General features: G+C 39.5%; 1 protein-coding gene across 1 annotated transcript; it reads left to right on the forward strand.

Annotated features, from left to right (window-relative positions):
- The first annotated feature begins 19,062 nt into the window (after window positions 1-19,062).
- LOC138902368 (uncharacterized) lies at window positions 19,063-33,094 on the forward strand. The gene is made up of 5 exons (XM_070190226.1): window positions 19,063-19,534; window positions 21,368-21,519; window positions 28,773-28,890; window positions 29,009-29,170; window positions 32,481-33,094. The coding sequence occupies exons 1-5, from the start codon at window positions 19,063-19,065 to the stop codon at window positions 33,092-33,094; spliced, it is 1,518 nt and encodes a 505-aa protein (XP_070046327.1).
- The last annotated feature ends 38,995 nt before the right edge of the window (window positions 33,095-72,089 follow it).

Below are 72,089 nucleotides of genomic sequence, written 5' to 3' on the forward strand. Positions count from 1 at the left end.
CCGGGAAACTTCCCTCAGATCCAAAAGAAATGAGGGCCCTGCGCACAAAGGCAGCATGATTCACCTTATCCGAAGACAGAACCTTGTTCAGAAGAACGTTCGATGGTCTACTAGCGATATGTATGGGGCCGGGAGATACCGAGTATGTTTTGAGGGAAGTTCACGAGGGCACTTGCAGAAATCATTCCAATGCGGAACCATTGGTTCAAAAGGTAATCAGAGCCAGATATTACTGGATAGACATGGAAAAAGATGCGAAAGAGTTTGTTCGAAAATGCGACAAATTCCAAAGACATGCACCGATGATTCACCAACCCGGGGAACTACTACATTCTGTCTTGTCACCATGGACATTCATGAAATGGGTAATTGATATCGTTGGCCCTCTTCCATAGGCACCAGGTAAAGCTTAATGTATTCTATTTATGACTGACTATTTTTTTAAGTGGGTTGAAGCACAGGCCTTCGAGAAGGTTAGGGTAAAGGAAGTCATCGACTTCATTTGGGACCACATCATATGTCGGTTCGGGATGTTATCTAAAATTGTGTGTGACAATGGGAAACAGTTCATCGGTAGCAAAGTAACCAAATTTCTCGAAGATCATAAGATCAAAAGAATCCTATCAGCACCTTATCATCCTAGTGGGAACGGGCAAGCCGAATCGACCAATAAAACCATCATCCAAAATATTAAGAAGAGGCTAACCAACGCCAAAGGAAAGTGGAAGGAAATTCTGCCTGAAGTTCTTTGGGCATACCGCACAACCTCAAAATCCAGTACCGGGGGTACCCCATTCTCATTGGTTTATGGCACCGAAGCTCTGATACCGGTCGAAGTAGGAGAGCCTAGTATTAGGTTCCGATATGCAACAACGGAATCAAATGACAAGGCCATGAATACGAGCCTGGAACTATTGGATGAAAGGCGTGAAACCGCCCTCGTCAGATTGGCCGCCCAAAAACAACGGATCGAGAGATGCTACAATCGAAGAGCCAATCTTTGATATTTTAATGTCGGAGACTTAATGCTAAGGAAAGTCACCCTCAACACCCTAAATCCGAACGAAGGGATATTTGGTCCGAATTGGGAAGGGTCGTACCAGATTTTCGAAGTCACCGAAAAAGGGTCCTACAAGCTCGGAATGATGAATGGAGAACAACTACCGAGAAATTGGAACATATCTTACCTAAAACGGTATTAATGCTAAGGTATGACCCCATTTCATTTCCTTTTTTCAGACTAACACTTGCAGGTGGTCAACGAGAAACGACAATGGATTGTTCGGCGAACGACACTAAGTCTTTAGGTCTGAAAGCACGTGTTGCACTCCTTTTTTCTTAGACCAGTTTTGTACCAAATGAGTTTTTTGGCGAGGTTTTTAACGAGGCAACAATGAATCATGCTAACTTAGAATCAAGCCCGATTACGAATCGGCACCGAAGATCAATTCAACAATATCCGAGGTTCCTTTGCAATCAACCTCAAATACTAGGGGGCTACCCTCGGATATGCATTATCTCCAAATATCAACTCTAGTGAGGAAACTACTTCATAAAGGAAGAGTCTCGATATATAGGATTTATTGTAAGGGCCAAACAGTTAAAAATACCGTGCCCACATAGATTGCTCGAGCCCAAGCATAAAATATGTACGCATGAATGGCTGATTTGATGGATAATAAATAGAAGTACTTTCCTTGCAATCATCTTATGTTTTAAAATTTTTCCTCTTTACATCCCATAAAGAGCTTCGTACTTCCGAAAATAACGAGCCCAAGGGAAATACATAACCGGAATGCGAACGACCACTCCCTCACTCGAGGACTACCGTCCAACTCAAACAGCACAAGTCACTGGGCCTCGGGGAAAAAATACCTATTAGGCAACTCCCCTATTTCTAAAGGCCACGGCCACCCCACTCGGGGACTGTTATCTCAGGCTAGCCTGAATAACTTGGTAAATAGAAACCCAATGGTAAGCTCCCGAACTAAAAGGCTACGACCAAATTAACACGGCTCGGAGACGTCCAAAATCCGTAACAAAAACTAGGCCTTCGAAAAAGAAATATTTTCACAACCAGTTCTAAAGACTACCCTCGGCAAACAAGTAATGAACCCCTGAGATGCCTCAAAACAAAATAATATAAATGCATGGTTTGTCCGAACTTACACAACCTAAGTTATTTTATGCTAAGGCATTCTGACCTTTGCGAATACAAGTAATAAAGCAAAGAAAAAATTTGAGAACCGAAAGGGGAATAGAGCCTTATATATATATGATAATTCTTTTTTACAAAGGCCAGAATGGTCTAAATTTACAATGGCCAATACGGCCTAAAAAGATGCAAAAGAAAGAAAAAATATAAATGCCTAAGTGGCCTGGTCTTCATCGGAGGCAGCATCTCCGTCTTTAGACTCGCTTAAGCTCTCGGAATCCTCCTCGGGAAAGGCCACTTTTCGGGCCCTGGCTTTCTCCGCTTTGGAATTCTCGATCTCGGACAGAATATCGAAGCACTGAACATGAAATCTCTCGAGGGCTTCCCTTCGAGCTTGCCATTTTGCATGATCCACCATGCTCTTGGCCTTCGCATGTATGGCCTCGGCATCGACTTTGAATTGGGCCACTTTAGCATCAACTTTGGTGTTGACCACGACCATCTCAGATTTGACCACTTCGAGTTCATTGGCTAAATTTGCCTTATCAGAAATAGCCAAGTCCAGTTGAGATTGAAGCTCCTCAATTTTCTTGACCTGCACCGAGGCCTTCTCTTTTGCAGCTTAGAGCTGGGTCTCGGTCGACTCCAGTTGTGCTTGGACGGTTTCCTTTTTCGAGGCTAAGATGTCCATATTCTTCTTGAATTCTTCAGTCTCAGCTTGTATTGCATCTATCTGTGTCTTGAGATGCCGGATCTGTTTGAGCCTCTTCTGGATCTGCAGGATCGGATCGTTAGTTACTATCTCTAATTCGTCTTTACTATCGTGAAGCACTCGAAATACCTATTCGGCCATCTCGATATGCTCACTCTGAGCCGCTTTCAAATCGGCCTGGAGCTTCTCACTCAGAAGCCTGTAAGTATCCCCCTTATCGGTGAGTTCTCGGACCTCAGCCTCGTGCTCCTCTCGGATTCTGAAGAAAGCCTCATGATGCAACACCAAAGCCTGCAATCATGAAGAAAGATGTGGAATTATTTATAACTTCAAGTTTAAAATGAATAATAAAGTGACCTTCGAACTTACTCTATTCAATACATGTTGGGCCTCGTTAAACAGGCAAGGCGCCTCCACCGTATTCATCACGACCTGGTCTTCCTCGGTCACCAAGCATCTAAGGTAGCTAGGAACCCCCACGGGGGGAGAGAAGACTCGAGCATCCTTCGGGATAGAAAAAGTTATCAACCTCTTACGGTTGGGGTTAACACTTGGAGCAAGTCACATCATACTTTTTGCAAAAGGCAATGATGTTAGGGTCTAAGGGACCCAACATGAAGGGATAAGTATAAATACTTAGAAAACCCTCCACGTGGGTAGTGAACGATTCTTCAGGCGAAGGAACCACCACATGCTTATTGACCCAATTGCAGTCCTCTTTAACCTTGGTGATGAGATCCTCGGTGATTGTGCATATGTATCTCGAGAGAGGCTCACATTGACCCGGTACCAAGGAGGTGTTTTCCACCTTAAAATCGGCAATAGTAGGGCACCCTGCTAGAACGAATTCCTCAGGGTGAGGTTCCGCTACAGCCCAGCCGCCGGCGGGTCATGATACAGAAGCGACCTCCTTTTGCGGTACAATCTTAGAAGTTTTTGCCATTGAAGAATAGAAGGAAAGAGAATTAAGATGGTATGCATTTTGATGAAAGTTCAAAACATTTTGGGTACAATAGTGCAAAACAAAGGGATTTTTGAAGAAAAACACAAGAATAGAAAGAGCTTTGAGCGTAAAGTCTGAATGAAGAAAAATTGGGATACTTATAGCTTGATGCTGACGGTCCAGAACCGGTAGTGTCCAACCAGCGCCTGACAGGCATTTAATGCCTTGATAACTGGACCGACAAGACGTTTAGATATCCATTTGCCGTTTACTTCATAGTCAGGTTCATCGCTTACATCATAGCCCATCGAGATGGGATTCAGAAATTCATATCATTTCTCGTCGTCTTCTCTCCGAGAAACAAGGGGACTATCTGTATACGGCCAAAACCGGGCTCGCCCCTTGCTTGACCAATCGAAACTAGAATATGATAAGGACCAACCTAGAGTCGTATCGAAGCGAGGTGTGAAGTTATATTGCCAAGCTCGAGACCCTGGGACCGAACAAAATCTAGATCGATGGAAGTTTGCTGAGCAGGATAACAGAAAAACGAAATATCGGCAATCGAGAGTGGATCACGGCAGAGATCTCGGCATATATCAAGGATAAGATGATTAATTAGCCAATCATGAGATTTCTTCATTTAGAAATATACCAAGAGTATGATTCCCCTACTATATAAAGAGGGTCTGAGCATTTGTAAAACCCATGACATTTATGCAACATAAAGCCATACATTGTCTTTCATTATCTTGTTATTTTGTTCGTATATCATTTGAAACTTCTCTTAGTTCAAGAAGTGATCGAACTCGAGGGCCAATGCTATTCAATTAATTTGGTTTGCATTTATTTCTTTTATTATTAAATTCAATATTAATATATTCTCTTAATTTGTGCCAGGTTATATTATCTATCCTTTAAACCGCGTATAAATTCAATTGTTATCCATTTTTAGGGTAAACAAACTTAAATACGAAAGAAAAGCTAAGTGTGATAGACCGATGTTGATGCACTTGGACAAATTTCAAGTAGAAAATTGCACATAATGACATTGAAAATATGTTCTTGAACTTTTGGCCCCTGCTTATTCTATGGATATGGATAAACCTTCAAGGTTAAAAGTCAAAAGTTTTGTCCACGAGGCAAAACGAGTTAGGGGCAAGTTGAGAATAGTGGATTGCTCAGATGGTCAATATCCACTTCCTACAATTCCAGGGTCATGGGTTCGAGTCGCCATAAGAGCGATAACTCTAACAAAAGGGAGGAAAATCTACAAAAACCAAAAAAATAAGGGGCAAGTTGGGTAAAAGTTCTAGATCAGCCACTACAAAGGCCATTATGTAAATCACTGAAAATAATTGCAGTGATATGACACCATAAAAGGTGGTCTTAAATTTGTTTCAGTGACATAAGCAAACCTCCTTTGTCAAAAATCTAAAATTTTACCGATGAAACAAAACTTTTTAAAACTTGAAGGTTTACTCATTGGGCAAGTAAGATTAAAGGTTCAAGGCCACCCATTCCGATCCAAAGACATTATTATAAAACAACCCTAAGACTATATGCAAGGCCCAACATAATATTTGAACAGATCAGTATGCAAAGAAGGATCCAAAGTATACTCAATGGATAAGACATTGAAGGAAAAAATCACTATAAGTCAAAGATTTAAAGAAGAATAATCAAGCATGAAGCTATACAGAGACTGGAATAAGCAGGGGCGGAGTTAGAGTATCAGGAACGGGTTCGGCCGAACCCAATAGTTTTCGTTCGAACCTTGTATTTATTTTATAAAATTCATTGAATATGTGTAAATTATTAATTTTGAACCCAGTAATTTAAAACGATTAGAATTCCGAACTAATAAACCTAAAAGTCTAGCTCCGCCTTTGGGAATAAGCTGTCAATATTCAAGCTAAAAGGAAAGATTGACTACCACTAAGAGGATGTATATTCGAATACCATTCAAGGATTAGAGCATTACAATGAAAGTTAGTACCAAAAGTATTTATGGTATCAACTTTCAAAGGAAGGATTGAGATGCAGCCATCCTTATCATTGTTTACCCTCAAAACCAGATAACAATTGAATTTATAGGTGGTTCTTAGGATACATGATTTAGTTTGATACAAAATAACATATCAGATTGCAATTAAAATAAGTAATGAAGAAGTAAATACTAACCACACGAGTTGAACAGTCTTAGCCTAGGAAGGTTTGCCACCTTCGAGCCGAAAATCCTTTTATTGATCTCAGAACAGAAACAACCAGAGAGTAATAAGAACTTGACGAGAATAATAATATATTGCTTTGGGATGGATGTTACAATATGTTTTACAAGTAATCAGACCCCCTTTATATAGTAGGGGAGTCCTACTTTAGGTACAATTCTATAAAAGGTAAAAATCTCCTGGTTTGCTAATTTGTCGGTTCTTTATTGATACGTGCCGAGATTCCCGCAGAAATATCCGATCGGTTACGGATATTTTGGCCTTCCGTTATTTCGATCTTCTGTTGGTTATTCCGGCAATGTTTCCTTGAGCTTATTCGGGGTCCGGGTTGATTCCAGGATCATGGGCTCAATGTTTTTTAGGATGGACATTCTGACCTCGTGTTCTGGTTCGATGAGACTCGGGGTCGATATTCAACCCTTCGCATTCCGAGACCGATCTGTCATGCAATAGTCGAGCCCGATTTCAACCGTATACAGATAGTACCCTCATTTTTTGGAGAGTAAACGACGAGAAAAGATATGAGCTTCTGATTCTCTCCTCGGTAGTCCGCGTCAAAAATGACAAAATGAACGAAACGTCTCGTCAGTCACGTCTTAATGGCATTAAATGCTTATCAGTTGCTGGTCGACCATCCTGGTTTTGAACCATCGTTTGGAAATTATAAATATCCCCCTCTTCATTCATTCAAACTTTACATCCAAATCATCTCTACTCTTGTTTTTCAGAAATTTCAACACTTCCCAGTATTAAATTTCTGGCTATTCTGTAATCCTTTTACAAGAACTTCAGCTCTATTTTTATCCCCAACCATCAAGCTTAATTTTTAAACTTCCTCTCTTTTATTCATTTATCAAAGAAATAGCGAATACTTTAAAATCCGTTCCCCAAAAAGAAACTCCCTCTGCCTCGCGACCGGCTGTAGAGGAAAATGTTTTGTCTACTGCTACCGAGGAACCGATACCAAACCTCCTCTAAAAATGTTCATCCCCAGGGCGTGCTCGACCAGTGCTGATTTCAAGACCGAGAAGCCCTCCTCGGTACCAGGTCGGTGTGAGCCGGTCTCGAGATATATTTGCTCGATCACCGAGGACGTCCTTTTCGAGGTCAAGAAAGATTACAACTGGGCTAATAAGTACGTAGTGGTCCCCAAGCCCGAGGAAGCCATTACTACCAACGTGGAGGGATATTTAATTGTTTACACTTATCCCTTCACACTGGGCCATTTGGACCCGGTCATTATTGCCTTCTGTAAAAGGTACGAGGTGACCCTTGGTCAAATTCATCCTTCTTTTTGGAGGATAGTAATTCTCCTCCATTTTTTCGTAAGTAAGATCGAGGGGTATCCCTTCACCCTCGACCATCTCATGCGCTTATATAGTCCCCAAATTTATCGAGGGGGACTAATCAAGCTTGCTCATCGATCCAGTAAGGTCCCGTTCTTGAGCATCAACGAAGATCGGGATCGAGGCTCGTTAGGCCGCTTTGTCAGAGTGAAGACCTCAGATTTGATCCCAGTTGAGCATATACCATTTCTTGAGAAGTGGAACATGGCATGTAAGTATAATCTTGCTTTCAAGATTTTATTTATCGCTTTTCCTTTTCCTCCCTTCTCATCGATGTTTTATGGTGGTGCAGCTATTGCCCGGAAGTCAGATGCAGTTCTTCGACTCAAGGAGTGGGTCAATGGCATTGTCTCGCAGAAACCGTATTCCAAACACGCATTGCGCGATCTTTCAAAGGGCCATTGGGAGGCCCGTTCTCATGGTGAGATTCTTTTCTTGAGTGGACAACACTTAGGTTTCCTCCGTGCTACTGAGCTCTTACTCATTTCTTTTTTCTTTGCAGGTCTTCCCAAGGATGTCGCAGTGAGGCCCCCATCCGGTGACGAGGATTTCCTCGCCGAGTCCCCTATTCCGAGACAAGGTGGGGAGAAGAAGAGAAAAAGGGCTTCGAGTTCTCTGAACTCGGAGAAGAAAAAATCGAGGAGGAGGCTGGTGCGCAAATTTAAAGAAAGCACTAGTGCCTGAGAGCTCCCACCAGGCTCACTCCACCGGTAGAGGGCTGAATCCAAAGAAGAAGAAGCCTCAGAATAGGTGGCTCGCGTGTGGTAGCAGTTCGATGGAGGAGGGGCCCCTAAACCAGAAGGAGGCTACACCGAATCGTCTCGAATGTGGGGGGCCGATGAAGAGGTAGTGGCCGAGGCCTCCGAACCAAAGAGTGGCGAGGCCGTTTTGCCTCAAGTTAGGGAGGCCAACAAGGAGATCGTGGTTGGTGCTTCTCGAGTAGATGACAATTCCCCGAAGGACGTACTTGGAGTGATGGATATCTCCGAGCCACCTTCATTTACTGACTCTATGATCAACGAGGCTCAGATGCTGATAAGTCACCTCAACGAAGGGCCCCAAGGGGTGACAGACCCCTTTCACAACTTTTTTGACAACATAGACTCTACCTTTACGGAAGACGTCATCGGGTTGGGTGGCTTACCGATGCCAAGGAAGAGTCTATCTTCTGGGGACCAGCAGGCCTTCTTCAAGTCTGACATAGTCAACCGGTTCCCAGCTCTAAGCGCGAATCTTGACCGGAAGTGGTCGGTTATCATGTCTATTTTGGAGGATGCCCGAGTCCTTTCTGCCCCCGTAGGGATCGCCAGTTATCTTCAGTGCATGGTGACCGAAGAGGATCAAGCAAAGATGAACGAGGTGGAAGCTCCCTTCCTGTTTAACGAAGCACAAGATGCGTTAAATCGGGTAACTTCAGATGCCTTTTGATGACCTCTATTATGCATTTAGATTAAGTCATAAATAATCGTAACTTTTTCTTTGTGCTTATAGGACTCCGTGCTTCATTACGAGAGTTTTCTCCGATATCGGGAAGAGTTAAACCAACAAGAGGACAAGACTCGAGGGCTTACTGAGGAGAGGGATGCTTACAAACTTCTTAGTAGGAAACTCCAGGCTGAACTAGAGGTGGCTCGAAAGGAGCATGCCAACCTGGTCGAGTAGGTACGAAGAGTATTTGAGATTAGTGACGATGAGTCAGATAAGATGGCTAATGGTCCGAACCCGCAGGTCCCAAAGAAACTCGATCAAAACAAGCAGCTCCAGGCGGAGGTGGATGCGGTAAAGGCCGAGGCCAAAGAATGGAAAAGAAACATGGACCGCTTGGCCTCAGAAGATGAGACTGCCTGAGCATAGTTGGCTTCGGCTGAGATCCAGCTCGAGCTATGAAGGAAAAAGGGCTTGGTGCAGGCCAAAAGGATCGAGGAGCTTCAGTCTCAGCTAAATTCGGTTGTTTCCAATCGAGAAAACCTAGCCAAGGAGCTCGAGATGGCCAAGTCGGAGGCCAAGGTAGTTAAGGTCGACACCGACGAGATTGTGGCCGTTTATAAGGCTGATGCTGAGGCGGCTCAGGTTCGAGCAAGGGATATCATCGAGCACGTGAAATGGAAATCTCGACGGGAGGCCTTCAAGGAAATTCATGCTCGGGGTTTCGACTTATCGGCTGAGATTGAGAGTGCCAAGGAGCTCGAAGCCGAGGCCAAATAACTGGCCTTTCCCAAAGACGATGAAGGTTCTGAAGATTTGAGTGAGTACGATGGTGGCGAAGACCCCGAAGGTGATAATGCAGCTCCCGGTGATGACTAGGCCACTTAGGCTCTTTTAGATGTTTTTGTTTCTTGCTTTTCGTATTACCCTTTTGTTGAGGCTGTTTGGCCTTTGTAAAAATTTGTATCAGGGCTGTTCGACCCTTGTAAAAAGAATTTTTGATATGTATATAAGTCTTTTTCCCTTTAACAACTTTTGAATTTTCCCTCTGCTTTATTACTTATATTTGCAAAGATCTAAATGTCTTAGCATAAAGTAGTTAGGTTACGTTCGGAGGTTCGAATAAACCTTGCCTTTAACATTATTTTGTTTTAAGGCATTGTGGGAATTCGGTATTACCAAAAACTTTTTCCCAAAGTAGTTTAGATTTTAGTTTGCCGAAGGTAGCCTTTGGAACCAGTTATGAAATTTTTTGAAGGCCTTGTTTTTGTTACGGGTCTCGGATGTCTCAGAGCCGTTTTAGTATGGCCATAGACTTTTTAGTTCCGGTGTTGCCCAGTGGGCTTTATTCGAGTTATTCAGGCTTTGCCTAAGATAATAGTCCCCGAATGGGGGTGGCCATGGCCTTTAAGGTTTGGGCGTTGCCTCATAGGTCTTATGCCCCTGGGCTCCGATTGCCCGAGTTGTTCGAGTTTGATTTTGGACGGCAATCCATGATTGGGGTGTTCATTTGAACCTTGGTAAAGGCGACCCTTGAGCTCGGTACCTTTAGGTGATTGAATGTACGAAAATCCTTAAAAGAAAAAAAAGAAGAGAAATTCTTAAAGGAACAAGATATTTATCCGCAAGGCAGAAACTTCTTTTATTATTGGGCGTGATAGTTACACATGTGTACAGGTGTCATACCAGGGCTCGAGTAGTCTTTGTGAGCATAAATCATGTGGCCGTTTGTCCCTTACAGTAAATCTTACTGATCGAGCCGAGATCATTGAATCGTAAAATTTCCTTCCTTGCTAAAGTTGTTATCCGAGGGTGATGACCCCCAGTGTTCGGGACTAAGCATAAAGAGGCCTCAAATACTGCTGTCGTGACCTTCGATATCGGTTCATAACCGGCCTTCAATTCTAAGTTAGCACGATTACCATTGCCTCGTTAAAAACCTTGCTGAAAAACCCATTTGGGACAAAATCAATTCAAGGGAAAAAGCATGCAACACGAGCTTTCAGACCTAAATATTGTATCGTTTCTCGATGATTCCCTAAAAATGTTAGTTCGGAATGTAAATAAATAAAAGGAAATGAATGGGATCGTACCTTAGCAATAGTATCGCTTCAAGTGAGCTATGTTCCAGTTGTTCGGTAGTTTCTCATCGTTCATCGTTCCAAGTTTGTACGATCCTTTACCGGTAATCTCGATAATTTAGTAAGGTCCTTCCCAGTTCGACCCCAATTTTCCTTCGTTCGGGTTTTGGGTGTTCAGTGTGACCTTCATTAGTACTAAGTCCCGGTATTGAAGTTTCGAAGGTTGGCCCTTCGATTGTAATACCTTTTGATCCGCTATTTTTGGGCGGCCAACCGGACAAGGGTGGCTTAGCGCCTTTCATCTAATAGCTCCAGGATCGTACTCATGGCCTCGCCATTTGATTTCCTTGTTGCATATCGGAATCTAATACTTGGTTCTCTCACTTTGACCGGTATTAGAGCTTCGGCGCCGTAAACCAATGAAAATGGGGTGGCCCCGGTACTGGACTTCGAGGTCGTTCGGTATGCCCATAGTACTTCGAGTAGGATTTCCTTCCATTTTCCTTTGGCATGGGTTAACCTCTTTTTAAGGATTTGGATTATGGTTTTGTTTGTATATTCAACTTGTCCATTCCTACAAGGGTGATAGAGTGTTGATAGGATCCTTTTGATCTTGTGGTTTTCAAGAAATTTGGTTACTTTGCTGCCGATGAATTATTAAACATTGTCACATACGATCTCGGCCGGCATTCCAAACCGACATATGATGTGGTCCCAAATGAAATCGATGACTTCCTTCTCCCTGACCTTCTCGTATGTCTGGGCTTCAACCCATTTAGTAAAATAGTCAGTCATAAACAATATGAATTAAGCCTTACCGGGTGCCCATGGAAGGGGGCCGACAATGTCCATTCCCCATTTCATGAACGGCCATGGTAAGAAAACCGAATGCAGTAGCTCCCCGGGTTGATGAATCATCGGAGCGTGCCTTTGACACCCATCACATTTTCGAACGAACTCCTTTGCATCCTTTTCCATGTTAATCCAGTAGTAACCAACTCTGAATATTTTTTTGAACCATCGATTTGACGCCCAAATGATTTCCACAGGTACCTTCATGGATTTCCCTCAAAACATACTCAGTATCCCCTGGCCTTAGACCTATTGCAAGTGGGCTATTGAATTTTCTTCTGAACAGGGTTCCGTCTTCGGACAGGCTAAACTGGGCTGACTTTGTTCGTAGGGCCCTCGATTCTTTTGGATCCGAGGGTACTTTCTCGATCCTGAGATATTCCACATATTTATTCCTCCAGTCCCAAGTTAGGATAGTTGAGTTGATCTTGGCATGGTCTTCTTGCACCACCGATCTCATAAGTTGTATGACTGCCCCCAAATTGAACTCGTCGTCTTTGACCAATGACCCTAAGTTAGCGAGGGCATCGGCCTCACTGTTTTGATCTCGAGGAACATGTTACAAAGTCCATTTTTTGAACCGATGTAATGTTACCTGCAACTTGTCTAAGTATATTTGCATTCGTTCTTCTCTGTCCTCGAATGCTCCATTAAATTGGTTTACCACAAGAAGGAGTCGCACTTGGCTTCGATCACCTCCGCCCCCAAGCTTTTGGCTAGTTCAAGGCCTGTAATCATAGCCTCATATTCGGCCTCATTGTTAGTCAATTTTACAGTTTAATAGATTGTCTAACTACATTGCCTGTCGGTGGCTTCAATACGATGCCAAGTCCGGACCCTTTTGCGTTTGAGGCGCCATCCGTAAAGAGGGTCCAGATTCACGAGGAAGTCCCTGAGTTAATTAATAACTCTCTTTCGAACTCGGGTATTAGGGCCGGCATAAAGTAGGCCACAAAGTCTGCCAAGATTTGAGATTAATGGCGGTATGGGGTCGGTATTCAATATCGTACCCACTTATTTCCACGACCCATTTGGCCAACCGGCCCAAGAGCTTGGGCTTATGCATAACGTTTTTCAATGAGTAAGTAGTTACGACACCTATGGGGTGACACTAGAAGTATGGTTTTATCTTCCTAGAGGCGCTTAGCAAAGCGAGCGCCAGTTTTTCTAGGTGAGGGTACCTAGTTTCGGCCTCACCTAGGGTCCTGATAACATAGTAAATTGGAAATTGCGTACCTTGCTCTTCCCGGACTAGGACTCCACTTACCGCTATCTCCGAAATCGCCAAGTACAAGTACAGTTGTTCGTCTGCCTTCGGTGTGTGAAGCAGCGACGGGCTTGATAGGTATCGTTTGAGTTCCTCCAAAGCTCGTTGACATTACGGGGTCCATGAGAAGTTATTCTTCTTCTTCTTCTTCTTCTTCTTCTTTAATAGTGAGAAGAATCGGTGGCTCTTATCGGACGACCTCAAAATGAATCATCCCAGGTCGGCTATGCATCAGGTCGGTCTTTGCACGGCCTTCACGTTGTCCACGACCGTGATATCTTCGATGGCTTTGATTTTGTCGGGATTGATATCGATTCCCCAGTTGGATACCATAAATCCGAGGAATTTACCCGACCCAACTCCAAACGCACATTTTTCTGGGTTCAGCTTCATATTGTATTGCTTAAATATGCTGAAGGTTTCCTTCCTGCAAATGTTTTAAATGGTCATCTGCTCGGGACTTAACCAACATGTCGTCAATGTAAACTTCCATTGATTTTCCTATTTGTTCCTCGAACATCTGGTTTACTAGGCATTGGTAAGTGGCACCTGCATTTTTTAATCCGAACAACATCATGTTATAACAGTATGTGCCGTATTTAGTAATTAAGGAAGTGTTTTCCTGATCACCCGGGTCCATCCGTATTTGGTTGTACCGGAATAGGCATCGAGAAAACTGAGGATCTCATAGCCGACCGTGGCATAGATCAACCGATCGATGTTGGGAAAAGGAAAAGAGTCTTTGGGACATGCCTTATTCAAATATTTATAGTCTACACACATTCTTAGTTTATTCCCCTTTTTAGGGACTACCACTATGTTTGCTAACCAATTCGGGTATTTAACCTTCCGATTAGACCCTATTTTAAGGAGTTTAGATACCTCGTCCTTGATGAAAGCATGCTTGATCTCGGACTGAGGTCTCCTCTTCTATTTGACCAGATGAAACTTTGGGTCCAGGCTTAGCTTGTAAGTGGTTATCTCCGGCGGGATCCCTGTCATGTCAAGGTGGGACCAAGCGAAACGGTCTTCATTAATTATAAGAAATTGAATGAGTTTTTTCTTGAGCTCGGGGCTTAACCCCGTGCCCAAGTATACCTTTCAATCGGACAAGTGTTCTCTCAATATGACTTGTTCCAACTCCTCGGCCGTCAATTTTGTGGCGTTGGAATTATCAGGGGCTATAAAAAATCTAGGAACCTCGTAATCATCATCCTCGCCTTCCCCTTGTTTGTCCGAATTTGCCAAGGCCGGTACCAGTGATTGCTATTTGGCCCCATATTTAATCATCTGATTCGGATCCTTCAATGTTGAGATTGTAGATGCCAATATCATCTCCTCGACCGTGAACATTTCCTTCGCAGCTTGTTGTTCACAGTAGACTGTTTTGACTCCGCTTGGTGTTGGGAATTTCAGTGCCTGGTGCACTGTCGACAGCACCACCCTCATGTTGTGGATCCATGTCCTTCAGAATAAAGCATTGTACCTCATGTCTCTTTCTATCACACAAATTTTAGTTTCATGGATGGTCCCAGTGGTGTTTACTGGTAGTGTTATCTCGCCCTTAGTAGTTTCACTCACCATGTTGAACCCGTTTAGAACTCGGACTACAGGCACGATTTGGTTTTGTAGGCCGAGTTGCTCCACGACCCTCGATCGGATGATATTGGCGGACCTACCTATGTCAATTAACACACGTTTAACTCGGGATTTATTTATGAGTACAGATATTACCAGTGCATCATTGTGGGGCTGAACGATTCCTTTCGCGTCCTCATAATTGAAAGTCAAGGTTCCTTCCGGTATGTAATCTCCAGCCCGTTTCTCCCCTGTGACTGATATTTTGGTGCATTTCAATATAGGCCCCGGAGGAACATCGACCCACCTATAATCATGTTAATGACGTGTTGAGGTTCTTCTTGCTCATCCTGCTTGTTAGAATCCTTATTCGCGAAATGAGTTTTTGCTCGGTTGCTCAGTAATTCTCGAAGATGCCCATTGTTGAATAATCGGGCTACTTCCTCTCTCAATTGTCGGCAATCCTCCGTTCTGTGGCCGTGCCTTGATATTTACACATCTGGTTAGGATCCCTCTGGGATGGATCAGATTGTAATGATCGAGGCCAATTGGTGTCCTTGATACATCTGATAGCTGATACGATGGCAGCATCGTCAATGTTAAAGTTGTATTCTGATAACCGCGGTGCTTCCTTTTTGCCCGACGGGCCTATCAAATCCGTTTTTACTCATGAGTCCCCGATTATGTTGACCTTGATCGTTTCTATTTTCGTTTTTTATGAGATTTCTCCCAAATCTGTTACCTATTCGATCCCCATTGTATGGTTGAAAGTGATTCCTGCTTGATCTTGGTTCACGATCAATATCTCTCTTGGCTTTGTCAACGGTTCTGACAGGATAAACAGACCCCAAAGGGGACCCGAGTTGCTCATCTTCGACTCTGATTTTCGATTGATACCGGTTATGCACATCGGCCCAAGTAGTGACCGGATACTCTATCAGGTTCTGCTTCAGCTACTGTGAAACCACTCAGCTTCGAATATTGAGTCATTGAGTGAAAGCTTGAACAACCCAGTCATCAGAAACTGGCGGTAGGTCCATCCGTTCCATCTGAAACCAGGACATAAACTCTCTGAGCATCTCGTTATCTTTCTGTTTTACTTTGAAAGGGTCCGACTTTCTGGTCTTGACCTTGATGGCACCAACGTGTGCTTTCACGAAAGAATTTGCAAACATAGCAAATGAGTCAATAGAATTAGAGGGTAAGTTGTGATACAATATCATAGCTCCTTTTGACAGGGAATCTCCAAATGTTTTCAGCAGAACAGACTCAATATCATCGTCCTCTAAGTCATTCCCTTTGATGGCACATGTGTAAGAGGTTACATGCTCATTTGGGTCGGTCGTTCCGTTATACTTAGCAGTCTCGGGAATGCGGCATTTCTTAGGGATCGACTTTGGAGCTGTGCTTGGAGAAAAGGTTTTTTGTACGAAATTCTATTTTCTTCTCCCCTTATTCTATCCATTTTGTCAGCTCCTCGAGCATCTTTAGGAACTCAGGGTTAGCCTCTGATTCATGTTTATTTGACCTTTCTATGACTGGTTCATCCCTACGGGTGACTTCCCGGGGTGGATTGGGATCAACCTTGCTCGGTGCACGACTTTGGTTCTGTAACTGAGCTATCACCGCCTGTTGAGCCTGCAATATTTTGAAGATCACCCGTAGAATGATCCCGTCTCCTTCAATATTTTGTATGTTTCGAGTTGCCGATCGGGCTCCACCACGGACGCTATTTGCAGGGTTGGTATGCAAGTTTGCGTCGATAGCTACATGTGAATTAGCGTCAATCGGATCTGTGATCGGGATTTCGATGGGATCAACATGCGGTACTCCTTCATCGGGCGCTATGTTGTTAGTTTCGCCGTGGTGACCAAACTCGTTGTCAACATGTAGGGGTGCTGATTGAGAGTTTGATATTTTGATTTTTATCCTAAAATCAAAGAGCAAGTATAAAGTAGTATGTATTATGGAGATTTGTATCAAATAACCACTATTATCCTTAGCCCCACAGTGGGCGCCAAACTATTTACCCTCAAAACCGGATAACAAATGAATTTATAGGTGGTTTTAAGGATACATGATTTAATTTGATACAAAATAATAAATTAGATTGCAATTGAAATAAGTAATGGAGATGTAAATGCTAACCACACGAGCAGAACAGTCTTAGCCTAGGAAGGTTTGCCACCTTCGAGCCAAAAATCCATTTATTGATATCGGAACAGAAACAACTAGAGAATAACAAGAACTTGGCGAGAATAATAATATATTTCTTTGGGATACGTGTTACAATCTGTTTTACAAGTAATCAGACTCCCTTTATATAGTAGGGGAGTCCTACTTTAGGTACAATTCTATAAAAGGTAAAAAATCTCCTAGTTTGCCGATTTGCCGGTTCTTTATTGATACGTGCCGAGTTTTCCGCCGAAATATCCGACCGTTACGTATATTTCTGCCTTCCGTTATTTCGGTCTTCTGTTGGTTATTCCGACAATGTTTCCTCGAGCTTATTCGGGGTCAGGGTCGATTCCGGGATCATGGGCTCAATGTTCTTGAGGACGGACATTTTGACCTCGTGTTCTAGTTCGATGAGACTCGGGATCGATCTTCAACCCTTCGCGTTCCGAGCTCGATCCGTCGTGCAATAGCCGAGCCCAATTTCGACCGTATACAATCATTATAGTTAACATTACTCGTGTAATTAAGCATGTAATCATCTGCAAATTAATTTTGAGCAACTTAGTATATACTCCTATATGAAAAGAAGCAATTCAAGATTCAAAGGCAAGATTAATCAAGCACGGCAAAAGAAACTGAAGATTACACAAATAGGCCCAAGTCAAAAATTTAAATTACTAACATACCCTCTTATTACGCGATTTTAGTAAAAGTAAAAAAGGAAAAATCGAACGCCTACAAACATTCTGAACCAACCTTGTACCTTTCTTAAAAGTCACGACCATTCAAATACTATCTAATGCTCTTCATTCATATTTCAGAGGAGTTCTATTCGCTTTCTCAAGATTTTACCGAACCAACTTGACATTTTCTATTTTGACTATGTTGAACCTTGAATATTTTCGTAATTTGCATGAATAGGATCAGATTTGAGAAAAGACGGGAGAAAGCTAAGGTGTAAAATTGCACGAGAATTGTTGAGAGTTGAGACTTGGAGTTCCGGGTTTCCACCTGTAAAGAATAATTCTAGACCAACTAGAATCTTGGTTAAAGTTATCTATTTGTTGTGAGTTTAGGTTTTCTGTAGTATACAGACTTGTATTATATTGCTCTCTGTATGTCTATAGACTTAGGAGTCTTATACATCATGGAACTTCTTATATATATTCTTGTTGTAATCACACATGATGAGGAGTGAATGAAAGAACTATTTATGGTATCGGAGTCTTAAGTGGTTTAATCAACCCAAGGTAATTTTTTTTCAAGTAACAGAGAACAAAGACATTATTGATATGGGGATGATATCAACTCCTCGTCGACCTCTACTACACCAACCACACACGCTCAATTTCCCACACCTTCTTTTATGCCCTCACCAAACCTTGCGCATCAACTACCGGTAAAACTCACATCATCAAACTTCCTGTTGTGGAAGACACATTTTATGCCAATGGTGTGCGGTTGTGGTCTCAACCATCATATTGATGGTAGCGAGCCAATTCCGATATAGATTCTTGATCAGAATACGCTAAATCCGGCTTACAAAGTATGGGTACTAACTTGTGCTAAGTTGGATTGTTGCATCAGTTTCTGAAAATATTCTGCCTCAATTAGTTGGAGCAGAGGCTGCTTGTGCAGCTTGAGATAAACTTGTTGCTGCATATGCTTCAGGATCGAAGCCACTAATTCGTGAACTCAAGTTGTAGTTGCATACCTTGCATCGTGACAACGCAAGTATTGAGGCCTATGTACAAAAGGCCAAAGGAATCACGGATAGATTAGCTGCATTACAACATCCGATTCCCAATGATGATTTAGTTGAATTTGTTCTTGCTGGACTAGGCCCTACCTATCGACCCTTCACCAGGTCACTAGAATCACGTCAAGAAGTTATTATGTTTGATGCATTATATGACCTTCTGCTTAATGAAGAAAGATAATTAAAAAGAGATGAGACCATTAATATTATTACACCCACCACTCAGTTCACTCAGAGTTCTATTTCTACCACTCGAGGGAGTGGTAGAGGACGAGGAGGGCGTGGTCGCGGATGCTCCTCCATCCAAGGGTTCACACAGAATAACCAAAATTGCAACTTTCAGACATCTAACCAATCGACTAAAGCAAATCAACAATCTTCTGACTACTCCGGACTTATCTGCCATAATTGTGAAGGAAAAGGTCATATTGCACATGTATGTCCTTCACCACGAGCTAACAGAATCAGCATGGTGTCTGGCCGACCCACTTCTAATCTTTCCAATTCTCCCAATCCACCTACACAAACCTGGTTAATGGATAGTGGCATCACACACCATCTTACAACAGACCTTGATAATCCAGGCATTCACTCTGAGTATCAAGGCCCCGAAGAAGTGACATTAAGTAATGGTTCCAAATTGCCTATATCTCATATTGGCAAAAGTTCTATTCTTGTTTCCAATCAAAAGTTCAATCTTGATAATATTTTACATATTCCTTCTGCTACTCACAATTCATTATCAATCAGCTCATTTGCTAAATCTAATCAAGTGTCTGTTGAATTGTTTCCTAACTATTTTTTGATTAAGGATTTGGCAACGAGAAAAATCCGACACAAGGGGTCGAGTAGTGGCAACTTATATTATCTTCCAGTGCTGCACTCTTCATCACCTGCTTACTATGCATCTTGCCCTATAGTTTGTCATGCTCATCTAGCTCATGCATCTTGCCCTATAGTTTGTCATGCTTTACCATCCAATGTGTTTGCATTATCATCAAATGAATGTCCTAGTTTATGTTCTACATAAGCTGTTAGTAAGAGTCATAAACTTCCTTTTAAAGAGTCTAGCTTCAAGGTCATAGGGCCTTTAGATTTAGTTTGTTCAGATATTTGGGGCCCAACTCCAGTAGCTTCGAAGGATGATTATCGCTATTATGTCATCATTTTTGATCATTTCAGAAAATATACATAAATTTATTTTCTTCGATTTAAATCTGAATTACTTTTAATTTTTATTCAATTTCGTACTATTGTTGAAAAATATTTTTGTCACCCTATTAAATGCTTTCAAGCAGACCGGGGAGGAGAGTTTCGAGCCTTAATAAATTATTTGAGAGATAATGGAATTGTGCAACGTTCTTCGTGCCCCTATACCCTTGAACAAAATGGTTGTGCCGAGAGAAAATACAGACACATTGTTGAAACTGGGCGTGCCCTTCTACATCATGCCAATGTTTCCTCATCAGTTTTGGATAAATGCATTTGAGACGGCAGTCTACACTATTAATAAATTACCCACTCCCCGGTTGAACAATAAATCCCCATTTGTGTATTGTTTAATATGAATCCTAATTATTCTTTGTTGCGCATCTTTGGTTGCTTATGCTTTCATTGGCTTCGTCCTTACACAAAGGACAAACTTTCACCTAGTTCTCGTCTGTGTATATTTTTGGGATACAGTAAATTACATAAAGGATATAAATACTTTGACATGGATTCTTCCAAATTCTATGTTTCCCGTCACGTCATTTTTTATGAGTCTATTTTTCCTTTTCCTTCACTGGATGTTGTGGTGCCCAACTCCTCTACTAAAACTACTATTGATCCATTGATTATTAATCTACCTTACCAACAGACCACATCAAGCACTACCTCACCACCAGAGAACTAGAGTTATCCCAACTCCTCACCTTCAACTTCTTCCACAAGGCCAACATCACTGCCATCTACAAGTGTGGCTCATGGACATACCGGTAATGATATTTCCTCTTCTCCATCGAGCATACCAATTTGTGATGACTTATGGTCTCGTCCAATTTCACTCCTCTATTTGAGGATATGAAAACGGTCGATGCAATAGTAATACCCAACAAGGAGTCGTGGTTGATTTTCTACAGGGAGTTTTGAATGAGTCTTAGGGATATACATTATAGTGTATGAGCTTGAATTATCTTAAATTGCACTTCCATAAACTTGGGTTATTTCTAGGTCTAATATAAACTAAGATTACAAACCAAGAATTTAAACTAGAAAAGTATCTTTGGTTGTTTTTCAAATGATATAAAAGGCATGGGGCTATGACCTTCACCTAGGTGTTCGCCTAATGAGTTATAAACTTTAAAACTTGTTTTATTGGTCGGGGTGTATTATAGCTATCAACACCCAAGTACCCACTCAATACTTCTCGGCCAAAGAGTGATTTTGCTCAATTTGGCTTTGTCAAGTCCAAATGGGTATTGAACAAAACAGTTGATGATAAGCTCAAGTCGGGTTTTACTATCTCTAGGTTCAACTCTTTAATTGGGCTTATCAATCTTTCGATTGACCCAATTTCTTGCTAGCCAAGTTTTCTTAGACTAAATCTCTCTTTTTCAAGTAGAGACCAAGTCAAATAGGCATGAAATAATGTTTGCAACCATTAATTCTTCACATAAAAGCAAGAACTAGGCTAGATAATCAATACCTAATCATAAACAAGCAATAAATCAAACACCCATTAAGTGTACTGATGTGTGGCTATAATTTCATATTTTAGTACATTATTTTCCTTGCATTTTATATGTGTTAATGATAAACTATACTTTTATTGTGCGTAATGGAGTTTATTTTATGTGTAGGTCAATTGGAGATGAAAGTAGAGCAAAAGGAATACTTAAAGTCTAAAGTGTGCTCGAAAACAGTTGAAAAGAAGAAAGAAAGAAGTGAGCAGCCTACAAATGAGAAAGCTGGCGAAGTCAGGCCTAAAATGGGCGTTAGAGCAGCTGGACGAGTTTTTTAGCTTGCGTGGGAGCAGGCTAGGTTAGGGGCAACACGAGATCCACCAAGCGTTGAAGCTGGCGACGCCAGGTCTGAGGCGAGCTTCAGATCGCGTGAAGCCTCGCGAGACCAAGTCTGAGGCGCGCACATTCCGAGCTTTGAAGACTTATTTCGTCTCCTGGTTTGACTTGGACTTGGCCTACGCGTTTAGGTCTTTCATACACATATAAATAGACCTAAAAATGCCACTTTTGAGGACTTTTGGCAACCGGAGGCAAGGATAGCTCGTGGAACAATAGTTGGGAGCTAAACTCATTGATTTCTACATCCCTTTATCCTTACTTTATAATTTAATTATGCAAAATATTTTGGATATTGTTACTATGAGTATGAGTAGCTAAACAACTAATCTAAGGTTTTGATGGAACCTATAGAAGGATAATTTTCTTGTTACGTAAATATAGATTTGCCGTAGTATTTTTTCTATTTGTTCAACTATAATATTATTGTGGTAGATTGAAGGGCCCTCAATTGGCTGTGCCTATTTAGTATGTATTACTCGTGAGAGAGTGCATATTTAGGTAGTTGTTTAACAATATCACTCCTAACGTATATGAGGGATCAATACGAAGGGTTTAAATGTGGGATTAGGGATAACGGAACCTTGGTGCGATCCGAGTGAGTCGTACTTAATGCCAGCTAGCGTAATTCGGGAGAATATATCTAGTAAATTATGGTAATTAATCGGGAGAGAGTTACGACAGTCAGAGTGCTCATGATCGATAGACAAAACTTAGGCAAATTTATAGAAAATATAGCGAAAAAGATTCCGACAATAGGGGAAATCATAACCTTAGATCATTCCAATTCTTGTCTATAACCCATTAGTAGTTAGTTATTAATTGTTGCATTTTCATTACGTAATATTTAGTTAGTAAACATTCAAATTGTTACTTAAATATTTCTGAAGATTGATTGCGTGAGTTCATGCGAGTCAAGTAGCTGTGTTTGATAGGTTAATTCCATGTGGGATTCGACTTCGGACTTATTAACCGGAATATATTTGTAACGACCGCTTAGTCCTTTTTATAAGGCATAGTTGGGCGTGATCATTTACATACTAGGGTTGGTCACAACCCTAATGCAAATCTAGCTACTCATGCTTAAAATGGAAGAAAAAGAAGAAGAAGAAGAGGTGATAATTAAACCCATATTGATAATTAAAATGACGAAATCAATATTCAAAAAACTCAAAATGGCAAAAACTACTAAAAAGAGTAAATGAAAACGTCGACTATAGCTGCTGGTGTCAAAACTTGAATTAAAAAGTGAAACTCTTCTATTTATACAGTGCTGGAATTTTCGGACAAAAATGCCCTTTCGGAGGTTCTGCGGCCACACAATTCCATGTGCGGTTCGCACTTTGCTTCAGCCTGATAAGAGATGAAAACCTGTGGCCGCATAATTCTGAACTATGGCCACACTTCTCTCTTTCTGCGGTCCGCACATTTCTGAGTGTGGCCGCACATTGCTCTTCTGTGGACCGCACAAATGTGATTGCGGCCGCGTAGCTGTTCTTCTGCGGCCGCACAATAATTGTGCGGTCCGTACTTCTGTTGAACTTGAGATGTAAGTTCTCTGAACTTTTTCTCTTGCCCAGGTTTTGCGGCCGCACATGTCATATGTGGACTGCACTTTGCACTTATCTCTGATAGGAGTTTCTCCCCAATCTGTGGCCGCAGATGAAAATCTGCGCTCCGCACTTCTGAGCTTCTGTGCATGTTTGTGACCTTGAGTTTAGATCTGTGGTCCTCCTCTTTGATGCGGTCATATATGGAAGACCGAGAAACCACACAAGCTAGAACCCGACTGGGTTCCGAAATATCTAACCTCACGAACTGATTAGCCAAGGTCTAAACGTCAACTGCAAAAAGGCCTTTCACCAACAGGAATGAATGCAAGGCTACCCATACTCACTGCCTTTCTACTCAAGGCATCGACACCACATTGGCCTTCCTGGGATGATACATAATAGTGATATCATTGTCCTTTAGCAGCTCCAACCATCTCCGCTACCTCAAATTTAGATCCTTCTATTTGAATAAGTGTGGAAGACTCTGATGATCTTGTAAATACCTCACAAGACCTCCAAATTTTCAATGCATGAACAATGGCTGCCAATTCTAAATCATTGACAGGGTAGTTCTTTTCATGTGGCTGCAACTGGCGCGAAACATAAGCAATCACTCTACCCTCCTACATTAAGTCACACCCAATACCAATCCAAGAAGCATCATAATACACTATATAAGTGCCTAAAGCTGAAGGCAAAACTAGAACTGGAGTTGTGGTCAAGGCAGTCTTAAGCTTCTGAAAGCTCTCTTCATACTCATCCGACCACCAGAATGGAGCTCCCTTCTAGGTCAATTTAGTCAAGGGTAATGCAATAGACGAGAAGCCCTCCACAAAGTGACGATAATAACCAGCCAAGCCAAGAAAACTCTGAATCTCAGTAGCTGAAGATGGCCTGTGCCAACTCTGAACTACCTCTATTTTCTTTGGATCCACCTTAATTCCTTCACTGGACACTATGTGTCCCGAGAATGCCACCGAGCTAAGCCAGAATTCACACTTAGAGAATTTGGTATAAAATTTCCCCTCTCTCAGACTCTGTAGTACAATACTCTTGTGTCGTGCATGCTCCTCTTGGCTACGTGAGTACACTAGGATATCATCAATAAATACTATGACAAATGAGTCAAGATATGGCTGGAATACACTATTTATCAAGTGCATAAATGTTGGTGGGGCGTTGTTAGCCCAAACGACATCACGAGTAATTCATAGTGACCATAACAAGTCCTGGATACCGTTTTTAGAATATCCGAATCCCGAATTTTTAACTGGTGAGACCCAGACCTCAAATCAATTTTAGAGAATACCCTCGCTCCCTGAAGCTGATCAAATAAATCATCAATACGCCGCAACGGATATTTATTCTTGATTGTAACTTTGTTGTACTTCCTGTAGTCGATGTACATCCATATAGTACCATCTTTCCTTTTTACAAACAGAACCGGTACACCCCAAGGTGACACACTAGGCCTAATAAACCCCTTATCAAAAAGTTCCTGAAGTTGCTCTTTTAATTCTTTCAATTAAGCTGGTGCCATACGATACAGAGAGGAATAGAAATGGGCTGAGTGCCCGACACCAAGTCAATACCAAAATCAATATCCCTATCGGGTGGCATACCCGACAAGTCTGTAGGAAATACTTCCGGAAAATCCCGCACTACCGGTACTGAATCAATAGTAGGTGTATCTGCCTCAACATCTCTCACAAAGGCCAAATATGACAAACACCCCTTCCCAACCATACGCTGAGCCTTCAAGTAATAAATTACCCTGCTGGGAACATAATCTGGAGAACCCATCCACTCGACCTTCGGCAATCCTAGTATCGCCAACGTCACAGTTTTTACGTGACAGTTCAGAAGCATGACATGGAGACAACCAATCCATACCCAAGATGATATTGAAATCGACCATACTAAACATTAAAAGATCAACTCTAGTCTACAGTCCCCCAATAGTTACCACACACGACCGATACATACGGTCCACAATAATAGTATCGCCCACCGGTGTAGATACATGAATAGGTAAAACTAAGGACTCACGGGGCATATCCAGATAATATATAAAATATGATGAAACATACGAATATGTGAAGCCAAGGTCAAATAATATAGAAGCTTCCCTATGGTACACTGAGACAATACATGTGATCACTGTATCGGAAGCAACGACATCTTGCATGGAAGGAAAAGCATACAATCGGGCCTGACAGCCACCTGATCGGCTTCCCCTTCTTGGGCGACCTTTAGATGACTGAGCCCCACCCCGAGCTGGCTGGGCGGGTGGTGGAGCAACTGGTGCAGGATTCATAACCTGACTCCTCTGCTGAACTAGACCTCGCATAAGGCGGGGACAATATTTCCTCACATGAACCAGCTCTCCACACTCATAGCAATACCTCTCGAAAAATGGTAGCGAGATATGAGGCGGACCTCGAGAACCATAATAACTACCAGAAGAACCTGGTACATATGAACCCTGAATTGATGGTGCACGAGATGAACTCTAAGATGGAAGTGCACCAAGAGAAGACTGACTCTATCGAGCACTGTATGACCATGGCTAGCTGATGCACCACGATGAGTTGAACGAGCCATCTGAGTGGGCCTATAAAGATAACCCTTATTGTGATAGGGCTGTCCCTCAGAAGGAACACCGCTGGAATTACCCAGACCATGAAACCTCTTGGCCTCCCTCTCCTCACGCTCCTGAGTACGGACCATCTCTAGCCGTCAAGCACTATCAACCACCTCGTCAAATCTAGCACCTGCTACAATCTCCAGAGTCATAATAAAACGGAACTGCTGTTTGAGTCCATTAATTAACCTCTATAACTCTCAGTTGGAACCAACCAAACTGCATGACGAGGCAATTCCAAAAACTACATCTCATACTGAGTCACAGACAAGTCCTCCCGACGTAAGTACTTGAACTACCTGCGCAGTTCCTCTCTCCGGGTCTGTGGCACAAACTTCTCTAGAAATAATAAGGAGAACTCATGCCATAAAAGTGGTGCTGCACCAACTGGTCTGCTCTCTCATAAGTCTCCCACCATCTGAAGGCAGCCCCAAAAAACTGAAAAGTATTGAACGAGACCCCACTGGTCTCCAGAATACCCGCTGTCTGAAGCATCTGCTAGCATTTATCTAGGAAACCCTGAGCATCCTCTGACTCAGCACCGCTAAATGATGGAGGTCGAAGCCTTCCAAATCTCTCAAGTCTCCTCTGCTCATCATCAGCCATAACGGGGACTAACGAGGCATGAGCAGCTGTAACCGGCTGGACTGGTGGTGCCCTCGGTATCTGAAGTCCCTGCACTACCTGCTCTGGAGTACAAGCAATAGGGGTATGAGTTCCTCCCCCGGCCTAAGAAGTGGTTGGTGCAGCCTGAGTCAAAACCACCTGAGCAAGGCCAGTGCAAACTGTCAAAGCCTCCTGAAGGCCTGGAATTACAATAGGCATAGCTGGTGCTTGAGCTGGTCCCGCCGGCTCAACTATATCTGGAATCTGTTTCTGAGTTGGAGCAACTGGTGGTGCTACAGGTGCTGCACCAACTGCTGTACGAGCTACACCTCGACCTCTACCTCGGCCCCGGCCTCTCGCGGTCCTAACTAGTGTCACTGGTGGTTGACTATACGATCCGGTAGTACGTGTCCTCACCATCTGTGAGAGAATACAATAACAAAAATTTAGTTTCCGGAATCAACAAATTCACACGACAGAATACAAGAAAGTGAAATTTTTCCAAAGGGTTCGGCAGCCTCTCGAAGATAAGTACAGACGTCTCCGTACCGATCCGCAAGACTCTACTAAACCTGCTCATGACTCATGAGACTTATGTAACCTAGGCTCTGATACCAACTTGTCATGACCCAAAATCCTAACACGTCGTGATGGCGCCTATCTCATTACTAGGCAAGCCGACAACCTCAACAAACTACAATTTCTTTCAAGTTTGAAAACATTATATTTAAATCCATTGGAAAAATCTCACAAATACATATATAAATACACTTCCAAAATTCGGTGTCACTAAGTACATGAGTATCTAAATGATAACAAAGTGTGACAAATAAAAATGCTGTCTGAAAATATAGAACAGTACAATAACTGAAAGGAAGAGAGTCAAGGTCAGCGGATACCAGGCAGTTACCTTGATAGTCTCCAACCGAAAACACTCTGATATCTAAACAGTCATCGTGTCTGGAAGCAACTGGATCTGCACACGAGGTGTAGAGTGTAGTATGGGCACAACCAACTCAATAAGTAACAAGACTAACCTCTGGGCTGAAAGTAGTAATACCCAACAAGGAGTCGGGGTCGATTTTCCACAGGAAGCTATGAATGGGTCTTATAGATATACATTATAGTGTATGATCTTGAATTATCTCAAATTGCACTTCCACAAACTTGGGTTATTTCTAGGTCTAATTTCAACTAAGATTACAAACTAATAATTTAAACTAGGAAAGTGTTTTTTGGTTGTTTTTCAAATGTTATAAAAGGCCTAGGGCTATGACCTTCACATAGGTGTTCGCCTAATGGGTTGTAGATTTTAAATCTTATTTTATTGGTCGGGGTGTATTATTGCTATCAACACCCAAGTAACCATTTAATACCTCTCGGTCAGAGAGTGATTTTGCCCAATTTAGCTTTCTCAAGTCCAATGGGTATTGAACAAAATAGTTGATGATAAGCTCAAGTCGGGTTTTACTATCTCTAGGTTCAACTCTTTAATTGGGTTTATCAATCTCTCGATTGACCCAATTTCTTGCTAGACAAGTTTTTCTAGACTAAATCTCTCTTTCTCAAGTAGAGACCAAGTCAAATAGGTATGAAATAATACTTGTAACCATTAATTCTTCCCATAAAAGCAAGAACTAGGCTAGATAATCAATACTCAACCATAAACAAGCAATAAATCAAACACCCATTAAGTTTACACACTGGGGTTGGGTCACAACCCTAATGAAAATCTAGCTACTCATGCTTAAAATGGAAGAAAAAGAAGAAAAAGAGGTGATAATTAAACCCATATTGATAATTAAAATGATGAAATAAATATTCAAAAAGCTCAAAATGGCAAAAACTACTAAAAAGAGTAAAAGAAAATGTCTATTGTAGCTGCTGATGTTAAAACTTGACCTAAAAAAGTGAAACTACGCAATTTATACAGTGCTGGAATTTTCGGACAACAATGCTCTTTCGGAGGTTCTGCGGCCACACAATTCCATGTGCGGTCCGCACATTGCTTCAGTCTGACAAGAGATGGAAACCTGCGGCTGCATAATTCTGAATTGCGGCCGCACTTCTCTCTTTTTGCGTTCCGCATATTTCTGAGTACGGCTACACAGTGCTCTTCTGCGGACCGTACAAATATGACTGCACCTGCGTAGCTGTTCTTCTACGGCCGCACAATAATTGTGCGGTCCGCTCTTCTGGTGAACTTGAGATTCAAGTTCTCTGAACTTTTGCTCTTGCCCAGGTTCTGCGGCCGCACATGTCATGTGCGGACCGCACTTTGCACTTGCCTTTGATAGTAGTTTCTTCTTAATCTGCGGCCGCAGATTCAAATCTGCGGTCCGTACTTCTGAGTTTCTATGCCTGTTTGTGTCCTTGAATTCAGATCACTACTTCTGGAGTTAGATTTCATCTTGGGGGCTCATTTTCTACTATTCCTGCAATTAAGCATATTTCATCAGTTTTCGGGAACACAATTAAATGCTTCTGGACTAAAACAAAAGGTAAAATGTGCTAATAAGTAGTCAAAATCCCCACTTATCATTTATTTATAAACAATATGGTTGAAACATCATCTTTACCATCTAGACCTGGGAACTCCACTAATCAATCTACTCACAGAACTCCAATATGCTTATTGGCATCGAGCTATGACTAAAGAATATAATGCTCTTATTCAAAATGACACTTGGCAACTAGTACCTCCTTCACCATCCCAAAATGTGATTGGTTACAAGTGGGTTTACAAAACAAAATTAAAAGCAGATGGATCATTGGATCGCTGTAAAGCAAGGCTTGTGGCTAAGTGTCACGACCCAAAATCCTAACCTATCGTGATGGCGCCTATCTCATTACTAGGCAAGCCGACAACCTCAATAAACCACAATTTCTTTCAAGTTTGAAAATATAATATTTAAATCCAGTGGAAAAATCTCAAAAATACATATATAAATACACTCCCAAAACCCGATGTCACTGAGTAGATAAGAATCTAAATGATAACAAAATATTGTATGAAAATATAGAACAGTACAATAACTGAAAGGAGGAGAGTCAATGTCAGCGGACGCCAGGCAGCTACCTTGATAGTCTCCAACCGATAACACTCTGAGATCTAACAGTCGCTGTGTTCGGAAGCACCTGGATCTGCACACAAGGTGCAGAGCGTAGTATGAGTAAAACCAACTCAATAAGTAATAAGACTAACCTCTGGGCTGAACGTAGTGACGAGCTCCGTAGGTATAGTCTAGTATAGAAATAACAGTACAGAAATATAGGCATGCTTTCAAGTTCAACAGTTAAACTCAGTACAAGTAAGATAGATCAATACTGCATGATATGGGGAATATAACATCTCAGTGGAAAACCTTGTGTACTCACGATTACAATCATTTTGTCAATCAATACTGTTTGAGGCCAATCCAGCCCAGGGATATTCCATCCCGTATATATATATATATATACACACACACATTGAATGACAGTCAGTCACTCAGTACTGTATAAGGCCAATCCTGCCCTGGGGTAATTTATCCCAAAATATAAATGGTTCAGACAAGATCCATGTCCAGGGAAATTCATCACAAATATAAATAAGCAAGGCAAGTCCATGCCCTGGGAAGTCCATTCCGTATATAAATCATCTACGCTCACTGTGCGGGGTGCAGACTCCGGAGAGGATCCTTCAGCCCAAGCGTGATATAAAGCCGATATGGCCTACTACAGGCAGGAAGCCCCGATCCATATAATGATAAAGCGTATAAGGCATGCTTCAGGCGGTCAGTCCCGTTCCATATAATAGTAATATATATAAAGCCGATATGGCCTGCTGCAGGCGGGCAGCCCTGATCCCATAAATATCCTCATATATATGAACATGACTGATTGTGAAATATACATTTTTAAAGCAATTAAATTCAACAACAACACGACCCTGTGGGTCCCAAAATATCAGCACGTAGCCAAATCATGATCTTTAATACGAGTCTCAGTTGAATTTCCAAACACGTGAAGGATATGCGAATAATAAAAAAATTCTTTAATTTTACAAATTCACAGGATTTATTCAAGTCACAATTTTTATGGTGCACATCCACACGCTTGTCACCTATCGTGTGCGTCGCCTCCAAATAATTTATATAACACCAAATTCGGGGCTTCATACTCTCAAAACCAAGGTTAGAAGTGTTACTTACCTCAAATCGTGTAATTCTTTATTTCACTATACCCTTGCCTCACTAATCAGCCTCTGAACGCCTCGAATCTAGTCACAATTAATTCGATTCAGCCAATGCAAATTATTGGAATTAATTCCATGTGAAAAATAATAATTTTCCAACAAATATCCAAATTTTAACTCAAAAATTGCACGTGGAGCCCACACCTCAAAACCTAACAAAAGTTACAAAATATGAATGCCCATTCAACCTCGAGTCCAACCACGCAAACTTTACCAAATTCAGACCTTAACTCGACCCTCAAATCTTCAAATTAAACCAAGAGAGTTTTCTAAATTTTCCAACTCAATTCACCAATTAAATGTTGAAAACAACCATGGATTCGAATAATTTAACCAATATTGAGTTAAGAACACTTACCCCATTGTTTTCCTTGAAAATCTCCCGAAAATCGCCTTTTCCCGAGCTCCAATTTGTCAAAAATAAAAAATAGGACAAAGTCCCATTTTCAGAACTTAACGTTTCTGTCCAGGCGTTTCTTCTTCGCGAACACGGAAGCTTCCTCGCATTCGCGAAGCACAAAATTGTGCTGACCGAATTTCCTCCTTCGCAAACGCGAGCTTGGTCTCGCGAATGCGAAGACCAATTTCCCCCAGACCGGCTTTCCCTTTAGCGAACGCGAGACCTCGATCGCGAACGCGTGCCCTTAGTAGCGAAAGCGAAGCACAAAATGGGCCAGTCCAAATTTCTTCTTCGCAAACGCGAGACTCCCCTCGTGAACGCGATGGAGGAAACCAGATACAGGCCTCAGAAAATTCCAGCAGTTATTTAAGTCCAAATTTCGATTTGTTAACCATCTGAAACTCACCCGAGACCTCCGGGACCTCAATCAAATACACAAACAATTCCTAAAATATCATACGAACTTAATCAAAACATCAAATCATGTCAAGCAAACGCTAAAATTACAAATCACCAACCAATTCAAGCTAAACGAAACTAACGAATTCCAACTTCTATATTCGATGCCAAAACCTATTAATTTAATTTCGATTGACCTCAAATTTTGTACACAAGTCATAAATGACATAACGGAGCTATGGAAATTTTCAAAATTAGATTTCGACTCCGATATCAAAAAGTCACTCCCCGGTCAAACTTCCAAACTTAAAATTCTATTTTAGCCATTTCAAGCCTAATTTAGCTATGGGCTTCCAAATAATTTTTCGGACATGCTCCTAAGTCCAAAATCACCATAAAGAGCTATTGGAATCATAAAAACTTTATTCCATGGCCATTTACACATAAGTCGATATCCGATCACTATTTTAACTTAAGCTTTAAATTTTGGAACTAAGTTCTCCAATCCATTCCAAAACCTCACCGGACCCGAACCAATCACCCAACAAGTCACATAACAACTGTAATGCATAAATTAAGTAGTAAATAAGGGAACAAGGCTGTAATACTCGAAACAACTGGCCGGGTCATTACATTAAGGGATACTATCAACGTCCGGGAGAAGATTTTGTTGATACATTTAGCCCAGTTATCAAACCGACGACTATTCGGTTATTACTTTCATTAGCAGTGTCTCATCAATGGCATATCACCCAACTAGATGTCTCAAATGCATTTCTTCATGGTCATCTCGATGAAGTAGTATATATGTCTTAGCCCTCGGGTTTTGGTGATCCTACTCGACCAGACCATGTATGTCTTCTCAAACATCATCTTTATGGCCTGAAACAAGCTCCCCGAATATGGAATAAATGCCTCATTGATGCCTTACTTTCACTGGGATTCTTGGGATCCAAAACTGATAGTTCATTATTTTTTAAGTGTGCTGGTGAAAGAAAACTCTAATCTATGTTGATGATATCTTAGTAATGGGATTTGACTCTACTTTTGTACAGTCTCTCGTACTCAACTACAGAATAAGTTTGTGGTTCGTGACTTGGGGAAACTCTCATACGTTTTGGGCATTGAGGCGCATTGGACGAGTGCTGGGTTGTATTTGCAACAAGGGAAATATATGGGTGATCTCTTGAAATGTGTTCAGATGGATTCCTGTAGCAACGTTTCCACTCCAGCTTCTCCTTCAACCAAACTTTCTTCCACTGAAGGTAGTCAATTCAATGATTCCACCTTGTATCGGAGTGTTGTAGGTGAATTGCAATACTTGAGCTTTACTCGGCCTGATATAGCATTCGCAATTAACAAGGTTTCTCAATTCATGCATTGCCCTATGGATATTCACTGGACTGTTGTCAAACGTATTCTACGATACATTAAGGCAACTCCATCTCATGGCTTGTTTTTTGCTCAAGGCACATCCACCTTGCTGCATGGGTACACTGATTCACACTGGGGAGGTGATGTAAATGATCGAAAATCTACTACTGGGTTTGCTATCATTTTGGGATTTAATCTCATTTCATGGGCATTATGTAAGCAACGAGCAATGTCACGCTCTAGTATTGAGGCAGAGTATAGAGCTCTTGCGACTGCCACTTCAGAAATTATTTGAATTGGGCATCTTTTTCGTGAGATTGGTTGTTTTTCTTCTTCTATTCCTACTCTATGGTGTGATAATTTAAGTGATACGTATTTGACAGCTAATCCCATCTTTCATACTCGTACAAAGCATAGGAAATTGATTTTCATTTTGTTCGCGAGAGAGTTCGAGCAAAGTCCTTATATGTTCGATATGTAAGCTCCCATGACCAGGTTGCTGATGCATTGACAAAGCTTTTGTCAAAGAGAAGGTTCTTGCAGTTGAAGACCAAGTTAGCAGTGGTTCCTACCCCTGCTCAACTTGCGGGGGAGTGTAAAGGATAATCCTAGACTAACTAGAATCTTGGTTACAGTTATATATTTGTTGTGGGTTTAGGTTCCCTGTAATATACGGACTTGTATTGTATTGCTCTCTGAATATCTATAGACTTAGGAATCTTATACATCATGGAACTCCTAATATATATATTCTTATGGTAATCACACATGATGAGGAGTGAATGAAAGAACTCTTTACCACCTTTAATTTTTCTCAACTACTTTTCCCCCCTATTTGTCTCATCTACACACTATTCTTCTAAGATTGGACGCAAATCTAGAAAATCATGGTTTATGTGTATTAAATCAATTCCGAATTTGGATTAAGAAGAATAAGTGAGAAAGGTTTAATCATGATGACAAGAAGATTAAATTAGATAAAACATGCACAGAACTAAATCAGTTCAAGTGAATTATCTCACTTGTTTTAAATTCTTTTTCCTCATTAGTACATATGATTATTTTTTTGTCCCTTTAGTCAACTTTCTGTATATGGCGGGGATTATACTCCATAAAGGAATTATTGATTGGCTTAAGTTAATCTATCTTTGCAAAGCTTTATGTTTGAATGAAAGAATTTTTAAATTCTGGTGTTTGGTAGAGACGAACTTTTATATGAAAATTTTATTTATTTGATATACTATATTAGATAAGTTAATGAGGTTTATGCATTTGTAATTTTTAATATGTCGTTATGATCATATAACTACTGTACTTTAGTGGGAGATTTCTCGGAAACAACGGTAAATATTCTTGAAATTTTAAATATATAGGTATGATCATAGGCTTTGGGGATTTTAGAGTCTCAATTTAGAAAAATAATGAGCCAACAATCATATGTATTTACTACATAACATAATTTATGGGGTGAAATTATACTAAGTGTTTTTTTAATCTTTGACTAGAGAATTTTGACAATAATAGTCATGGGCACGACAGAGCAACCTATTCAGATAAAAAAACACATAAACTAGAAATATTTTTTATAAAGAAGTATTTGCTAAGATATGTTTCATTATATGTGTGTAGCTCATAAATTAAAATAAATAAAAATGTCTGATGATTCTTTTTTACGAGCTTAGGTGGAAGGTATTAGTGTGTATATATAATTATCACTTCTCACAAGTTTTACGAGCTTTTGCTGTTTATTACTACTTCAACAAAACACTATAAGTCAGTAACAGTCCATAATATAATTTAAAATCAAAATGCTACATGGACTCTATTCTGTTATTGAGTTCAAAAGAACTTGTAAAAGTTAGTCTTTTTATTTATAAAATTGCAAATAGAAGGAATTAGCACGTGCCATATTCACGGCCATGTCTAAGGAGGTTCTCGGGTCGCCTGAACCCATACATGCTTCCCTCTCTAGATCATGTATAGTAATATTATACTTTTTTAAAAAAACTCAAATATATATATGTGAGTACCCAAGCTCAAGTATCATATGATGCGATGGTTATTAGGTGCACGTCTAAGTGGAATTGTGAATTGAATCTTACGTCTATACATGCCTGCGGGAGGGTAAGGCTGCTCATGCCATTGCCTTGGGCCCCAAATTCTAGAGGCCCCAAAAATATTATACTATATTATTATGTATTATATATCTTATGCGATTAATCTTAAGAGTCCAAATTTTAAGATTTGTTTATTTGGTTAAGAATGCACAGATGAGTGAGTAAAGAGCGACAAATTTCCGTCTTGTTAGTAGTATATTTGTATTTATTTTCCTCTTCCATTCTAATTTTTCCTCCTTTTTTTCATATAACTTTGAGATTTCACTTTCCAATTTCAAACTCCGTTTCTTTGGTTTAGCTACTTTCTCATGTTTAATTGACCCATTGATTAGAACAGAAGATCTTTTCTGTCTCACTGTTATATGAAATTTGTGAAATAGGCCTCTTAATACAATTTGATTTTAGGCTACCAACTTCGTTGAGATGCCCCTGCGTCTATATTAATGTTTTTTCTTTTCTATTCCTAGAATTTGGCGCACCGACAAGACGGACATCTCTGGTCTGACTTTTCCGTATTAATTAAGTATATTTTCTTTTTCTTTCTTTCTTTGTTTGGTATATTCTTTCAAAATTTCCAGGTCAGACACATCGATGAGTATAGATGTATGTGAAAAAACTAAAGATTGAGCCCATAAAATTTATATCTTGGATCTACCTCTTCCCAATAGTACACCCATCTTCCCAAAAGCTTAGATCCAGCTCTGGCCATATTGTATGACATCTTTCTTTCCTCATTGTTATTATCATATAAATAATTTTCCTAATTTATGTATAATGTTTCTCATCAGGCAGAGGGAGGTTGACCATGGCGGGTCAGAGGAGGGGTAGAGGGAGGCCTAAAAAGTACTCGGGTGAGATGATTAGGCAGGACATGGCGCTACTTTAGCTTACCGAGGATATGATCCCCGATAGGAGGGAGTGGAGGACGGGGATTAGGGTTGTGAGTTGACAGACAGTCTGAAGTTTTATCTAGGCATCCCAGTAGTATTAGTACTAGTCTTGTATTTTGCTATTCCCACCCCTTTGCTATTTCACATTGTGTCATTATTTCCAGCAAGATTGACTCTATTTTTATTGTGTCGTATTCCGAAATACCTGTTATTGCACGTATCTCCATTTGCGCTCATGTCTTATTACTTTGTTATTGCTACTGTCTGTTTATTGCTTTATTTTCATTTCTCTTGAGCCGAGGGTCTTTCAGAAACAACCTCTCTATCGTCATAAAATAAGGATAAGGTCTTCATACACTTTACCCTCCCCAAATTTTACTTGTGGGATTTCACTAGGCTTAATGTTGTTGTAGTTGTACGTATGCATAAAGTTTCTCATCGATGTATTGCTCTTTTATAATATGCATACAGGTACATGCACTCCATTAGGTTTTTATTTCGTTTAAATGAGATCATTTGTACTTCAAGTTATTTTTTTTTGGTAAATAAACACTTCAAGCTAACTTGTATGGCTTCTTTGTCAGATTTAAATTTAATCTTTTACTACTTTAGCATTCAACACTTATATATTAATTTCTACGTCAATGAGTGATTATACCAGACTAAATAAATGGCATATATACCATTTCATTCACTGAAAATAAGATTAAAATCATACTCCCCCGTTCTAATTTATGTGAATCTGTTTGACTAGACACGTAATTAAGAAAAAATAAACTTTTTTGAAATTTATAGTCATAAACAATTCAAAAAGAGGCCCAGAGTATATGTGTGGTTATAAAAGCTTCTCATTAAGGGTAAAATTGTAAGTTTAAGCAAAATTGTTTCCAAATTTAGAAATGGGTCATTCTGTTTGGAACGGATCAAAAAGAAAATATGTTCACATAAACTGAAACATAGGTAGTAAATAATAAGAACTTAATTGATAATTTATCCACGCCGAACTATTGCGAACAATATGGATAAATCTACATCAATTATGTCAATATGAGATAACTACAATTATTTGAAACAAAACGACGATTATGACAGTTGAACTACTAAAGAACTATTAAATTGAAGTAGATCCACTGGCCTTATTAGAACCAAAGGTGAATCCTAGAGCCTTGTTTTGAAATGGGAAGAGCTAGCCACGAAATTCAGATGCCCTAGCATTGGAGCCATACGAAAAGCTCGCCCTAGCCCCCCCATAAGGAGCCAAGGCACTTCCAAGGGTACGATATGGAAATGCAATACCATGCACCTTTTGTCATTTCCATTGCCTCTGCCATTTGTTGAAGTTGAAAAAAGTTTAGCTCTTCAATTGGAGCTTCCCACCAACGCTCCTCCCTCCAGGTTCTTTGTAAGTCTTTTCCGCGGCTTCTCTCCATTTCCAATATCCCCTCTTTGTCGATCAACTCTTCCATATTGACCTCACCAACATTAGCATTGGGTTGAGGGTTCTCTGCGAGGAACCTATCCATGATCAAATCCACAGAAGGGTGGCCAAATGAGTAAACTTTGTTTCCGGGGAAAAACCCACTAAGGCAACTTCAGCACCACTTAGTGTACAAAGTTCACTAGCCTTCTTGAAGAGGCCAATTCGTCGCTTGGAGAAACTCACTTGTAAGTTTCTCTCGTTTTGTATCTTCACCATGTCAATTTTTTTGCGACCGGTTACTCTTTCTTCCCATGGCAAAACTTATGATTTGAGATACTAAGAGAAGGTGATTTTGGGTCTCACCACTAAGAGTTTATTTATAGCTGTAAAATTATTTCATTGTTTGATTGGAAATGAATTCAAATAACGACGGAATCAAACATTTTTATGTTAATTCCTTTTCTAGAAGGATTTGAAAGTAATCCGGGGCCCATTTTTTGTTCCATTTCTATAATAGTTAGTGCTAATCCTAAATGTTCATAATTAGACAATACATAATTTACCTTATTAGAATTATGTTATTGGATTGCATTTAGGCCACCAATTATTATTTTGTTTAGAAGTTAAAGAAAAGTAATAAATATAATGAGTGCCTTTTATGCGGGGGTGGGAAAAGTTTTGTTGCCCGCCATTCTTTTATGGTATAAGTTTTAGTATGTTCATATATAAAAAGATGGCAATTTATGAAGTAAAGTTTTCCCCCCTATAGTGCTCGTGCATTCTAAGTTTTTTATATGGATATCTTCTTATGTTCTTATATTGTCTTGCTAGGTAAAAGGCATTCCATTATAAGCTTTAAATATGTTAAAATATTTATTCTTTGTCATATAGTATAATTGTTTTCGAGAAATTTAATATAAAATCTTAAGATAATTAGAGAGTAATTTTGAGCCATGACAAACTCTTAAATCCTAATCGTAATACGTATGGCAAGTGAAAGAAATTTGTACGATAAAACCCTAAAATCTACGCATAATTTATCGAATAACATTAATCTTTTTAAACCTCATAAAACGCCCTTCTAAACCTAACGTGATAAATAGCAAATGCAAGAATAATAACTACGATCTTAAACAAGTTGTGGTTGGTTATACATGAATTATCACTGACCATATTTCTCCATTTAAGCCTATTTCGGGCCAACATATGTTATACTACAAAATAAAAAAATTAAAACTAAAAATAATAATTACTCGATGGTTCTTTGTATTTTTTACTGAAGTATAAATCTGACGTGAGACAATATATATCTCTTAAAAATTAGAGCAAAATTCTGTCAAATTAAACAAGATGGCCCTTTTATCAAGAGAGTTCTTGACTTACGCAATCAACACTATATTTGAAAGCTTTAACATAAAAAAATTCAACACGTAAAATGCAACATGCACACAAAGATTTACACTTCAAAAAGTATGTATTTATTGTATTCTCATTAACCACAACACAGACTATGTTGTAATATTGCTTCAAGCTGTGATGCACGTTCGTATATAATTCATGTTGTGAACTATTTTCTTTGATTTCCAAAAAGCACAAAACTTTTGGAAAGATATTACGGTCTTTAACTCTAAAACTCCTATGACTGCCCCTATTGTTTTTTCTTTAAACTCTTGGGACACAACTTGGAATTAACATCAAGAGTTAGGAATACAGTGACTACCTTTCTTGGGTCGATATAACCCTTTCTGCCTATGGCATATTTAGTATGCCGGAGTGATAGTGTCTTTAATCATAAAGAATGAAAAGGCTAAAGTTTTAAACACAATTTCTAAATCTGCGGAATTTGCCTTAATTTCTAAGCCTAGTACCCTCACGTTAAATGGGAACCATGCATCCTTAAGAGATTATTACAAGCTCAATACGGATGGCTCTCCACTAGGCAACCCGGAATAGGGGGATGGGGGAGTTATCAGAAATAGCAGGGGCGACTGGTGTTTCATGAAATGTATCCCAAACAATACTAACATTCTAGCTGAACTATAATTGGCACTTATGCAAGGATATAAGATTTCGGTAGAAAATTCACTATCTTCGCTAGAGATAAATGTGTAGACTCCACTGAGGTAATCAATATTCTACAGAATGAAAATGATATATACTTATATATCATTGATGATGATGCTAGGGACCACAAGCGTTGCACATAGCTATGGGGAACAAATCCACAGGGCGAATGCACTAGCAAAAGGAGCCACGAAGAAACTTTTTGAAAGGATAAAGACTTTTGGTAGTTCCTCTTGTGATTGCCATTGACATGGTATGGACAGACATACTAAGAAATATATTTTCAATGGAAATTTCGACAAGTAATATTAATAGTGTGAATTGATTAATGTATGATACGGATTAAACCTTGTTTACATCAATGACACAAGCCTTTTAGACAGTGTGGAAAATTACACCTTTTTATCAAAGTTGATATTAATGTTCTTCGTAATAGGTGCTCCCAATTAAATTTTTGATATATGTTTTGTTATGTAAAAAAGGCTAAGGCCGTATGTTCAATATTCAAAGAATATTTTAACTCTTCAAATGCTTTGGACCATGGCACGAGAACTTTGATGTGGCATTCCGCCCAACAATCACGGACAGAACCTCCTGATGTGACCAATACCACCACACTCAAAACACCCATCCTGTTGTGGCCGCTGAAGCTGAAGCTGACTCGTACAGGCCGGTAACCTCGGTGATAGCTTTGAATCAGAGGCGCACCGATAGGAGCTGATGATGCACTATAGGTTGGCTGCCCAGAATGAGGCACATAAGGATCACGACTCCCTGAAGCACTGTGAGATGCTTGAAGCGCTGAATTAAATAGCCTGGGAGGATAGCCTCTACCAAAAGTGCCCCTGCCTCAAGATGAGGCACTACTGAAACTACCGGAATGACGAGGCCTCTTATCTGATACCGGCCCTCTCTCCTGAGCACGAACCATCTCGATCCGTCTAGCAATATCTACGGTCGTCTAGAAAGAAATATCACTCCCGATCTCCTTGGCCATCTTTAGCCTGATAGTGTAAGTGAGCCCATCAATAAATCACCTCACTCTCTCCCTCTGAAATGCTACAAAATCGACCCCATTGGTCTCAATTATGCCCATGTTCCATAGCACCTCATGGCAGCGGTCTAGATAATCATGTGGGTCCTCAGAAGGTGCACCACTGAAGTGAATAGGGAGAGCTTGGTAAACGTATCCAACCTCAACAGGGCCTCAGAAGATATGGCAGGCCTATCACCAGCCTGCGCCGCAACAACCGGCTGAACCACCCCAAATGGCAGGGATGCTAGAGTCTGATACTGGGGAGCCACCTGCTCCGGGGTGTGAGTAGTGGGAGTTTGTGCTCCTCCCCCTGCCCGAGAGACGGCTGGTGCCACCGAAAATGTAATGGTCTGGGCCACACTCTACATAAGGTCCACCAAACAGACCAGAGCATCCTGAAGCACTAGAGTGGCTATGAACCCCTCCGGGACCTGAGCTGGTCCGACGGGTACAGTTTGAGCTGGAACCTCCACCTCAAAATCTACCTGAGGCTCCATTGCGGGTGCTGCTACTTGAGCTCTAGGCTAAGCCCTGCCTCGCCTCTGGCGCGACCTCAGCCTCGGCCTCTGCCCTTGGTAGTAGCTGCCACAGGGGGCTCCGACTCCTGTCTGACTGTAGATTCAGTGCGTGTTCTCGCCATCTGTGAGAGAACAAGAATAGAATGGTTAAATCATCAAATGATAGAATAAAATCACACCACAGAGAAAGAAAGAAGTGAAATTGTTCCTAAACTCCATAGCCTCGAGAATATAAGTACAGACGTCTCCGCACCGATCTCTAGACTCTACTAAGCTTGCTCATGACTTGTGAGACCTAGGCAACCTAGTGCTCTGCTACCAACTTGTCACGACTCGAAATTCTTACCCTCTGGACCGTGATGACGCCTAACATTTCACTTGCTAGGCAAGCCAATGTTAGAATAGTTTATATCCATTTTTAACAAAACAAATTAGCTGATACCAATTAAATTGAATAAACCAAAATATAACTGAAATAAAGTGAGAAAAACTAGAATAACTGCAATATCTAGATACAATCCCAGAACTGGTGTCACAAGTGCACGAGCGACTAGAATAATACAGATAATGGTCTGAATGAAAGTAAAACTGTCTAAACTGAAATAAACAGCTAGGATAAGATAGAAGGGGACTTCAGGGCAGAGAACGCCGAGCAACCGTACCTCAAGTCTCCAATCTGGCAATCAATCCGAGCAATCTACTGATTGCCACTAAGACCGACTCCAAAATCTGCACAAGAAGTGCAGAGTGTAGTATGAGTACAACCGATCCCATATATTCTATAAGTGTCGAGCCTAACCTCGATGAAGTAGTGACGAGTCTAAGGCGGGTCACTTACAATAACTTGTACGCAGTATTATTATTATTATTATTATAATAATAATAATAATAATAATAATAATAATAATAATAATAATAATAATAATAATAATAATAATAATAATAATAATAATAATAATAATAATAATAATAATAACATGAAAGAAACACAGGAAAAATAAAGCAATTAACTTTTGAAAATAAACTTAATCCTCGGAATCGGTGAAAGCCAGAATTTGCCAGTACTCACAATCTCGTATGAAAGAATCGAAAACAAACACAGTACAACAATGAATACAAAACACACAATCTGTTACGGCGTGCAACCCGATCCCACCGTACAAACACAATTCTCCCTTATTTTACCATATCAATAACTAGAATAACATATAAGAAATCCATTGCGGCGCACAACCCGATCCCACCATATAATCAGAATCTATATCATAATCCTCCTTTATTCCTCCATATCAATATCAATCCTCCTTTATTTCACCTATTGCGGCGTGCAATCCGATCCCACCATATCAATATCAATCCTCCATTATTTTACCTGTTGTGGCGTGCAACCCGATCCATAAACAAAATCATTAAGTGCAATCAATTTAACAACTTGAATCACAAGAATCTCTACGATTAAAGAAATGTGAAAGTAAAGCCTCATACGACCCTCGTACCAAATCAAGAAATGCTACAAGTAATACTAAGCAACAAAGCAAGCCAAATATATGACAATTAAAATGTACAAGTAAGATAATTAAGGCAAGTAGCAATTAATCATGGAAGCATGGAAGAAACTAACATTTTAATACTAGAGAAATAAGTGACAAGTAGCAAGTTAAGGCATAGGAAGTAATTAAAGCATGTAACAGTCGAGACATGGAATAAAATAATTAATGAAATATAGAAAAACATGAAAACACGTAATTTGGCGACGTATATACACTAGTCACCTCGCATATAAGCCGCTACACATCTAATTCACATAGCACGTAGCTCAAGGGTTCCTATTCCCTTAAATCAAGGTTAGACCCAATACTTACCTCGCTCTACAAGCAAATCAAAGCTCAACCAGGGCCTTTCCTCTAAAATACGCCTCCAAACCAATCGAATCTAACCAAATCGACTCAATAGTATAAAATAATGCTAGGAAAATCAATTACAATACATAAAGTTAAGATCTTTACACTTTTTCCAAAAAGTCAACAAAAGTCAACGTCTAGCTTGCTTGGTCATTATCCGAGATTCGGCCCAAAACCTATTTACCCATTCAACCCCGATCTCGAGTATGTAACAGTTTCAAAATCTGACCTCAATTTGAGGTTTAAATCCTAAATTTGCAAAACCCCAAATTCTTCCCAAATCCCTAATTTCTACCATGAAAATCCTAGATTTGATGTTGAAAACTTATGAAATGTAATGCTAATTGAAAAGAAGTATATTTAAGTCACTTACTAATGAATTTAGGAAGAAAATCTCTTGGAAAAATTGCCTCTAGGGAGTTTAGGGTTGAGAGATTGAAAGAAATGAGCTAAATCTCGTTTTCTCCCTCTTTTACCAGCTGCGGATGTCAGAATTGTGATATCTTGTTCGCAATTGCGAACATCACAAATGTGAGAAAGAGGTCGCAAATGCGAATCCTTCTCAGAAGGCCAGTCATCGCAAACGCGATGTTTTGGTCGCAAATGCGAACCCATACCACTCGCAAATGCGGACCATTCCTTCGCATATGCGACTCTGCCTTCGCAAAAGCGACAGCTACAAGTTCGCAAAAGCCACAGTTACAAATGTGACTCTGCTTTCGCAAAAGCGACAACTATAAGTTTGCAAATACGAACATTTACTTTGCAAATGCAAGACACCCCTAATAAATACCATGCTCACAAAATGCTAAGCCTTTTTCGCAAGAGCGAGGTTCGCAAATGCGAGATCTGCAGCCGAGCACCAGCAACAGTAAAGGCATCAGCTATTCTTCTAAGTTCAAAATCATCCATAGCCTATCCAAAACTCACCCGAGCCACTAGGGCTCCAAACTAAATATGCACAGAAGTGTAAGAAATCATACGAACTCGATCGCGCGATCAAAATACCAAAATAACACTTAGAACTACGAATCAGGCACCAAAACAAATGAATTTTTTTATGAAACGTAAGAACATGCAATTTCTTAACTGGACGTCCGTATCACATCAAATCAAGTCCGTTTTGAACCAAATTTTGCAGACAAGTCATAAATATTGTAATGAACCAAGTTCTGAAATCAAAATCCGAAACCAGTAGCATCAAAGTCAACTTACGGTCAAACTTAAGAATTCTTTAAACCTTTAAATTACTAGTTTTAAACAAATTACATTAAATCAATTTAGGGACTTCCGAATTCGTTTCCGGGCATACGCCCAAGTCCCAAATTACGAAACGGATTCACCGGGACCGTCAAAATATTGATCCGGGTCCCTTTACATAAAGCGTTTACCGTAGTCAACTCAAATGAGTTTTAAGACACAATTAGACATTTTCATCAATTTTTCTCATAAAAACCTTTCGAAAAAAGGACACAGACTGCGCACGTAAATCAAGAAAGGATAAACGGACCTATCGGGTTATGTCACGACCCGAAATTTCCACCTTCGAGACCGTGATGGCGCCTAACATTTTACTTGCTTGGCAAGCCAACGTTAGAATAATATTAGCCATTTCTAAATAATTTTAAATTAATTAATAATAAAAAGAAATGTGTAAATAAAGTCTGAAATAAAGTGAATAATGCATAATAGTAGTGATGTTTAAATACCATCCCAGAACTGGTATCACAAGTGCACGAGCTACTAGAATAATACAAATAAAGGTCTGAATGAAAATAAAGCTGTCTGAAAGAAATACACAGCTATGATAAAGTGGAAGGGGACTTCAAAACTGCGAACGCCTGCGAATAGCTGAATTCTAGCAAGTCTACTGTGTGCCGCTAGGATCAAGTCCGGTATCTGCACAAGAAGTGCATAGTATAGTATGTGTACAACCGACCCCATGTACTCTGTAAGTGTCGAGCTTAACCTCGATGAAGTAGTGACGAGCCTAAGGCAGATCGCTTACATTAACCTGTACGCATTAATAATAATAATAACATGAATAAAAGTAAGACCGGTAAATCATATAAAAAATTTAAGTCAATTTAGCAGTCATGATCCCTCAATTTATTTCCGTTGCGACGTGCAACCCGCTCCAATAATATAAACTTAAAATAAAATCCGTTGCGGCGTGCAACCCGATCCAACAATATAAATCTTTCAATTAACAATATAATTTAAAATGATTTATGATTTTGCAAGTAATTATGCAAATAATTAATTTGACGACGTATAGGCACTCGTCACCTCGCCTATACATCATTACACGTGAAATTCTCTTAACAAATAATTTAAGGATTCTATTTCCTCAAGTCAAGGTTAACCACAACACTTACCTCGCTTCGCAACGAATTTCAACATTCCAATACACCTTTGCCTCGTGAATTCGTGTCTGAAAGCTTCAAATCTAATCACAAACAACTCAACATACTCAACACGAATCGTAGGAACTAATTTCATATGAAATTACAAAATTTCTGAATTAAAATCCGTAATTTATTTTAAAAATCAATAGTGGAACCCATGTCTCGAATCCCGTAAAAACTCACAAAATCCGAACACTCGTTCCGATACGAGTTCAACCATACAAAAATTATCGAATTCTGACATCGGATTACCTTTCAAATCCTCAATTAAAGTCTTTAAAGATTTCTACCATTTTCAATCCAATCTTACCCATTTGAACTCAACAATCTTCCCACAACCTTATTGGTACAAGAATGTATAACTAATACTCTAACATCCAAGAATCAAACTCACAATCACCCATCTTTACCCAAACTCGAAATTGAAGACTAGGGGTTAGAACCTTACCTCTTGGGTGAAGATCTTGTGATATTTCCTTGTTGGATTTCAAAGCTTGAACAAGATTTTTGATGAACAAATTACTTGAGCTTCTTTCTCTCTCTAGAAAACTCTAACTTCTCTCTAAAATAATAAGATAATTTCCCCAAAAATAAGCCCCAAAGCCTATTTATCAAAATGGGGTCGGGTTATGAAAATAGGGAAATGGACCCTCCGAACTCATGTATGCGGTCACACAATGGACCGCACAATGGGTATGCGGGTCGCACAATGGACCGCAAAATCGATGGAAAAAACTGTGCTGTACTGGACAGGTCTGCGACCCTTTTTGCGGTCGCACAATGGGTTTTGCGATCGCATAATGATTATGCGGTCGCACATCTGACCGCAGAATCACATTTTTCCAGACTTTGGTAATATGGTCATAACTTCTTGTGGGAGAGTCCAAATGACGAACGGTTTGAAGCGTTAGAAACTAGGCTTGAAGACATTTCATTTGATAGATTGATCATCACATAAATACTTATGTATATTTAGATATGCTTGTCCAAATTGTGGTCTTGTGCGTAGTCATTTTGAACTTTAGTCTATTATGAAAGTTTCCAACTTGACTTAAACTTAGGCCTCTCCTTAGACCCCACATCACTTATAATATGCCTCGTACACTTATTATTATATCCAATTGATTTTCATAATATTAATAGTCCTCAAATGAGAAGTGGAGTCCGCCCCCAAATACATAACATAACTTATCTCTTCTTCCACCCATTTCAATTTCCCGAATTTTTACTAACTCCCAAAATTTCCAAACATTTCACCAGAGTTTCCTTTGTAACTGGGCCTATCCACCTGCTAGAGAATCCCAGAAACCAATCCTAATAACACATACATAATTCAATCAACGTAATATAACATGAAAACAGTATTAATAGTGGCATCATAAGCAATATATTACTACAAAAGGAACGCCATTCACATAAACTATTCAGGTGATACGTAACTCATAGCAGGTAAGCTCTCAACATCTTCATAGAACACATAAATGAATGTTTAAATTAAAGATGATATTTTTGGGTCATCACATTCTCCACCTCTAAAACAAACATTCATCCTCAAACAGAATTAGAGAAGTACCTGAGATAGTGAAAGATGTGGATATTTGCTCTGTATATCTGACTCGGACTCCCAGATAGCTGCCTCAATCGACTGACCTCTCCATTGTACCCAAACTGAAGGATAACTCTTAGACCTCAACTGACGGACGTGCCGATCTAGAATAACTACCGGCTCCTCCTCATAAGTCAAATCTTTGTTCAATTAAACTGAGCTGAAGTCTAACACATGGGATGGATAACCATGATATTTCCGGAGCATGGATGCATGGAATACCAGATGAACTGCTGATAAAATAGGTGGTAGTGCAATCCTGTAGGCTACTTCACCAACCCTTTCAAGAATTTCAAAGGGTCTGATATATCTAGGGCTTAACTTGCCCTTCTTTCCGAATCTAGTTACACCTTTCATAGGTGAAACCTGGAGCAATACCCTTTCTCCAACCATGAATGCAATATCACGAACTTTACGGTCGGCATAACTCTTTTGTCTAGACTGAGCTGTGCGAAGTCGATCCTGAATAATCTTGACCTTATCCAAGGAATCCTGTACCAAATCGGGACCCAACAACCGAGCCTCTCCCGGTACGAACCAGCCAACTGGCGAGCGACATCGCCTCCCGTATAGTGCTTCATATGGATCCATCTGAATGCTTGACTAGTAACTGTTATTATAGGCAAACTCACAAGTGGCAAGAACTGATCCCAAAATTCACCAAAGTCTATAACACAAGCGCGAAACATATCTTCCAATATCTGAATAGTGCGTTCTGACTGTCCGTCTGTCTGTGGATGAAATGTTGTACTCAACTCAACCTGCGTGCCTAACTCACATTGTACAGCTCTCTAGAAGTGCGGGGTGAACTATGTACCTTGATCAGAAATGATAGACACGAGCATACCGTGAAGGCGGACAATCTCACGGATGTAAATCTCAGCTAACCGCTCTAAAGAATAGGTAATTGCCACTAGAATGAAATGTGCTGACTTGGTCAACCTGTCTACAATGACCCATACTGCATCGAACATTCTTTGAGTTCGTGGGAGTCCAACAACAAAATTCATAGTGATACGCTCCCACTTCCACTCAGGAATTTCTAACTTCTGAAGCAAACCACCAGGTCTCTGATGCTCGTACTTAACTTGCTAATAATTCAGACACCGAGCTACTCCTTTTTCATTCTCCTCCACCAATAATGTTGTCGCAAATCTTGATATATTTTGGCTGCACTCAGATAAATAGAATACCAAGAACTGTGGGCCTCTTCAAGAATTAATTCACGAAGCCCATCCACATTAGGAACACAAATACGACCCTACATCCGCAGAACTCCATCATCTCCCACATCAACCTGGTTGGCACCACTATGCCGCACCATGTCCCTAAGGACAAGCAAATGAGGATCATCATACTGTCGCTCTCTAATGCACTCATATAAGAAGACCGAGCGATTGTGCAGGCTAGAACCCGACTGGGTTCTGAAACATCTAACCTCATGAATTGATTGGCCAAAGTCTGAACATCTGCAGCTAATGGCCTCTCACCAACCGGAATATACGCAAGGCTGCCCATACTCACAACCTTTTTACCTAAAGCATCGGCCACCACATTGGTCTTTCCTGGGTGATACAAAATGGTGATATCATAGTCCTTCAATAGCTCCAACCATCTTCCCTGCCTCAAATTGAGATCTTTTTGTTTGAACAGATATTGTAGACTACGATGATAAGTAAATACCTTACATGAGATACCGTAAAGGTAATGCCTCCAAATATTCAACGCATGAACAATGGCTGCCAATTCTAAGTCATGAACAGGGTAATTCTTCTTGTGAACTTTCAACTGCCGCAACGCATATGCAATCACCCTGCCATCCTGCATCAATACTGTACCAAGCCCAACGCGAGATGCATCACAATACACCATATAAGATCCTAAACCTATGGATAATGCCAACACTGGTATCGTAGTCAAAGCAGTCTTAAGCTTCTGTAAGCTCAACTCACACTCGTCTGACCATCCGAATGGGGCATCCTTCTGGGTCAATTTGGTCAATGGAGATTCTATAGATGCGAATCCCTCCATAAATTGGCTATAATAACCTTCTAGACCCAGGAAACTCCGGATCTCTGTAGCTTAAGTAGGTCTAGGCCAATTATGAACTGCCTCAATCTTCTTAGGATCCACTTTTATGCCTTCTGCCGATACAACGTGCCCCAAAATGCAACCGAGTCTAACCAAAATTTGCATTTTGAAAATGTGGCATATAACTGATTATTCTTCAAAGTCTGAAGCACAGTCCGAAGATGTTGCTCATGCTCCTCTCGACTGCTGGAGTAAATTAAGATATCATCAATGAATACAACCATAAAAGAATCCAAATAGGGTTTGAATATCCGGTTAATCAAATCCATAAATGATGCTGGGGCATTTGTTAGCCCAAATGATATCACTAAGAATTCGTAATGCCCATACCGAGTCCAAAAATTTGTCTTAGGGATATCGGATGCCCTAATCTTCAACTGATAGTAACCAGGCCTCAAATCGATCTTTGAAAACACCTTGGCTTCCTAAAGCTGATAGAATAAGTCATCAATTCTTGGCAATGGATACTTGTTCTTGATAGTAGCCTTGTTCAACTGTCGATAATCTATACACATTCGCATTGAACCATCTTTCTTCTTTACAAATAACATTGATGCACCCCAGGGTGATACGCTAGGTCTAATGAATCCCTGGTCGAGTAAGTCTTGTAACTGCTCCTTTATTTCCTTTAGCTCCGGCGGATCCATACGATATGGTGGAATAGAAATGGGTTGGGTGCCCCGAGTCAAATCGATACAGAAGTCAATATCTCTGTCGGGTGGAATCCCTGGCAAATCTATAGGAAATACATTTGCAAACTCACGGACAACTGGAACTGAATCCATAGAAGGAACTTCCGCGTTGGGATCACGAATATAGGACTAATAAGCTAGACACCCCTTCTCGACCATACGACGAGCTTTCACGTAAGAGATAACCTTGATGGAGGAATGGCTAGGAGTCCATTTCCACTCTATTCGAGGTAACTCCGGCATGGCTAAGATCACTGTTTTGACATGAAAACCAATATAGCATGATAGGGTGACATCCAATCCATACCCAATATGATATCAAAATCCACCATATCAAGAAGTAGAAGATCCACGCTAGTTTCAAGACTTCCAATAGAAACTAAACACGAACGATAGACATGATCTACCACAATAGAATCCCCCATCGGTATGGACACACACACAGAAGAACTCAAAGAATCACGAGGCACAACCAAATATGAAGTAAAATAGGAGGACACATAGGAATGAGTAGATCCTAGATCAAGTAAAACTAAAGCATCTCTATGGCAAACTGGAATAATACATGTGATCATGGTGTTGGATGACTCGGCCTCAGGCCTAGCAGGGAAAGCATAAAATCAAGGTTGGGCCCCACAACTTGAAACTACATCTCTGGGACGACCTCTAACTACTGCCACCTGTAACAATCTGACCTCCACCTCTAGCTGTCTGACCCCTGCCCCTAGCTGGCCGGGCGGCTGGAGGAGAAACCGGTGCCAGTATGATGGCACGAGAATCCTACTGAGATCTGTTGCTCGACAACCTAGGGCAATACCTCCTAATATGATCAATGTTCCCACACTCATAACACATATCCTGTTGTTGTGGATGCTGAAGCTGAAGCTGACCCGAACGGGCCGGATAACAACTGTAGTGACTCTGGAGCGGTGGTGCACTGATAGGAGCTGGATGTGCACTAAATGTCAGCTGCCCAGAGTAAGGCATAATAGGACCATGACTCCCTGAAGTACCGTGAGATACCTGAAGTGCTGAATAAAATGGCCTAGGAGGATGACCCCTAACATTAGTACATCTGCCTCCAGATGAGGCGCCTCTGAAATTACCGGAATAATGAGACCTATTATTAGACCCCTTCCCTCTCTCCTGTGCAAGAACTGTCTCAATCCTCCTATCAACATTAGCAGCCGCTTGAAAGGAAATCTCACTTCCGGTCTCCTTGGCCATGTGAAGCCTGATAGGGTGAGTGAGTCCGTCAATAAACCTCCTCACTCTCTCCCCTTTAGTAGGAAATAAAAGTAGAGCATGGCGGGCTAGATCTACAAAACAGGTCGCGTACTGAGTGAGAGTCATACTGCCTTGTTGGAGACACTCAAATTACTTGCGGTAATCCTCTCTCAATGTGATGGGGAGGAACTTCTCTAAAAATAGTAGCAAAAATTGCTCCCAAGTCAGTGCAGGCGACCCAGCTGGTCTGGTCAACATATAATCTCTCCACCATCTCTTGGCGGAACCCCTCGTCTGAATATTGCAAAATCGACCCTATTGGTCTCAACTATACCCATGTTTCGCAACACCTCATGGCAGCATTCAAGATAATCTTGTGGGTCCTTAGAAGGTGTACAACTGAAGTGAACTGGGAAGAGCTTAGTAACTTCTCCAACCTCAGTAATGCCTCAGAGGACATGGCAGGCCTATCACCGACCTATGCGGCAACAACTGGCTGAACTAACCCAACTGGCGGGGCTGCTGGAGCCTGATACTGGTGAGCCATCTACTCCAGAGTGGGTGTAGTAGGAGTCTGTGCTCCTCCCCCAGCCTGTGAGATGACTGTTGCAACTGGAAATGTACCATTCTGAGCGACGCCCTCCATAAGACTCACCAAACAGACTAGAGCGTCCTGAAGCACTGGAGTAGCTATGAATCCTTTCGGAACTTGAACTGGTCCAACCGGTACAGTCTGAACTGGAACATCCTCGTGAAGATCCTCCTGAGGTTCTATAACAGGTGCTGCTGCTCGAGCTCTAGACTGAGCTCTACTTCTGCCTCTACCTCAACCGCTAGAGCGACCTCAACCTCTACCCCTGATCATAGTTGCCGCCAGGGGCTCTGGCCCTTGTCCGTCGGTAGATTATTACGCGTTCTCGATATCTACGAGAGAATAAGAATAGAATGGATCAATCATCGATGACAGAATAAAATCGCACGACAGAATAAGAAAGAAGTGGTATTGTTCTTAAACTTCACAACCTCTGAGAGATAAGTACAGGCGTCTCTGTACCGATTCTTCAGACTCTACTATGCTTACTCGTGACTCACGAGACCTATATAACCTAGTGCTCTGATACCAACCTGTCACGATCCAAAATTCCCATCTTCGGGACCGTGATGGCATCTAACATTTCACTTGCTAGGCAAGCCAACGTTAGAATAATATTAGCCATTTCTAAACAATTTTAAATTAATTAATAATAAAGAAACAAATACGAAAATAAAGTCTGAAATAAAGTGAATAATCCATAATAATAGCGATGTTTAAATACCATCCCAGAACTGGTGTCACAAGTGCAAGAGCTACTAGAATAATACAAATAAAGGTTTGAATGAAAATAAAGGTGTCTGAAAGAAATACACAGCTATGATAAAGTGGAAGGGGACTTTAAAACTATGAACGCCATGCATCTATACCTCAAGTCTCACGCGAATAGCTGAATCCGAGCAAGTCTACTGTGCGCCGCTAGGATCAACTTCGGTATCTGCACAAGGAGTACTAAGTGTAGTATGAGTACCACCGACCCCATGTACTCTGTAAGTGCCGAGCCTAACCTCGACGAAGTAGTGACGAGGCTAAGGCAGATCGCTTACATTAACATGTACGCATTAATAATAATAATAACAGGAATAGAAGTAAGACCGGTAAATCATATAAAATATTTAAGTTAATTCAGCAGTCATGATCCCTCAATTTATTTTCGTTGCGGCGTGCAACCCGCTCTAACAATATAAACTTAAAATAAAATCCGTTGCGGCATGCAACCCGATCTAACAATATAATCTTTCAATTAAATTTTGTTGCGGCGTGCAACCCGCTCCAACAATATAAACTTAAAAATAAATCTGTTGCGGTGTACAACCCGCTCCAACAATATAATTAAACAACTCTTAAAAGTAAAATAAACTCCAATAAATACCACATTTAATAAAAAATTATTAGGAAACAAAGCATACAATTATTATGATTTATTTAGGAAATAAGTAATGACAATTAGCAATTAATTATGGAAATTAAGGATGAAATAGGCATTTTAATAATTAGTATGTTAAATGTGAAGTAGCAATTCAGTCACACAAATCAAATAAACATGTAGCAATTATAGCATGGATTCAAGGCATGATATTGAGCAAGGAATATGAGAGAAACAATTAATATAATAATTAATTCATGATTTAAAATGATTTATGATTTTTCAAGTAATTATGCAAATAATTAATTTGACGACGTATAGGAACTCGTCACCTCGCCTATACGTCATTACACATGAAATTCTCTTAACAAATAATATAAGGGTTCTATACGTCATTACACATGAAATTCTCTTAACAAATAATAAGTAATGATAATTAGCAATTAATTGTGGAAATTAAGGATGAAATAGGCATTTTAATAATTAGTATGTTAAATGTGAAGTAGCAATTCAGTCACATAAATCAAATAAGCATGTAGCAATTATAGCATGGATTCAAGACATAATATTGTGCAAGAAATATGAGAGAAACAATTAATATAATAATTAATTCATGATTTAAAATAATTTATGATTTTTTAAGTAATTATGCAAATAATTAATTTGACGACGTATAGGAACTCGTCACCTCGCCTATACGTCATTACACATGAAATTCTCTTAACAAATAATTTAAGGGTTCTATTCCCTCAAGTCAGGGTTAACCACGATACTTACCTCGCTTCGCAACCAATTTCAAGATTCCAATACACCTTTGCCTCGCGAATTCGTGTCCGAAACTTCAAATCTAATCACAAACAATTCAACATACTCAGCACGGATCGTAAGAACTAATTCCATATGAAATTAAAAAATTTCTGAATTGAAATCGAAAATTTATTTTAAAAACCGATAGTGAGACCCACGTCTCGAATCCAGGAAAAACTCACAAAATCTGAATACCTGTTCCGATACGAGTTCAACTTTACAAAAATTATCAAATTCCGACATCGGATTGCCTTTCAAATCCTCAATTAAAGTCTTTGAAGATTTCTACCATTTTCAATCCAATCTTTACCCATTTGAACTCAACAATCTTTCCACAACCTTATTGGTACAAGCATGTATAACTAATACTCTAACATCCAAGAATCACGCTCACACTTACCCATCTTTACCCAAACTCAAAATTGATGACTAGGGGTTAGAACCTCACCTTTTGGGTAAAGATCTTGTGATATTTTCTTGTTGGATTTCAAAGCTTGAACAAGATTTTTGATGAACAAATCACTTGAGCTTCTTCCTCTCTCTAGAACATTCTCACTTCTCTCTAAAATCATGAGATAATTGCCCCAAAATAATCGCCAAAGCCTATTTATCAAAATAGGGCCGGGTTATGAAAATAGGAAAATGGACCCTCCGAACTCAGGTATGCGGTCGCACAATGGACCGCCCAATGGGTATCCGGGTCGCACAATGGATCGCAAAATCAATGCAGAAAACTGGGCTACACTGGACAGGTCTGCGACCCTTTTTGTGGTCGCACAATGGGTTTTGCGATCGCATAATGATTCAACGGTCGCACATCTGACCACAGAATCACATTTTTCCAGCCTTTAGTAATTTGGTCATAACCTCTTGTAGGAGTGTCCAAATGATGAACGGTTTAAAGCTTTAGAAACTAGGCTCGAAAACTTTTCATTTGATAGGTTTATCATAATATAACTATTTATATATATATTTAGATATTCTTGTACAAATTTTTGTCTTGTGCATACACATTTGAAACTTTAGTCTATTATGAAATTTTCCAGCTTGACTTAGACTTAGGCCTCTCCTTACACCCCACATCACCTATAATATGCCTCGTATACTTATTATCATATCCAATTGATATCCACAATATTAATAGTCCTCAAATGAGAAGTAGAGTCCGCCCCCAAATACATAACATTACTTATCTCTTCTTCCACCCATTTCAATTTTCCGAATTTTTACTAACTCCCAAAATTTCTAAATATTTCACTAGAGTTTTCTTTGTATGTAACGACCCGATCGGTAGTTTTGAGAATTTAAGTCCCATTCAGCGGCATAAGGCTTTAAGCAGCATCATATTATGTGTATTGACTTACGTGCATGGCTGAATTCAGTTACCGGATGATTTAGAGTGATTCAGGATACTTAGTCCCTAAAACGGAAGTTTCAGTCTTAGGATTTTGACTGTAGTTGAAACTGTGTGAAGAAGACTCCGGAATGGAGTTTCGTCGGTTCCGTTAGCTCAGTTGGGTGATTTTGAACTTAGGAGCGAGCCTGGACGGTGAATTTGAGGTCTGTAGCTGATTTAGGCTTGAAATGGCGAAAGTCGAATTTTCGGAGATTTTAACCGGAAGTGGACTTTTTGATATCAGTGTCGGATTCCGATTCCGGAAGTTGGAGTAGGTACGCAATGTCAATTATAACTTATGTGCAATATTTAAGGTCAATCAGACGTGGTTTGGTATGTTTCGACATCGGTGGTAGAAATTTAAAGTTTCAAGTTCATTAAGTTCGAATCAGAGGGTGATTCATGTTTTTAGCATTGTTTGATATTATTTGAGGGCTCGACTAAGTTCGTATGGCATTTTAGGACTTGTTGGTATTTTTGGTTGAGGTCCCGGGGGCCTCGGAGTGAGTTTCAAATGATTAACGGATCAGAATTTGGACTTGTGTAGTTGCCGAAGCTTTCAAGCTTCTGGTGTAATCGCACCTGCGGTGGGGTGGTCGCAGGTGCGGACTCGCAAGTGTGGAAGGGAGCTCGCATATGCAGGTGCGATATATGGGGTAACTAGTGGTCGCAGATGCGATATATGGGGCACAGAAGCGGAGCCGCTCCATAGGCAGAAGCGGACAAGAATCGGACAAGAATCGAGCTGAGTGAGGATTTCCGCAGAAGCGGACAAGAATCCGCAGGCGCGGCCTTATGCTCGCAGAATCGGACCAGAGGACTTAAGTCATTTCCGTACCTGTGATGGAATTTCCGCAGGTGCGGCATCGCAGGTGCGACTATGGGTCTGCAGGTGCGGTCATACCTGGGCAGAATCATATAAATCGAGGGTTTGACCATTTTCTTCATATTTTGAGTTTTGGACCTTGGTTTTGGGAGCTTCTTTGAGGGTTTTTCAAGAAAATCGATTGGGTAAATGTTCTTCACCTAGAATTTATTATATTCCATAATTTTATCCTTATTTTTATCATTTAATTTATGTTTTGAGTTGAGGAAAATGGAGGTTTTTGAAGAAAAATTCCAAAATAAAAAATCATGATTTGAGGGACCAAATGGTATCAGAATTTGATAATTTTAGTATTGTTGAATTCGTATCGGAATGAGAGTTTGGGTTTTATGAAATTTGTCGGGTTCCGAGATGTGGGCTTGGGGGTCGACTTTTGGGTCGATTTTTAGATTTTGATAAAGATTGAGTCTTTATGATCCAGAATAGTTTCTTATGAGTTTTATTTGTTCTTTGAAGTTATTTTGTTTAGATTTATGCTGCCCGTAGGTCATTTCACCCGAGAAGTTCATTTTAGAGTTTTTAATCTGTTTTCTTTGAGATAAGTATCTTACCTAACTTCATGTGGGGGAACTACCCCTTAGGATTTAAGTCTTCTATGCTAATTATAGTCCGTGTACGTGAGGTGACGAGTATGTGCTCGGACTTATTTGTGGAAAATTAGCCTTTTAGAGTTCTTAGGTCCTTGTATTCATTGATTATGCAGTTGTTATGTTATGAATACATCTCTTAATTACTAGTTTTACACCTACGTGCTTTAATTAGAATTAATTTCTTCATGATCCACCCTTGTTGCTTATTTGAGGCATTTGTGCCTTAACTGGAATTGTTATCTCTTCTATTACCATGTTATCTTTCCCCTAACTGCTTATTTTTATTTGAAGTTATAATTATCTTTTCTGTAATTGTTCATCCTTAATTGAGGCTATGGTTATCTTTCTGCTGCTTGTCCCTAATTGAATTTGTTGTATCTCTTTCTTAATTGCCCAATCTTAAAAGAAGTTAGATATCCTATATTTTTGTTGACTTGTCCTTATTTGAAATTATTCGTTTTGTGTTAGCTCCCTCTTGTCGAACTGTACATTGTGGACCATTGTTACATAATATTCTTTCTTGTTGAGCTGTTCTTATTATGACTAGTATTCTCTATTGTGGCTAATCCTTGTGAATTAGTTTCTCCGTTTCTTTGAGTTCTGGAATTTCTGAGTTGACTTATTTGTCGTACCCTTGTATTATTGTCATTTTTGCTGTTGTACTTATTGTGGTGATGTACGAGGTTTCTGCCATGCGGTTGTTGTTATGGGGTTGCACGGGATTTCTGCCGTACTATTGTTACTGTTGATATTTGCACATGCGGCGTAAAGACGGGTATATATATATATATATATATATATATATATATATATATATATATATATATATATATGTGTGTGTGTGTGTGTGTGTGTGTGTGTGTGTGTGTGTGTGTTGCGCATGTGGCGAGACAGGGTGGGAATATTATTATGCACGTGTGGCGAGACAAGACGAGCATTTATTTTACTATTGCACACGTGGCTAGACAAGGTGGGTTGTGTCAGGGATTGATTTGTGATGACTTGTGATGGCCTGGGGGCATTTTTGTTGTTGATGTTTTTGTAGTGGTACAATTACCTGTGTGAGCTTTATCTTGTGAAAAGTTGTGTGAAAACATTCTACGTGTTGTCCATTTCTTTTCCTGTGCTTACTAGCTGGCATAAACTATGTTAGGACACTTGTACAAGAATATACGTAGTTAAGTACTCTTATCGGTTAAGAGGTTTTCTTGATATTGTTGAATATAGATTCACACCTTTCTTTACTTGTCTTCTATGTGAGAATGGCTCTATTTGGCACGTGAGTCGTCAGTGCGGTTATGAAGTATAATGAGGGCACATGATGCCAGTATTAGGGTTCAAGTATTGGAACCCATGAGTTGTGAATAGTATGAGGTTCGGTACCTCGTGGAATTTATTGACTAAAACCCGGTGTGAAAGCTGTTGTATTATTGAGTTGTTACTTGTCCTTTCTTTATATGTGATTATCGGATTTAGGCTGTTCTTCCGTTCATTCTTCTATGTCATTATTATGTAATCCGCTGATAGTTGTTTTCCTTCCTTATTGCAATTACCGTATTAATTGCCACTTCACGTAGTTCTTATGTAGATATCGTACTCTGTTGTTTCTATACTTATACCTGTTCACGTTATTTAGTCCAGTAGGTGTCTTGACTGTTCCTCGTCACTACTCCACTGAGGTTAGTCTTGATATTTGCTGGGTACCGCCGTGGTGTACTCATACTACACTTCTGCACATTTTTGTGCAGATCTAGGTATTTCAAAGTCAGTTGATCGTTAGCTAGTTGTGCTGACTGTTGCTGTGGAGACTCAAGGTAAACCTGCTGCTGCGTTCGCAGGCTTCAGAGTCACCTTCTGATTTGTATTCACACTGTTTACTTTATTTCAAACAGTTATTTTTAGAAAATTGTAGCAAACTCTGTAGAGCTTATGACTTGTACTACCGATTTTGGGAATTGTAAATTTTATAGAGGTTTATATTTCAAAGATTGTTAGATGTTATTTAATTATTGTTGTTATTTAATAAATGTTAGGCTTACCTAGTCCCTAAGGCTAGGCGCCATCATGATACTCAACGGAGGGAAAATTGGGTCGTGACATTGTAACCGGGCCTATCTATTTGCTAGAGAATCCTAGAAACCAATCCTAACAACACATACATAATCCAATCAATGTAACACAACATGAAAACAATACTAACAGTGGCATCATAAGCAATATATTACTAGAAAAGGAACGCCACTAACATCAACTATTCAGGTGATACGTAACTCATAGCAGGTAAGCTCTCAACATCTTCATAGAACATAGAAATGAACGTTTAAATTAAAAATGACATTTTTGGGTCATCACATGTCATCACAAATGCACTCTAATTATGTCATTGAGTTCAAAAGAATTTGTAAAAGTTAGCTTATTTCCTTTATAAAGTTGCAAATAGAAAGAATTAGCACGTGCCATATTGTATGCCATCTTTTGTTTACTCATTCTTATTCTCATAAAAATGATTTTCCTAATTTATGTATAAGTTTTCTCATTGATGCGTTGCTCTTTTTATATGCGTATAAGTACACGCAGCCATGCACTCCATTAGCTTTTCATTTATTTTATATGAGATCAAGCTAACTTATATGACTTCTTTGTAAGGTTCAAATTTAATCTTCTGGTTTGCTACTTTAGCATTCTAATTGAATTTTCATGTCAATGAATTATTAATCAGACTAAATAAATGGCATAAATGCCGTTCATTAATTCCATTGCACTGTAAACATATCTTTATATATATAATTGTAGGACATTGGCCTGGTGATGTGGCGCTCTCCTTAGCCAGCATTTCAAATTATCTTTTTTCTCCATTTTTTTCTATTTCCCCCGCTCATTCTTTTATTTTAATTATCCTTTAGGATTCCAAAAGTCATGTCTCTTGAAAAAGAGAATTCCAAACGTCATTACTTTAATTAACAACATTTCTTCCGTTAGAGAGCCCAATGGCCACATTTTAACCGACCTATGGTAGTTCTATATGGAAACTAATTCCTTATCACAATGATGAAGAATTTCTGCATCATATATGTTGAGAATGGCAATTGAAAGAGTTTTTCATATTTGGTTTTTTATTATTAAAGCTATTCTCGATTTCTATTTGAGTGGCCTGGATGACTCTCCCTTTCTTTAATGTTTTGTTTTCCTTCCTTTCTGGAATGTTGAAACATATGCATTTTTGTTCTTAATCATTTGAATTGATGCCGAAGTTTGAATTTCACTTTTGTGGAGAAATATTTTCTAAAGAAGAAACAAGGTCACGACCTTTCAACCAATATCACTGTTTGCATATTTTACATTCCGCGTCTTGCAGTGATTAAAGTGAGTAAACATTCTTTTTTTTCTTTTTAGTAAATGGAGAAGTTAAAGAGAAATTTTGTTGGAAACAATTATTGATGGTGCTTAAATGGCGAAGTATAATGACACATGGTGGATATAGAAATTTTATGCGTGATTTAGAAATTAATATACGAAAGGAAAAGCTTCATAATTTTTTGACTATAATGATTCTACTATTGTAGTCTTAATATCATTTATTTTCTTTTTGCCTTTAGAATTATTTTGCGTGAACGGGGGGTTATATGATGAGTGTTAGAGCTAACCAAGAAAAATATTAATATGCACTATAATTTTATTCAAACTATAGAATCAAAATTATAAAGGACTTTTTGAAGTACACTAATTTATTTTTATGACCGTGCAAAGAGCGACAAATTCACTAGTTTAAAATAAGATTAAAACCATAAATAATACAAACTTAATTGATAGTTTATCCACACTGATTGAGCTATTGCTAACCATGTGGATAAAATCTACATCAATTATGTCTTTATAAGATCACTATAAATATTTAAAACAAAACGACAATTGTGATAGTTGAACTACTAGAGAACTATTGAATTGAAGAAGATTCATTTGCCCTAATAACACCAAAGGTGAATCATGGAGCCTTATTTAGTGTTGAATAGAAAGAGCTAGCTAGCCACGAAATTCAGATGCCCTAGCATAGGAACCATTCGAGGAGCTCGCCCTAGCCCCCCCATAAGGAGCCAAGGCACTTCCAAGGGTACGATATGGAAATGCAATACCATGCACCTTTTGTCATTTCCATTGCCTCTGCCATTTGTTGAAGTTGAAAAAAGTTTAGCTCTTCAATTGGAGCTTCCCACCAACGCTCCTCCCTCCAGGTTCTTTGTAAGTCTTTTCCGCGGCTTCTCTCCATTTCCAATATCCCCTCTTTGTCGATCAACTCTTCCATATTGACCTCACCAACATTAGCATTGGGTTGAGGGTTCTCTGCGAGGAACCTATCCATGATCAAATCCACAGAAGGGTGGCCAAATGAGTAAACTTTGTTTCCGGGGAAAAACCCACTAAGGCAACTTCAGCACCACTTAGTGTACAAAGTTCACTAGCCTTCTTGAAGAGGCCAATTCGTCGCTTGGAGAAACTCACTTGTAAGTTTCTCTCGTTTTGTATCTTCACCATGTCAATTTTTTTGCGACCGGTTACTCTTTCTTCCCATGGCAAAACTTATGATTTGAGATACTAAGAGAAGGTGATTTTGGGTCTCACCACTAAGAGTTTATTTATAGCTGTAAAATTATTTCATTGTTTGATTGGAAATGAATTCAAATAACGACGGAATCAAACATTTTTATGTTAATTCTGTGATGACCCAAAATGTCATCTTTAAATTTAATAAATAATTTTGTGTTCTAAGACCTCGAAAAGCACCATTTATCATTCCTCGACTTGCGTGCGCAGTCCGTAAAATTTTTCGGAAAGTTTTAATGTGAAAAATAGATTAAAATGGAAAATAGAGCTTTAAAATTCAACTAAGTTGACTTTGGTCAATATTTTGAGCAAACGGATCCGGATCAGTATTTTAAAAATTTTGGTAGCTCCGTATCATGATTTGGGACTTGGGCGTATGCCCGAAATTTAATTTGGAGGTCCCTATCTCAAGTTATGACCATTTAGCGAAACTAGCAATTTAAAGGCTAAATATTCCAAGTTTGACCACGGGTTGACTTTTTGATATCGGAGTCGGAATCCGATTCTGGAAATTTAAATAGCTCCATTATATCATTTATAACTTGTGTGCCAAATTTGAAGTCATTCCGGATTCATTTAATATGTTTTGGCACGAGATTTGCAAATTAAAAGTTTAAAACTCAAAGTTCCAATCGGGGTGTGAATTATAATTTCAGTATTGTTTGATGTGAGTTTAGACCCCGAGTTAGTCCGTATTATGTTACGGGACTTGTTGGTATATTCGAGCGGGGTCCCGAGTACCCCAAGAGTGAAACAGATTGAAATCGGAACAAGAATTGGAATTAAGCAAAAATCTAAAATTTGGGTTCTGGTATAATCGCACCTGCAGAATTTTGACCGCAAGTGCGAGCTCGCAGAAGCGAGACTTGGATCGCAGATGCGGCCTTCGCAGGTGCGGCCCTTGTGCGCTGATGCGGACGTCGCAGGTGCGATATTTTGTCCGCAGATGCGGAACATCGCCTGACAGCCCCTTTTCGCAGATGCGAGCTCGCATGTGCGAGCCCAGGCACTACAGATGCGAAAATGCTGGGCATAATACATAAAAATCAGGTCTTAGCTATTTTTACTCATTTTTGAGTTTTAAGTATCGGATTTGGGCGATTTCAAGGGGGATTTTCACGACTTTGAACTGGGTAAGTGTTCTTTATCATAAAGTGATTATATTTCACAAATCTATGTCTATATTCATCATTTATTTCGGATTTAGAGGGAAGAAATTGGAATTTTTGTAAAACTTTCCAAAAACGAAAAATTTAGATTTGAAGGTCCATTTGATATCGGAACTGGACAAATTTGGTATGGTTGAACTCGTATCGGAATGGGTGTTCGGATTTTGTGAGTTTTTTCGGGATTTGAGACGTGGGTTCCACTGCCAAATATTTTAATAAATTTTAGATTTTTATCCGAAAAATTTGTAAATTCATATGGAATTAATTCTTATGATTAGTATTGAATATATCGAATTGTTTGTGAATAGATTTGAACCTTTCGAGGACAAATTTAAAAGGAAAAGTTGTGGTTGAGTAATTGATTGGAATTTACAAAGCGAGGTAAGTGTCGGGGTTAACCTTGACTTGAGGGAATAGAATCCTTAAATTATTTTTTATGTGAATTGCATGTGAACGACGTATAGGCGAGGTGACGAGTGTCTGTACGTCATCAAATTAATTGTTTGCCTGCTTACTTGAAAAATCATAAATTATTTTAAATCATAAATTAATTATTATAATAATTATTTCTCTCCTATTCTTTGTCAAATATTAATTCTTGAATTCCTGCATTAATTGTTACATGCTATTTGAATTATGTGTTTTAAATTGTTATTTGACATTTAGCATATTAAATATTAAACTCTCTAATGATTTTCATAATAAATTATTATTTGTCATTGTTTGGTTCATAAATAAATTATAATTTTTGTGTGCCTTGATAATTAATAATTTCTCATTGGACGTAGTATTTATTGGAGTAAGTTTTATTACATTTATGAGTTGTTTAAAATTATATTGGGGGAACGGGTTGCACGCCGCAACGGAAATGAAAGTGTATATATATATATATATATATATATATATATATATATATATATATATATATATATATATATATATATATATATATATATATATATATATTGGGGGATCGGATTGCACTCTGCAATAGACTTATTTAAAAGTCAATATTGGGGGATCGGATTGCACGCCGCAACGGACTTATTAAAAAGTCTAATATATATACTTGATTGAAATAAATATATGATAGACTTGATTAAAAGGAATATATTGGGAGAGCGGGTTGCACGGTATAACAGAATTGAATGTGAATAAATTGTGAGAGCGGGTTGCACGCTGCAACAGAATTGGTTAAAATAATAATGGATTATGACTACTGAGTTGCCTTCAATTATTATAAATAAATTACCTGATTTATTCCTATTATTATTGTTGTTACTAATATTGCGTACAGGTTAATATAAGTGAACCGCCTTAGCCTCATCACTACTTTGTCGAGGTTAGGCTCAACACTTACCAGTACATGGGGTCGGTTGTACTGAGACTATACTCTGCACTTCTTGTGCAGATTTTAGAGTTGGTCCCAGCGGCGTACCATAGTTTTGTCGGATTTCAGCTACTCGGAGGAGACTTGAGGTATAACTGCATGGCGTCCGCAGTTTTGAAGTCCCCGTCTATTGTACTATAGCTGTGTGTTTATTTTCAGACAGCTTTATATTATTCAGACCTTTTTTTGTATTTATTTTAGAAGCTCGTGTATTTGTGACACCAATTCTAGGATGGTATTTAGACATCGTTATTATTATGGATTATTTCAAAATTACTTCCGCATTTGCTTCCTTGTTATTAATAAACTTAAAATTATTTTAAAAATGGATAATGTTATTCTAACGTTGGCTTGTCTAGCAAGTGAAATGTTAGGCGCCATCACGGTCCGAAGGTGGGAATTTTGGGTCGTGACAAATTCGTTTTCTAGAAGGATTTGAAAGAAATCCGGGGCCCATTCTTTGTTCCATTTCTATAATAGTTAGTGCTAATCCTAAATGTTCATAATTAGACAATACATAATTTACCTGATTAGAATTATGTTATTGGATTGCATTTAGGCCACCAATTATTATTTTGTTTAGAAGTTATAGAAAAGTAATAAAAATAATGAGTGCCCTTTATGCGGGGGTGGGAAAAGTTTTGTTGCATGCCATTCTTTTATGGTATAAGTTTTAGTATGTTCATATATAAAAGATGGCAATTTATGAAGTAAAGTTTTCCCCCCTATAGTGCTCGTGCATTCTAAGTTTTTTATATGGATATCTTCTTATGTTCTTATATTGTCTTGCTAGGTAAAAGGCATTCCATTATAAGCTTTAAATATGTTAAAATATTTATTCTTTGTCATATAGTATAATTGTTTTCGAGAAATTTAATATAAAATCTTAAGATAATTAGAGAGTAATTTAGAGCCATTACAAACTCGTAAATCCTAGTAATACGTATGGCAAGTGAAAGAAATTTGTACGACAAAACCCTAAAATCTACGCATAATTTATCAAATAACATTAATCTTTTTAAACCTCATAAAACGCCCTTCTAAACCTAACGTGATAAATAGCAAATACAAGAATAATAACTACGTTCTTAAACAAGTCGTGGTTGGTTATACATGAATTATTACTGACCATATTTCTCCATTTAAGCTCATTTCGGGCCAACATATGTTATACTACAAAATAAAAAAATTAAAACTAAAAATAATAACTACTCGATGGTTCTTTATATTTTCTGCTGAAGTATAAATCTGACGTGAGACAATATATATCTCTTAAATATTCGAGCAAAATCCTGTCAAATTAAACAAGATGGCCCTTTTATCAAGAGAGTTCTTGACTTACGCAATCAACACTATATTTGAAAGCTTTAACATAAAAAACTTCAACACGTAAAATGCAACATGCACACAAAGATTTACACATCAAAAAGTATGTATTTATTGTATTCTCATTAACCACAACACAAACTATGTTGTAATATTGCTTCAAGCTGTGATGCACGTTCGTTCATAATTCATGTTGTGAACTATTTTCTTTGATTTCCTAATAGCACAAAACTTTTGGAAAGATATTACGGTCTTTAACTCTAAAACTCCTATGACTGCCCCTATTGTTTTTTCTTTAAACTCTTGGAACACAACTTGAAATTAACATCAAGAATCAGGAATACAGTGACTACCTTTCTTGGGTCGATACTCGATATAACCCTTTCTGCCTATGGCATATTTAGTTTGCCGGGAGTGCTAATGTCTTTAATCATAAAGAATGAAAAGGCTAAAGTTTCAAACACAATTTCTAAGTCTGCGGAATTTGCCTTAATTTCTAAGCCTAGTACCCTCACGTTAGATGGGAACCATGCATCCTTAAGAGATTATTACAAGCTCAATACGAATGGCTCTCCACTAGGCAACCCGGAATAGGGGGATATGGGGGAGTTATCAGAAATAGCTGGGGCGACTGGTGTTTCATGAAAGGTATCCCAAACAATACTAACACTCTAGCTGATTTATCAAGAAAGTGTGAATTTTGCAACACATATTTTTGTTGCCATATATCGAATACTGTTGCGAAAAGTATTTTTGGCAACAAAAGTTATTGCATGACGTTGCAATAAATGCTGCCAGAAGTTGACTTAACGCAACAAGAAATGTTGTTGTCATAAAATATATATTTTGGTTATACAATTGTGGCTTATAAAAATATTTAGCAACAAAATTTATTGTTGCGATAAATTATTATTAATTTCGCAACAATATTACTTGTGGCAAAATATTAGCAGAAGGGTAGTTAATAATTTGTTATAAAGGCTTTTAGCAACAAGTATTGTTGTGAATACAAATTACTTTTTGCCAACAATATTATATTTTGTGTTGTACAACTAGCAAGAATAAATGTGTAGCTGCTACATACACAATTCACATTTTCTTTTAAAATATCAAAAATTTATATATAAATTAATATATGATATATATTTGCAAAGGTCAATACAACTGATGCACTAAGTATTTACGTACTTTCAAAAACTAAATACTACTAAACCACATATTTTTACTTACTAAAAGAAACAAGAGCATCTACAAGGTCATAATTTCTAATCTAATAACAATCCAAAAAGCAAATCTTCTTCTAGTGTGTTACGACCCAAAATCCACTATAGCTCGTGATGATGCCTAACGCCACCGTCAGGCAAGCCAACGGTGATTGATCAATTTAATTACTCATTTTATTACTTTAGAAATCATAAATTTTAATAAGAAAGAAAATTTACACTTTTAAATCCACGGGAACGTACAAAATTTGTAGTTTATAAGAAAAATGAAAGGAGATGATAATATACAGAACCGTAAGCATCAACTAGTATATCCCAAAATCCGGTGTCGCAAGTGCATGAGCATTTACTAGGGAGTACAATAATAATACAACATCTGTCTAGGATGTAAATGAGACAGGATAAAATAAATAGTACGATGGAGACTCCGTGGACTGCGATGCGTAGCCTGGAATGTAGATCACATAAAGTCTCCTCAACCGCTGCGCCTACGCGCCAAGATGATCACCAAATGAACCTGTCAGATCCTGCACAATTAGTGTAAAAGTGAAGCATGAGTACGTAAATAAATACGTACCCAATATCTTGCCTAACCCCGGAGAAGTAGTGACGAGAGGTCGACATCGATACTTACTAGAGGTCCAACAAAGCAATATAATAAAATAATAAGCAGATGTGAAGCACACAACCATAATGGGGTAAATCTGTAAGTTACCTAATCTTTCAAATATTTCTTTTAATATATGAATTTCTCAGTCTTGTATTCTACCTCATCCGCTTAGATGTATCAAGTACCAGTAACAAACGGATAAAAAGTACCATGCAAAATACCGGGCATCAGTGGAAGGATAATCTCGTGAATGTTCGGACTACTAGCGATACAACGCACGATTATGTCGAGGTCGTTCGGCCCGATCTAGAATAATGGGTACACTGCCGAGGGTCGAGCGACACGAACCATAGATGCATTTATTAAACTGATGAGTCATTCGGCCCGCTCCACAAGAAAGGAAGGAAGTTATCGAATTACGAGACACGTACTTACAATACGGTACATGAGCACAAAGTGAATATAATCTTTACCGTTTCTCAAATAACTAGCCAACAACTCAAGTTGATAAGGTTTGGTCTAGTATACATATATTTATTTCCAAATCAATTTTAATTATAAGTTCAAATAATTAAGCCACCAGAACATGAAACGAACCTACTCGAGGCCTTCGGGACCCCATCCAAACATACCAACACAACCCAAAACATGAAACGAACCTGCTCGAGGTCTCAAAGCGCACCAAACAACATCAAAACTACGAATCGACGATCAAAATCCTTCTTTAAACTTCCAAACTTCGACGAATGCGTCCAAATCATATCAAAATATTTCGGAATGACTCCAAGCATTACGTACAAGCCATAAATCATGGCACGAACCTATTCCAAGGCTCGGAACCACAGACTGACATCGATAACACCAAAATCTACTTCAAACCAAACTTATGAAATTCTTAAACCTTCAAAATGCCAACCTTCCATAATAAGCATTGAAATGCTTCCGGACCACCTGATACTCAACCCGAACATACGCCCAAGTTCGAAATCATCATACGAACCTTCAAATCCCGATTCTAAGGTTGTTTACTCAAAAGTCAAACCTTAGTGAATTCATCTAACTTAAAGCTTTCGTAATTAGAATTTTCCATCCGAATCAACTCTGAACTTCCCGAAATTTGATTCCGACCAGACGTAGAAGTCGTAATACATAAAGTGAAGCTACTCAAGGCCTCAAACCGCCGAACGACGCACTAGAGCTCAAAATAACTGGTCGGGTCGTTACATTCTCCCCCATTTAAAACATACGTTCGTCCTCGAACGTGCCAAGGACTGCTCCAGAGTTGTCTAAAATCACTATTCAATACCTCGTGCACCTACCTGTGCCACCACAACCCAGTTGTGCACATTAGCTCGAGCCAGACCGAATATTCTCCCTTCTATTTGGTCAATAAGCCTTAGAACCAAATTTCAACCTCCGAATTTCTCTACAAGACCTGATTCCAACATACGAACACTGTATCGATCACTACACACTGTACCAAAACATGATAATGCATCCATGCTGACATCACATAACATAACCCATTTGCCCAAGGCAACCTCCTCCAAGCACAACAATTGCAATTTCACTGATCCGGCCCAAAGCCCATAGTATTCCTCATAACATATATAAGCCATGTTCCAAATCTCGCAATACTTCCAAGACGGAAGAGATGTGTAGAAACTCATAACCACCTGCCAAATCAACATATCATGGAGTCTCTCCTCCTGACAAGGATCATTACCTCATTCTGAATTGAATAACAATATTTTCTCTTTAATATACCATACATAAATACGATAGAAATGACCTCAGGTCCAATAACCTCGTCTCACCTAGTACAAGCTGCTAGGGCAATAAGCCACCTCACACGTTGTCTAAAATTCAATACATCACCATCTAAGCGCCAACAAGCTACAACTCAAATATGACACATAAGGAAGAACGAACTCTGGAAAAGAACTACCTAGCCCGCGTAACGAATAAAACAACCAAAAAGATGCTATGAAACTTTCTTAGTGAATGAGAAAGAAAATGCAAAAGAATAGATATAGGGAACCGTACTCAACATCTCATTGTTGCGGCGTGCAACCCGATCCACACATGATACCGTTGTGGCGTGCAACCCGATCCAAACAACATAATACCATTGTGGCATGCAACCCGATCCAATCAACATACCCATGGCGGCGTGCCACCCGATCCACACATAATAGTAAATAAGGGAATACCCATCAAGCCATAATACTCATACCTATGAAATATCCGAATATCGACCACAAGCACGCCAAGTGCAAAAATACAACCCCGAGGAGACGGATAGCGCGATACGCTACAACACCCAAGTACGACTAAGGTGCAATAAATGACATGCATCTCGAGAGCCATCCTTCTCACATAATACCACAAGCTACACGGGATCATAACACAAGTGCAAATAATCAAGTCGTCTCACAACCCGCATGGCACAATAGAGTTTTTACATGGAACAATTGACGACGAGAATACATCCAATGCCCGAAGGCTCCTCTGTAAGCAATGATATGCCGAATAAACACATCTGACATGATGTAGAGCACACATTCACATTAGGCCACCAACAGACCTCAAGCCGTTTCTGATCATACCATACTGGGATAATAACCTTTCAAGAGTCCACAATAACCCTATCTATGACACATAAGAACAACCATCAAATCCGGAACAAACTCACACAGTCCACAACCCACGGAATAGAACGCCTCTCAGGCATAAACTCTCACATTAGTGCTAGTACCAGAATCTCCATACTTGGTTCCAATTATAACCATCAAGTGGCTAATATGCCACGCTTATATAATTCCCCCATGAGGTACGCCGCCACAACTTTTCGCACCAAGTAGCAAAGTCTACACCCCCATACCACCAACCGTATTAATTTAGTAAAGCAATCAAGAATCTGCAAATCAATACACAAAGCCTTCTACACAGAATGCCGTTATCAGGTGACACTAAATAAAATGCCAGCTTACTCTGAACGTCTGAATTCTCGCCTGATCATCCGAGCTCGTGACATTCCTATCAACACCGAACCACAACCTGATCCTCTACTTTCAATTCCCATGCCGCTCATTGTACCTATAATGCCGTTACGCGAGAGTACAAGAATTCATCATAACCCCTGAGCTACTAGTAGAATAAGCACTCCATTGGCTAGGAACCTTTCACTTAACTCATTTAAGAAGAACCATTGCAACACGCAACTGTATCCCCAACCACAGAAAATACAAACCTCAAGTCGTGGTCTAAATTGTCATAACTCTTTCGGGATCCATTTACACATAACAAGGCCACTATAATCAAATACCTCCAAATCAATCAAATTACGGTGGCTGTCAAGCCCGCACGTACAACCACGAATCACCCGCATAGCTTACATACCGAAAGAACCGATCATTCCCACAATTATGCTGATTCAAACCATTACTAACCAACCAAACTTTCTCCAATTTACTCTTGACCTGACTTAGAAATAATAATAGCTCCATTCAAAAACATAACGAAATCGATCAACACTCATCCCGAGTCACCCAAATCATGAGACCACATCGTCTCAATACCCACCGCAAAAACTCGATCCTTAACCACACAATGGACCCAAAATCCTTAGACACAACACTTACATACTTGAACCCATTAGAACCACTATTGAGAGTCACCCACTCTTTCCCGGTCTCGAGCATGACCAAACTCCAACGCTCTGCTAGCACATGAACACCCTATCAAAGAAGCAACCGACTGAATTCTCTTCCTTGTACATCACTTCCACAAGAAGCATAAACTCTGAGTCTTCCCAAAACTGTACATGAATCGATAAGGTGAAGTATAACACACATTCATCAAGTTCTTCAGTCGAATTACGCCTGATGTTTTTGTTAACCCACCAATGCACCGATAACCAGAAACTGCACAAGCAGACAACCACACACTCCAATCATAGACGGTGGGAAAAGATTCCTCCTTCTCAATCACCATGATCTCTCACCTTTAACCCGCCAAATTTCTAGAAATCTTTTGTTAAGCTTTTTATAAAACATTTCGAATTATCAGCCACAATCGCACACTCGATCTCCTGTTAGGTAATAAGTAGAATTCTTCGTAGAAACTTCATCAACAACACGCAACAGCTAACCCACTCACAAGAGATAACCCATATGCGGAATTTCATGCCGACATCTTCCAACGATACTGCACTGGTACAACCACCACGAATTCAGTAAACTCTCCTGAGCCTATACTCGTCCACCGGTGGTAAAAGTTTGTTCATTCCCTATTGCCATCGACTGAAAGTCCGACAATACGCTCCAAACTCGAAGTCACATTGCATCAAAAAATGATAATAAAGTTTTCACACCCCTCTTCATTTTAAGCAAACTCCCCTTTGCCATATTCAATCTTCCTCAGTGCAGTAGTCTCCATCTCAAATAAAATCCGTGGACCTTGTCACCTCCCACCATGATTCCCTGTTCGTTCTAGACTTTTCTCAAGGCACGTGGTTATCCTACCACAGAATCCATAAGCTAATATGCCACTCTCACTTCGGTTAAACCATTTTCTTCAAGTAACTTCTCGACCTTTGGTTCTCATACTTAACCTGCTAGTAATTCAACCACTGCGAGACACCTCCCACCATGTCCTTCCTCATACTTCGCTGCCAAATATTGCCGCAAATCAAATCTATACCTGTAGCACCTGAACTAATAAATTGCTACCAACTCTAAACCTCCTAAAAGATCATCTTTCTCGAGCCATCAACATTAGAAACACCAATTTGATTACGAAACCGCTACACTTCGTTATCTCTGATAATTGCTTCTTAGGCACCAGTCCACAACACACTACCCCGAAGGCAAATCGAAGAAGACCATGACACCGGCGAACCTTAATGTGTTCAAATACGGATGATGACACCACATCGCAAATGGCAATTCCACCACGCTCAAAATATCAGGTCTCGCTACTCCATCAACCAAAGCCTGAACATCCATAGATCGATTGTCTCTCCCCCCACTGGAATTAAATGCCGAACCCTTAAACCATGCACTGAGAAATCCTCCTTTCGAGTCATTCAGTGCCTCGACACATAGACAAACATTCTACTATTACACCAACACTGCAGGATAACAATGTAGAACATCATAACAATCTATACGTAGCCTCAAAACCATAGGCAATACTGATATAGGGCATGAAACTACATAACCCCCTTCCACAAGACGACGATAATAACTCGCTTGAGTACGCAGGGAAAAATACCCCGCACCACATTTGCAGTACAACTATAACTCCTCAATGCCCAATTGATAACAAGTGCTCCACGTCGCATAAGATTGAGTAGGAAGGAA

The sequence above is a fragment of the Nicotiana tomentosiformis genome, chromosome 12, assembly GCF_000390325.3.
Source record: "Nicotiana tomentosiformis chromosome 12, ASM39032v3, whole genome shotgun sequence".
NCBI classification, from domain to species: domain Eukaryota; kingdom Viridiplantae; phylum Streptophyta; class Magnoliopsida; order Solanales; family Solanaceae; genus Nicotiana; species Nicotiana tomentosiformis.

Excerpts from the sequence above, each read along its gene's own strand:
- LOC138902368 (XM_070190226.1), top strand. The coding sequence starts at position 19,063 with ATGGATAGTGGCATCACACACCATCTTACAACAGACCTTGATAATCCA. Across the intron at positions 21,520-28,772 it reads GCGTTAGAGCAGCTGGACGA|ATCACTACTTCTGGAGTTAG; the intron begins GTTTTTTAGCTT and ends CCTTGAATTCAG. Across the intron at positions 29,171-32,480 it reads AGATGGATCATTGGATCGCT|TCTCTCGTACTCAACTACAG; the intron begins GTAAAGCAAGGC and ends ACTTTTGTACAG.